Source organism: Lathyrus oleraceus, chromosome 5, assembly GCF_024323335.1.
Source record: "Lathyrus oleraceus cultivar Zhongwan6 chromosome 5, CAAS_Psat_ZW6_1.0, whole genome shotgun sequence".
Classification (NCBI taxonomy): domain Eukaryota; kingdom Viridiplantae; phylum Streptophyta; class Magnoliopsida; order Fabales; family Fabaceae; genus Lathyrus; species Lathyrus oleraceus.
In genome coordinates this window covers 1,178,264-1,237,122 of record NC_066583.1, presented here as the reverse complement: position 1 = coordinate 1,237,122, position 58,859 = coordinate 1,178,264, and the positions used below count along the sequence as shown (strand labels likewise).

At 36.6% G+C, this 58,859-nt stretch overlaps 2 protein-coding genes and 1 non-coding gene across 4 annotated transcripts; 2 read left to right on the top strand and 1 right to left on the bottom strand.

Moving 5' to 3' along the window:
- The first annotated feature begins 8,208 nt into the window (after positions 1-8,208).
- LOC127087817 (alanine--tRNA ligase, chloroplastic/mitochondrial) lies at positions 8,209-14,991 on the top strand. 2 transcript variants are annotated; one of them, XM_051028737.1, is made up of 12 exons: positions 8,209-8,468; positions 8,539-8,807; positions 8,865-9,043; positions 9,121-9,199; positions 9,281-9,415; positions 9,507-9,656; positions 9,897-10,007; positions 10,110-11,027; positions 11,193-11,465; positions 12,139-12,348; positions 12,899-13,056; positions 14,394-14,991. In XM_051028737.1, the coding sequence occupies exons 1-12, from the start codon at positions 8,375-8,377 to the stop codon at positions 14,728-14,730; spliced, it is 2,913 nt and encodes a 970-aa protein (XP_050884694.1). In that variant the 5' UTR covers positions 8,209-8,374; the 3' UTR covers positions 14,731-14,991. The 2 variants fall into 2 exon arrangements, with proteins under 2 accessions (XP_050884694.1, XP_050884693.1); XM_051028736.1 differs by having other exon boundaries at positions 10,110-11,465.
- Positions 14,992-27,584: 12,593 nt separating this feature from the next.
- On the bottom strand, positions 27,585-28,797 carry LOC127088230 (endochitinase A2). Its single transcript, XM_051029142.1, has one exon. It carries the CDS (start codon positions 28,695-28,697, stop codon positions 27,720-27,722), a length of 978 nt encoding a protein of 325 aa, XP_050885099.1. The 5' UTR covers positions 28,698-28,797; the 3' UTR covers positions 27,585-27,719.
- Positions 28,798-49,754: 20,957 nt separating this feature from the next.
- LOC127088760 (small nucleolar RNA R71) lies at positions 49,755-49,861 on the top strand. The gene has a single exon (XR_007790578.1). It is a non-coding gene; the product is annotated as a small nucleolar RNA R71 (small nucleolar RNA).
- The last annotated feature ends 8,998 nt before the right edge of the window (positions 49,862-58,859 follow it).

Below are 58,859 nucleotides of genomic sequence, written 5' to 3'. Positions count from 1 at the left end.
CATTATCTTCTCCGATCAACACTTGTTGGAGCAATTCTCCGCTTTGGAGGTAGGTCCTCTTTTCATTGCATTTTTTCGTTGTATGCTGAGCATCACTTCATGCTATTACAAACCCCTATCATGAGGAGCTTCGAATCTTATTCATGGAGGAGTATTTTGGATCTAAGTTCTTAGGGATTCTTGAGGATTCAGTCTCATTAGTGGATTTAGGACAAAAATTGGAGACTTTGGAGAGTGGATCCTTGTTCGGGAGGTGGAGACGAAGATGGAGATGTCTCCGCTTTTCATTTCTGACAGCCACCACCGTCTGAAGCGATTTCCGGCACGATGGTCCGCGGTGGAACTCCAACACTGGTGACCTGAACTATCTTGGAAAAATGCGCGTACATTCAATTTCTTCTGGTTTTTTCCCAACACAGCTCCCAATCTTGGGGCTCATTTTCTAATTGGGCTTGTCACACTCTAAGCCCAATACAATGCAGTTTTCTCTTATTCCATTTTTCAGCTGCACCCCAGATTGCAAAAAACCTTGTCCAGCATTGGGCTTTGGCACCTGAAGCCCATACATATTGGACACTATTTTGTTTTGTTTTCCTACACATCCCAATCAGGCCTACACACCCCCTGTTTTGCAAAGGCTCACTATTTTATTTGTTTTTTTGTTTGTTTTGTTAATTGTTAGAATTTAGGTTAATTGGATCAATCAAGAGTTTAATTAGAATTTTCATGATTAGGATTTTAGATTCAATAGCCATGAAATTTGTCAAAAGATCTTTTTACCCTTTAGTGGTAATTTTAAAATTTTCGCTCATAAAATCACATGCTCCTTTAGGAATAGATTTTAACTTAGAATTTTAACCACGACATGTTCCCTTAGGAATTTTAACATTGACTTTCAATCAAGTTTTTTACTAACATAACATGCTCCCTTATGACTTTTGACATAGAATTTTTGATCAACTTGGATTAACCAACGCATGATACCTTAGGACAATTTGGTTATTTTTTAACCATTAGATTAGGCTAGTCATAATCTCAAAATCATTTCAAACTCTCCGATTTAAATTGATCAAAAGCAATTTTGATCAATTAAATCCTTTGAACTTGTATAATCCCACAATCTAAATTGAGTGACCAAAAGACCCTTGGTCACTTAATAAGACTTTTCTTCTAAGTTGTGGAGCTCGAAGCTTCAAGTCAAGATCTGCAAATCAAGGCATCCTCAGTCACATCAAGCAGCGGATTATACAAGTTAAATCAAAGGTCAACAGTTGGTTAACACGATTCAAATTGCACGAAACGAGCCTTAAGTGGTAAGGAATGATGAGATGGAGTCTCTCATATCCTCGTCTAGAGCGACTTTGCATATGTGGCGTATGCCCCAAATATTCAAAGCGTTCGCCCTTATTCATGGACTTTAGTGCAATACGAATCGATTGAACTACCAAGTCTTCTTCACATGTCAACATCAACACAAGGATCAACGATGAAGATTTCTTTATCAACAACTTGTCAGTCAAGAGAAGTATCATGCACTTTAAGTCTTAAGTAATAGGGAATGATGAGACGGAGTCTCTCTTGTCCTCGTCTAGAGAGACTTTGCGTATGGGGCGTATGCCCCAAATATTCAAAGAGTTTGCCCTTATTCCTAGACTCTCATGTGATTCTTGTTAATCGACAGTCAAGTCTCTCAATTCATCTCTCCATCTAATTCACTTCATTCAATCATCTCTTCTTTTTCCTCCAATCACCTTGCTTTCAGCCCTAGTAGGCTGAACTACGAACGCTCTGATTTCCTTATTGCACTATGAGGATACGTATGCAGGAGAATTCAAATTCTTCGAGAGCTATCTTATTTATCAATCTACCTTATCTATTTTTCAATCAATCATTTCTCATCCAATCTATACCATCTTTTTGAGATCAATCATATTTCTCCTTGGACTCTTTGTCTATCCTTTTGGGATGTCTTAATGACAGTCCGTCTCCTCAATCGAGAGATGTTTGGGCTACAACCTCAAACACTTAATTTAATCTTTCTTTTTGGCTTTACCTTATAGTGGCGGCCTGCTACTCCACGTATGGGTAAAATCCTACCTTGCTCTCCGATTCAGAGTCTATCTCATTCTTGGATCCAAGATCCTATTCTTCTTTGATCTCGAACTGTTTGTTTCCCCAGCAAGTGATACACTATTCCTTGTACTATCCATCATACCTTGAATTGGTGTTTGTCTTGTGAGCCCCCGTTGCCTAGACAAATGTCCCTCTTTCTATTCCCGTAGTTTCGAACTACGATTGCTCTGACTTTCTCATTCCACGACGAGAATACGTAGGCACGAGGATGCGAATCCTTGACGAACATACTTCTAATTATTCCTTCTTCCGTCTTAAGGCACCATCCATATCTTTCATTATCCATTATCCACCTTCGATCATAAATCGTTCATCCAGTGACATATTATTCCTTTGACAACGAAACACACTTTCTTTGGGATTCCATATACATATCCTTTTAGAAAACCTAATGAAGTCCGCCTTTCTACCTAGAGTTGTTTGGACTACAACCTCAAACATTTAATTCCTTCCCTTTTTGGCTATACACCCTATAGTGGCGGCCTGCTAGTCCACGTATCAGTTAAAGTTGTTTCCCTCTATGGTACAAATCCCATTTCTTTTATGGATTCCAATACAATTTCACCTTTCGATTTCAAATAATACTTCTTCAGTCACTTGGCACCAAATGGACAATTTTGTTACTTTGGTCACTTCATTCCGTTCATATCTATGATGCATTCATATTCTACCTTCATTCACTCCATGTGATATATCAGTTATCTTGGAGCCAAATACATTATCTCTTTGTGCTTCTTCTTACGTCACCTTGTGAACCAAGAGATGTTTGGGATACAACCTCAAACACTTAATTCCTTCCTTTTTGGCTTTACCCTACAGCGATAGTCCGCTAGCCCACGTACTGGTAATAGCCACCTTACTCTTGGGTTCATCTTTTCACCCCTGTTGAAGTTCAAAACATTATTCTTTGGTTCAGACCATACCTTTATCACACTTCTTTTCACCTCCCGCCTCTAGTTCCTTGAACTACGAAGCTCTGAATTCCTCATCGCACTATGAGGATACGTAGGCATGAGGGCCCTAATCCTCACCGAGCGCTTTATCTATTTTCTTTCATTCTTTTGCGAGTAATCTTTAGATATCACACCTATTCGAGCGAGAACAATCAAAACGGTTCCCATGGAGTACCATGGATGTTGGGGGTGTTAATACCTTCCCCTTGCATAACAAACTTCCTTACCCATCATACCTCTTTCCCCGAGTTTTATCGATATTTTCCCTTCCCTTTGGAAATAAATAAAGTTCGATGGCGACTCTGTTGTATGTTCGTGTTGGTGTAAGCCCTAGAGGCCAATACTTTTGGTACTTGTATCGAATTATTTATCGAATAATAAAAGGCATTCTCTTTATTATGGTTGATTAATAAAGTCCCTGGAATAGATAGTCCGTTTAATGTATTAAGTGTGACTTAATCATGAGAACACATTAAACATAAGGACACTATTCCTAAAGTATCCGTAGTCGAGCTTTAGTGTGAAGTGGGATAACATTAAAGCATTAAGACTATTATGTTTGTAGACTGATGATCATATCTCATGGATCATGGATAAAGAGTTATCAAGTCTTAAACATAGGTATGAATATTAGGAGTAATATTTATACCGGATTGACCCGCTATGAGAATACTATATAGAAAGTTATGCAAGGTGTCATAAGTTATTCTCATGGTGATAATAGTGTATTCCACTCTTCGACCTGAAACCACTATGGATCCTAGATGTAGAGTCGAGTGCTTTATTGCTGATCCAACGTTGTCCGTAACTGGATAAACATAAAGACAGTTGATGGGTACTCCACAAAGCATGCTGAGGGACATGAGTGACCTAGATGGAATTTGCCCATCCTGCATAACAGGATAAATGTCTATGGGCCCAATATTGAACTGGATAAGGATGACACGGTCTATGCCTTGTGTTCAATATAGACATAAGGGCAAAAAGAATAATTATACACATAAGTATTATCACAGAAGGAATTGTCAGATCACATGATATTTTCGTGTCTTGGGTAGCAGTGATGTGTTGCTAGATACCGCTCACTGTTTATTATGTTAAATGCGTGATTTAATATAATTGCCAACATCACGAAAACCTACAGGGTCACACACAAAGGACGGATTGATGAGAGATAGAGTAACTAAGGAATACCGTAAGGTACGGTGCCCTTAAGTGAGTTATAGAGCATCGTAAGGTACGATGTACTTGAGTAGAATACGAAATATGGTAAGGTACCATGAGCTTAAGTGATTTTGGGCATATTATAAGATATGGGCCAAAATACACTTAAGTGGGCTTTTAGCTTGAAGCCCACACAAGTGGTTCTATAAATAGAACCCTTGTGCAGAAGCAAAAATTTGCGGTTGCAATATTTTCGTTTTCTATCACTCTCTCTCTCTCACTCAAAGCCTTCATTCGTACCAGCTAGCACTGAGATTGAAGGAACCCGTTCGTGTGGACTGAGTAGAGACGTTGTCATCGTTCAACGTTCGTGATCGCTTCGTGGATCTGCATCAAAGGTTTTGATCGTCATAAGAGATCTGCACCAAAGGTTTCAATCGTCATAAGAGGTAAATATTCTATCACTGATCATGACCATTCGTAAGGATCTCTAAAGGAGAAAATTTTAATTTCCGCTGCGTTTTGGACCGCAATTCTCCTTCAGTTCGAGCATGCGATACGTTCGGATATATTTCCGCTAGCCTCAATGACGTGTATCATAACTTAAGTTTGGCATATTTGACTCTCTATGAGGCAATGTCTCATCAAATTTTCTTACCAAATTAACTCCAAGCCTGTTAATCTGCATTACTGTTCGTTTTTTGGACATGATATTGACCATTATATTTGATTGAGGTATGAATCCAGAAAGTTGTTTGTTCTGTCGAAAAGAACTTGTTGAAGCAATGTTCGTACCTTGAAATTGAGTGTTCATAGTTACAGGAGTTGGAATATTATTATCAATGCTAGCCAATGTGGTTCTTTTACTTGTAGATGCTTTGTATGCATACATTATTTTCCTCGTTTACGGTCTTCAATTTCTTGAATTTTTTGTTTTGAAGAATGGTCTTTCTAAGCATCCTTACTCTTTTAGCCAATTTCTTATTCAAAGTATTTGTAAGAAACACATGTTCACTATTAATTGCATGTTCCATGGTCTAAAGATATATAGTAGATTATCTGATTGTAATATATATATATATATATATATATATATATATATATATATATATATATTGTAGATTATGAATGCATAAGTAACATCATTTATGCAATAGCTTGGCAATAGATTAAAATATTCCGATGCTTAGCATTTTAGTAATGATATTAAATAATTTACCATGAGATGACATTGGTTAGCATGCAAATGGAAATTTAATGATGATCAACAACATAGAAATTCAAAATACCCTTAAAACATGCAAAATGATAAAACAACCACCCGCATTAATTAGTATAGGTTGCAGCAATCATGAAAGTTTATTGAAATTGTGCATAATAAAGTGAATCTATACCGCACGTGCGTTGAAACATAAGTGACTTATGAATACAATTGCATAATTTTTTTGATTGATTTCGTAGGCATGAATTATTTGTCAGAATCTAGATTAATTAAAGTACATCTGTGATATTGTATTGTGTGTATTTTATATATGGTTCACATTTTGAATAAAAATGATATTATGCAATTTGAATGAAAAAGATGTTAATAGATTTTTAACATTTATGGATTCCAACTTAGAGTATAACATCAAAACACATGTCTGATATATGCAAAACATTGAAATTTATATATCTGAAATGAAACAAATAAGATATACCAACTGCAGGAGTTCATATACAACATCAACTTAGATAAAAAGAACACAAATAACTAAAAGGGCAACATTAAACTTCAGTAGTAATAATTATACAGTCAGATGAAATTAAAATAATTTCCTTCAAGCATTGTTCCTTTGGAGACATCTCCACAACCTGATGTACATCATCTGAGAATCAAAGTGGTAGTGACAAAATAAAATATCTCCCACCTTAAGTTTTTTTTCCTTAGCGTATTCATATCATCCCTGCCCGATGTACATCTCCACCCTGTCTCTCTCCGATTTAATGCTCTCACAATCATAGTAGTCCATAGTGTCAAGATCCATTAGGGTACACTTAGTTTGGTCTGGAATACCCTTCCTTATAACCTCAGCTGGGAAATGCTGCATAGTATGAGTATTTTGTGAATTAGCATTAGCATTGAATTATAAATTCGTAGAAAAATACAAAACAATCTATCTCTCTCTCTCTCTCTCTCTCTCTCTCTCTCTCTATATATATATATATATATATATATATATATATATATATATATATATATATATATATATATATATATATATATATATATATTTACCTTGCTAATTGTGTAGATTTCTCATTCTTCTTAGATATAGGTAACCTGAATCAGCATATAAATGTAAGCAACATATATCAAAAATAATAAAATATATCAATGACTTTTAAAAGGATTAAGTACACACACTTTGACAAAAAATATTATATTCGAGGAATGCTGAACCATTCTATCTTTTATCACGTGTTAAGATAACGACTATTCTTCCCGAGTTTGCAACATCATTGTAATAAGTTATGAACTTAGATCCATAATTTTTCTAAAGACTACAGTTTATGATATTCCCCCTGTATCATAAAAATATTATTGCTAAACAAATTGATATACATAATCATGGCAAATAGACAATAAAAATGGTATATAGTTGATTAATTAACTTACTTCAAATCCCTAAACTTCAACGACATAACAACCTTTTTCCCGCTTATTTTTTCTTAAATGTTGTTAATCTTATGGATAACACCAATTAAATCTGATATAAACAAAATGTATACTAAGAACAATTGCATCTGATGCAAAATGAGTTTACTTATAAAACAACGCTAGGATACAAAAAGTCAAATTCTAAAATTTACCTTCAAGTTTGTCACATTTACAATTCCCCTTAAGAATATCGACAAAATTCTTGAAGTAAAACTTCATAGGGGGATGTTGACAATCACAATAAGTTTGATAGTTGTACCACTTAGAAATACAAGTTTCTTCGAATGATCACACAATTTCCATTGAAAATCATTATCATACATGTTACCGTTATTAATGACACAAGTCATATCTTACTTCAACAAATCTTTCCACTTTTGTGTATGGTCGTGACGAATCAATATTTGAATTCTATCACCATGTAATGGAAAAACCTAATATTTAAAAATTGTTGATAAATCACTATAATACAGTTGAAGAAACAATTTCTATTTGATTACTACATTTGCATCCATTACAACCATTTCAAAGTGTTCTATACCCTTGTTGTTAATCACATCCAAACGTCGATAATTCGAACAACAAGACGCCATGTCTAGTTGGAATCATCGATGTCCTTAACACAGTCGGATTTTCGAGACGTTATGTGCTGCAAAAAATCAGCAATATAAGCATCAATACGGTACCTTTCTCAACTAAAATCATAAAACAAATTCATGCAAAATAATGAAACTATGGATAACAATGAAACAGAAAGGTACATACAACACAAACGACAATGGAAAAACAAAATAAACATAAACACAGTACGTTTGCCAAGTAAAAGCATGAAACAAATTCATACAAAATAATGAAACGATGGATAACAATGAAACAAAAACGTACATACCACCCGAAATTGAAAGATACCTCTGCAAGTTGGATCAAAGTCGTTTCAGATGATTACTTGCAAATTGCATATGATTCATACTTATATTGACATAGATTTAAGTTCCGCATTGGTGAAGCAAATTATCTTCATGATGTTTAATGATATATATTACAATGAAGTAATGTAGTGCACCTTGATATATAAAAAAGTTTTCTTTGATTTGTGCAAAGCTTGAAATTTGGTTTTGGTTTACCAATTTACATTAAACATACAATATTTTTAAACGAGTAGTAATCATAATTAGCGATGATAAATTATAATTAAGGATATGAAAAACAATATTATATTAGTTTAAATTTGATTAATTAAATAATTTTGATTATTAGAGTAGATATATAAAATGGGAGGATAAAGCATGAAAAATAAGATTATCCGGCGAATAGGCCATTTTAATGGGAGATGAATATGTGGCGAGGGTGAGGAGAGAAAAGTGAAAGAAGCAGAAAGAAGATATGGTTATGAGTTCATTTGTTGAGTAATTAATCAATCTCCATGGAAGGATTGGCAGTTCAGCTCCCACGGCTCCTTCCATTCCCGCTTCCTAAATATGCCGTTCCGTTTTCTACTTCCATTTCCACCTCCACCGGTAATTACTTACTCCTCTTCTTCCATTAATCACTACTCACTCAACATTACTAATCACTCCTAATAACCAGGATTTATTTCTCTCAAACAACTACAACTATCTCCACGTCCTCCTCGTTTTCCCTTTTGTACACCATCATCTCATTCCCAGCCTCAACCCGAACAACTCACCGTCGTCGATAATTCTGTCACCGGTGATTCAATACGCCAAAGATTTCTCGCTTTTTATGCTTCCCGTGGTCACAAGGTCCTTCCTAGTGCTTCTTTAGTCCCAGATGACCCCACTGTTCTCCTCACTATCGCTGGAATGCTTCAATTCAAACCCATCTTCCTCGCAAAGGTAAATTCTTATTATTACTTTCTCTATTCACAACAATAACCACTCTTCCATCCATAGGTTCCTAGACAAGTCCCTCGTGCTACTACTGCACAAAGGTGCATCCGTACCAATGATATCAACAACGTTGGCCAAACCTCACGCCATCATACCTTCTTTGAGATGCTTGGAAACTTCAGCTTTGGTGATTACTTTAAAAAACAAGCTATTCAATGGGCATGGGACCTATCTACCGTTGAGTCAGTAACATCCCTTCCTATTCATGCTTCTTTCTTTTACTATTCTATTTTAATCTCTTTCATTTATTTACTTTTAGGTTCGGTTTGCCTCCGGAGAGATTATGGATTAGTGTATATCAAGACGATGATGAAACTTTTCAGTTATGGTCTCAACAGGTTACCTAAATTTTCCCATCCTCTTTTTTCCTTACTTTACATCTATTTTTTATTCAATTCTATGCTCTTCGTTTTCTTCAGGTTGGTGTCCCCGTTGAGCGAATTAAGAGGTTGGGTGAAGATGACAATTTTTGGACCAGTGGAGCAACAGGTCCCTGCGGTCCGTGCTCCGAAATTTATTATGATTTTCATCCCGAGAGGGGATATGACGATGCCGTAAGTATCATAAAGTTAGAATTTGAGTTATTCCAAATCACTTCAATGACAATGTTTTACATTTCGTGGGCTGGGTTGGGGATGCAAGCAGGATCTTGGCGATGATACACGGTTTATAGAGTTTTACAATCTAGTTTTCATGCAATACAACAAAAAAGACGATGGTTCTCTTGAACCACTAAAGCAGATGAACATAGATACTGGCCTCGGTCTCGAGCGCATGGCTCGCATTCTTCAAAAGGTATTGCATTCATTTGAATTTTGTACAAGTCACCATTTGTAATTTTACAAGTGTTTCTAAGAAACTTCAACTACAACTCTGGTATTTCTGCACCAGTTTTTCTTGCTCCATACTTTACACCCCTACTTGCATGTTGAGAAAAAATAAAGGAAAAAAGGTGTGAATGAAACATTACTCACGCTACTATCATTTTCATTTGCTCCTCGGCTACTTTTTATATTTATTAAGTGTTCGCTGCAGGTTCCAAACAACTATGAAACTGACTTGATTCTCCCCATTATAGAGAAGGCATCTGAATTAGCAAATGTTTCATATGGAATTTCGGATGATCAGACCAAGAGGTATCTGAGAGTAAGTTCACTATCTTCATACAAGTTCCAATAGAATTTTAAATAGTTTTATTTAAATCCGTCTTTCTGATTACTTTTAGTGTATGTTATTTTATTCCTTTAGATTGTAGGAGATCACATGCGTGCAATTGTGTTTCTCATATCGGATGGTGTCGTCCCATCAAATGTTGGGAGAGGTTATGTTGTTCGGCGACTTATCAGAAGGGTTGTTCGCACAAGCAGGTTGCTTGGTATAAAAGGGGATGGTAGAGGAGACCTTGAAGGAGCTTTTTTACCTATCATTGCCGAGAAAGTAGTAGAATTAAGTACGCACATTGATGCTGATGTGAAGAACAGAGCACCCCGTATCCTCGAGGAGTTGAAGAGAGAAGAGCTTCGGTTTGTTCAGACACTTGAGAGAGGAGAAAAGTTGCTTGAGGAGAAGCTTGCTGATGCTATATCAACTGCTGAAAGAAATGGAACCGTGCCTTGCTTGGCTGGTGAAGATGTGTTCATTTTGTACGATACTTACGGTTTCCCAATGGAAATAACAAAAGAAGTGGCTGAAGAGCGTGGTGTGAGTATTGACATGAATGGTTTTGATATTGAGATGGAGAAGCAAAGGCGGCAGTCTCAAGCCGCACACAATACTGTCAAGCTTGCCGTTGGAAGTGGGACAAATATTGCAGACAGTGTACCTGACACTGAATTTATTGGATATGATAGTCTTTATTGTAAAGCCATCATAGCAAGCCTAGTGGTAAATGGTGATCCAGCTGTACGTGTTAGTGAAGGGAGTAATGTAGAAATTTTGCTGAACAAGACTCCATTTTATGCTGAATCTGGAGGACAAATTGGAGATCATGGTTTTCTATATATTTCACAGGGTGAGAATCAACCTAAAGCTGTTGTGGAAATAATAGATGTTCAGAAGTCTTTTGGTAATATATTTGTTCACAAGGGCACAGTCCATAAGGGTGCTGTAGAGGTTGGCAAACAAGTGGAAGCAACAGTAGATGTTAAGTTGAGGCAACGAGCCCAGGTACAAAAATTGTGGACCCACTCATTTTTGTTAGGTGAATCTTCAGTCGTAATAAAATTTGATATAGACAACTCCTTGCATCATTGTAGTCATGCATATTTTAAAATTCCAAGCTTACAAGTTGTTCAAGATGACAGTGAATGTAATGTAACTGGTGCTTTGCAGGTTCATCATACTGCTACTCATTTACTACAAGCTGCACTTAAAAAAGTCATTGGTCAGGAGACCTCTCAAGCTGGTTCTTTGGTGGCTTTTGATCGTCTCAGGTTTGATTTCAACTTCCACCGTCCACTTCTTGACAGCGAGCTTGTAGAAATTGAAGTGCTGATCAACGGATGGGTTCAGGATGCAATTCTCCTTCAGACCAAAGTGATGCCCATTGCTGATGCAAAAAGGGAAGGAGCAATTGCAATGTTTGGAGAAAAGTATGGTGAAGAGGTTGGATTTACTACAAACACTTTTGATATTAACTTTGAAATTCTTTTAGCTTGCTTCTGTTTTGGTAGTTCGAAGTATTTAGATTACAGATACCTCAAAGTGTGTACTTCAAAAGAGGCCAGAAATTTGACGTTCAGGGGTGGTTTACAAGTAATATTCAGGAACCATCGTGTCTTTGGATTCAATTTCTGTCATCAGTACTACCATTGGTAGATTTCAGTTACATTGTCTATTCAGATGCACCAATAGTTATCCCTCCCCCCGTCACGTGCACCAGCACCTACACATGGACGACATTAGTGAAAAATATATGGTATATTAATATATTAGATTCTGAAAACATTTTAAAATTATCCAGCTTTTGTAACACTGAAACTGTACAAATAGCATATCAAATGCTATAAACTAGTGAGACGCGTTTCTTTACCATACAACTCTCTTTATTAAATCTACTATAAACTAGTCAAAGCTGCTATAAGTTAGTGGATAAAAGTTACCACTGAGAGCCTATATGTTCCATATCTTAGACATGTATTTTAAATTATATTAAAATTTCTCAATAATCAGGGAAAATACTATGAATATATAAAATACAATATATATCAATATTAGTATTTATCCTGATGATATGATTTTTATGCTGTTTCTTGTTGTCAAAATTGGTGTCCTGCAGGTACGTGTCGTGGAGGTTCCTGGAGTATCGATGGAACTTTGTGGTGGAACTCATGTCAGTAATACTTCTGAAATTCGTGGTTTTAAAATAATTTCAGAGCAGGGTATTGCATCTGGTGTCAGGCGAATAGAAGCTGTAGCTGGGGAAGCTTTCATTGAATATGTCAATGCCCGAGATTCTTATCTGAAACAGTTATGTTCAACTCTCAAAGTATGTTCACGATCTTAGTTTTTCACTTTTCCCTAAGTTTTAAAAATTGTATTTTTTCCTAAAGAGAATCAATTAATATTCATTTTCATATACAGGTACCATAGTTTTAAATTTTTGTTATACTGATAACAGCAACGAGTCAAGCAATTAAATTTGTGCACATAAGCATCCATTTGTTTTCCATGCCCTTTATTGGGGCTGAGTACATTACTGAATTAGGGTTGAGCAACAAACAATCATTTTTTGTACAAGATGGGATTCGATCATAATCAGATAATGTTTCCCACAGGCTATTGAAGTATTTACTAGGATACTTTCATTACTTTCTAGTTTGTTTTGTTATGGATTAAATATATAGGATAATGGAACTTTCTGCCTTTTTTTCATGCTCATCTCTTGGGTTCTTGTTGCATGGATTTCCTTTATTTCTATAGTAATCTTTAACATGAGACTTTAATAAAATAAAAATTCAATTGCCATAGTTGACTTTGTCCTTTTCTGCATTTAGTACCGTTTCTTTCCTCAAATCACTTATAATCAACTTTTGAAGGTGAAACCTGAAGAAGTAACTGCAAGGATAGAAAACCTTTTAGAGGAGTTACGGGCAGCAAGAAATGAAAACTCCACCGTGCGTGCAAAAGCAGCAGTCTACAAAGCTTCAGTTATTGCAAGCAAAGCATTTCTCGTGGGGAATTCAAACCAGTACAGGTAATATTTCTCCATCTTGTAGTATTTGTTGCTAGGGCCTTCTCCCGCAATAGCAAAACGTTCGATAATTTAGTGCCTCTAACATACAAATTACTGTATATAACTTGCGAAGAAGGGGAAAGTTGTTTATTTTATATAATAAGTCTCGTGATACTCTACTTCTATATTAAAAAAGAATTCACGTAATTAGGAGAAAAAATAGAAGGTAATTAATTTAACTCCCATACAAAAGATTAGTTGCGAAAAAAATTAGTTGACACCTCAAACTTGGATAATTGAGTTAATGTATATAGTTATTCATATTCAAGCTTATAAATCTTCTATCTGTATTCACTTTGTTAATTTAATTTTCTATTAATTAGAATTATTCAAGAGATTGGCATTGATAATAGTTAAAACTATAAAACCCGAATTTAATTTGATCCTAATTAAATTAGGCACTTGAAGGTAGCCAAGAACTGCTAAAACAGAAGTTGTTTGAGTAGGGACAATTGGACAGGGCCTAGGGGAAGGCATGAGTCCTCTCTCCTTCTCTTTTCTCATTTGCAAGTACCACCTCCTGGGAGAAAGGCAATATTCCTATTCTAGCAGTGAAATTTCTGCTTCATGCATTAAAGTCTAACTTTTCATTCATGGGCTTCTGCGCTTTTGCATTACGAAACCCCACCAACTACAAGATCTTTATCAACTCTTTGGGGGAGCACAAGCTTTCCCCCTTCACCAACTCAGTAAAGCTCCAAAATCCACCCTACATATTATTATATACTCCATGTGATAGGCCATGACATAGAAGTAGAATGCCATGGACAAGGCAATGGTAGGTTCCCCGCACGCCTGTTCCCCTCCCCCTTGAATTCATCTCTGCTGACAAATAAGAAGCAGAGGTGTTGCATCACATCATTGATATTCCCTTGAATATATTTTCTTTGAATAACTAAAACATGGATGTCTTTCAAATGTAAATTTCCACAAAAGGGTAACTTGGTGCTAAAACACCTGCCGTCGTGGGGTTCAGGATAGAGTAAGACCCATTGTGAGTGTCAAAAAGGGAAACCTAATCCTAGTTGTAAAGCTCTCATGGCGGGATCCGGTGAAAGCCTGCACACGTAGGGTCTGTTGTAGGCAACCTTTCCTAGCATCTACTGGAGGTTGATTCCAAAACTCTAACCTTTGGCCCGCTAATCACACTACATTAACTCTAGCCATTGTACAAAAGGCTTTCCTTCATTGTGGGTCTATTGTAAACTATATATATAGATATGTTGAATATTTAATGTTTGTATGATCTTTAAGTTGATGTATCATTTTTATTTACTGATTGTTGGAAATATTTCTAGGATACTAGTTGAGTGGTTGGATGATGTTGATGCGGAGTCGCTTAAAAGTGCTGCAGAATATTTGATGGAAACGTTAGCAGATCCAGCTGCTATTGTTCTGGGCTCGTGTCCAGGTGAAGGGAAGGTTAGTCTAGTGGCTGCTTTTACTCCAGGGGTGGTTGACCAGGGGATTCAGGCAGGTAAATTTATCGGACAAATAGCAAAATTGTGTGGTGGCGGAGGAGGTGGAAGGCCCAATTTTGCTCAGGCTGGTGGGAGGAAGCCTGAAAATTTGGCTGCTGCCCTCGAGAAGGCTAAATCCGAGCTTATAGCTAATCTGAGTGAAAAAGGGAACTGAGTCGGGTGGGCACATGGCAAATATTCTTTGTTATACAGCACTAGAGAGACGGAAGCTTAATTGAAGAATTATCATTTAATGGAAGTTTCCAAATAATGTATAAGATGTTGTAAAAATGTGACAGTATGTAGTATCCTGAAACAAGCAGGGGCCTGCAGTGGTCCATATGATCCCAACTTGTAATGCAAGCTTTGTAATTACACTATACATGAAGGCAAGCTGGACTACTCTTTGATAGGCACGGCAACCTATCAACCTGCCCATTATGACCAGGCGTGGGTGTGGGTTTTCTTCAATATTTTAAGCCGGGGGAAATCTCATTATGACCAGGTGTGGGTGCGGGGTTTCTTAGAGTTAAGGCTGTTATATACTCTGCTGCCCCACACCTATCCCACTAGAGGTTTTAAATTATTCTTTTATTTTATTGTATTTTTTTTTTGTTTAATATTTTTTAAAATATTTTATAAACCTTAATCCATTAATAAAAAAATATAAATTACTATTAATTTATCATCTACTTCTTTAATATAAGAGGCAACTTATTTTTTAATTCATGGATTAATTAATAATTAATGTACTGGATCTCTCTCTCTATAGATCATTGTAAAAGTATTTTTTAAAACTTTGTTGAATGAAGAACAGAAAAAAAATATATTTCAAGATTGTTAAAAATCAATTAATTTGGTTTGGTTTGTGAATTCCTTAATGTTAGAATATTTTATATTAATTCAGAGATAATTTAAATTAATATAAAAGATATTATAATATTTTAAATTAATATTTTTTATATTATAAAATATTTATATTATTTATTAATTTTAAAAAATATTAAAAAATATTTATAATTTTTTACTTTAATAATTAATGGGGAATGTTTTGAGTTTATTAGGGAGCCTCTAAATTTTAGTAGTTATTAAGTATGTGTTTCTCTCATTATTCAAATAATTTTTAGAATTTTATCCGTTGAAGAAAAAAAGAAGAGTTAGAAATCTTAGATAAATTTAACGGGGAGGTTAGAAATCTTCTGTAAATTTAGAGGCAGTGGTTGAAATTCCTAAGAGTTCTTTAAATTTTTGAAACTTTTGGAGGTTCGTAGTCTGAAAGGATATGCATCAGTATCCGAGCGTAAAATTTTAAACAATCGAGTTCAATACAACGAAAGTGTTTGGATGAAGTTGATTTTTTTAAATTTTTTTATAACTGTGCAAAAGTAATGAATCATTGACGAATATCCGATCGTGCGAAAGCAGACGATCTATTTGTCATCAATAGGGCAACATGCCGACGAAAGCAGACGCGGTCCATATTTATCTATTTTCTATAAATTGTGTCAGAGTAAGAATTGTGACCTTAAGTTCTGTTTGCTCTATTATAATTTAATTAATTTTTATTTAAGCTATTTTTTTGATAAATATTTTTTAAATAATCTTTTTTACAAAATCTCAATTTTTGATATTTCTAGATATACATCGATAGAACGAAGTTTTGTATTCAACCCATTAGTGCTTGTGGTTCATTAATCTTTTACTACACATAACCGTTCACTTACGGCGTATTAACATGTCATTCCACCTGATCAAATTGACCAAATCATCCATATTACTAAAAAAGCTACATGAGCCAAACAAACACCTTCTTACCTCGAAGACTATTTGTGTAGCTCATTCACTTATCCATATCCTATTTCTAACTACTTGTCTTATTCTTCATTGTCTCCCACATTTAATCGTCTTATTATGTCCATAAGTACTCTTTATGAACCAAAGTCATATACTGAAGCTAGCAAGTTTGAATGTTGGAATCAAGCTCTGCAAGCTGAACTGCCAGCTATTGAAAGAACAAGAACGTGACAACTTGTTGATGCACCACCAAACATTAAGTCAATTGAGTGTAGGTGGATCTACAAAGTAAAATTTCATGTATATGACTCAGTTAAAACATTCAAAGTTCAATTAGTGGCCAAAGGATTCAACTAAATTGCAGGACTCAATTATTTCAATACATCCTCACCTGTGACAAAAATGACCATAGTCAAAATGGTTATTACATTGACAACCATTCATATTTGGTTCATTCTCCAATTAGGTGTCAACAATGTATTTTTGCACGAAGACATGCAGGAAGATGTCTAAATGACACTACCATCAGATATCACTTCCTCTAAACCCAACCAAGTATGTAAATTCATTAAGTTCTTATATGGTCTCAAGAAAGCCATTCGCAAATGGCATGAAAATCTCACATCACTTCTTCTTGCTCAACAATACAAACAAGTCATCTCAGATCACTCGCTCTTTACTAAGCAAACTGATAACACATTTACTCTTCTCTTGGTATATGTTGACGACATTATCATTGCAAGCAACTCTATGGCTGAATTTGATCACATTAAGTCAGTCCTTCATCAAGCTTTTCAAATAAAAAATATTGACCAACATAAATATTTTCTTGGTCTCGAAGTTGTGCACTCCTCACAAGGAATTGCACTATGCCAACGAAAATATTGCTTGACTTCTTATCTAACATAAGTTCTCCTGGCTCTAAGCCAATTTCCACACATGCATACAATGATATATCTGCATACAAATGTTTAATTGGTCGACTACTTTATCTCACAACCACTAGACCATATATCACTTTCATCTCACAACAACTGAGTCAATATCTCACCAATCGCACAATCACTCATCATAAAGCTGCCGCACGAGTCCTCAGATACTTAAAAGGATGCCCTGGTTGTGGATTATTCTTTTCAAGAAATTTTCATATGCAATTGATTGATTTTTCGTATGCTGATTGGGCAGGTTCTACAGACACACGTAGATCCCTATCCGACCAATACTTCTTCATTGGTAAATCTATCATTTCATTATGCAAGAAGAAACAAATCATAATCTCACACTCCTCGTCTGAAGCTGAGATCGTGCTCTTACAACAACCACTTGTGAAATGCAATGGCTGATATATCTTCTCCATGATCTTCATATTCAAACTTCAAAACTTTCAGCTATATATTGTGACAACTTGAGTGCACTACATATTGCTGCTAATATAGTTTTCCATGAGCATACAAAATACTTAAAGATCAATCACCACATTGTCCGCGAAAAACTACAAGCTATAATGTTCAAACTTCTTTTGGTTTCTTCCAAAGACCAACTTAATGACTTTTTCACCAAATCAGTTCTACCACAACCATTTCAAATTCTATTATCCAAGTTTGGCTTGATTAACATCTATCCTCCAACTTGTGTGCGTGCCCGCGGGGGGATATTATATTATGAACAAGTTAGAGAAGACTAACTTGTTACTCAAGTAACTTTAAAATAATTAGAAGCAATGACTTGTTACACATTACACCAAAGTTAGTTAGAGGTTGTTAGTTTAGTTAGTTATGATAGTTAGAAATTTCTATTGTATAGAGGTGCTCTACCATAACTATTATGCATCGTTAATACTTCTATATGTTACCTATTTAATAGTTAATGAATATTTTCTATTCATTTCAAATTTAAGTAAATTATATATTTAAAAAATATTAAAAACTGAACCAAATCAAATTGATATTGATTTCATCCGATTAAACATATTTTTATTAAAACATTGACCTAAACTGAAATGTTACATCCTTAATAATTTGACTTCAAATATGATATAAATTAACATTTTGATATTCTTATAAGTTTTTTTCTTAATAATTAATCTATACAATTATTAAAAAATAGTTAAAAAACATTTTTATAATTTCAAACATTTAAAGATTATAATGACGGTCATTCATGACCATAATGTTTGTTAAGTGTACGTCCAGAAACTATTTTGACCATCGTTGTGTGGAATCGAAAGAAGTCTATGATAAAGTAGGGATGATTTGGATGGAAATCAGGTAGTCGTCAGAGTTAGAACACAGACTCACCTAAAAGATATATGAGGTATAATCTGGCTTAACAAAGTCATCGCCTTACCAGTTTGAGGGGACCTGATAGGTCGAGGTGGGGAGTCTCATGTTGTCGGATATGGAACCCGGATAGACCAAGATAATAGTCGGACGAAAGACCATCATTTGAAAACAATCTTGAAAAATGAAAGGTCATAACAATACCATAATAACATAAACATTATAAACCATAAAAAAATGAAATTAAATAATAAATCGAAAGTGATTTTTTAAATATTTAATGCATGAAGGAAGATGACCGAGTTTTTTCAACCTATATAAGGGAGGTTAAAAAATAAAAAAGGAGACAAGAACTACTTGACAAAAACATTTTCAAACACATAATCGATATTTGAGGATCTATCTAACAAATATAGAAGAAGTCAATTAGTATTTTAACAAAATGACATAATAATTTTAATTCTTTTTAGATAATATTAAAAACAAATAATTGTTGAGTGTACGATTGATTTGAAAATTAGTTTGGGTTTTGGAAGATATTTTGAAAGGCGTTGAAGCAAAAAGCAAGAGAGAAAACCTAAGCTGGCATCTTTGACCCGGCGGCTGCTGGTATTTATTTATAGGGTGTGTCAGTAAATGGCGATTCATCGAATCCATTATTCAAAGCTTTCTGTTATCTGTCAGATCTTTGTTGCCCGGCTGCTACTACTCCATCATCATTTTGATCACTTTTTTTATTTTTTATTTATTTGTTGCTTGTAATCATAATTTTACGTTCTAAACGTCAATAAATGCAAGGAAAAGTTGGAAAATACTCCTACGGAACTAAACGGATATTCTAACACACGTAAACTCTATAAACTTCATATGCTACCATTAACAAATATCACAAATTTTGAAGTCCAAATCTTGCTCCTTTTTAACAAGGTTTAATATTAATCTTCATACTTTTTATATTTTTTTAGGGCATATACTGAATTTGATAAAAAAGTTTTGTGGTGAACAATTAGAATAATTTATTTTTTAAAAAAGATGTGTATATAATTTCGTAATATTCAATAAAACTTTTTAAAATTTATAGAAAATCTTACGGAGATTTAAAATATTTCTAATTTCACTAGACTATGATTTCATGAATTTTGTTGATATTTTTAATAGAAAAAATATTTTTCTATCACATAAGATTTTTTATTTATGTTAATTTTGTCTCTTTTTCTTGTAGTTTTTCTCCATATTTGTAGGCAAGTTTATGTGATTACACATTCCCGCACTCTTGTAGGCAAGTTTATGGTTTTCTAGGGTCTGCTTGTGCTAGCTTGACCTTTGACAACTTCTTGTCGAACTTCTCTAACAACTTCACTAGTTGGTTCATCACACATAATTCTTACTGAATCCTTCTTGATATTCTTATTCCAGTCCCCCTCCTTAAGGTCATCTACAATCACATCTCTGTTAATCACGACTTGCTTGTTCACTGGGTCAAACAATTTGTATCCACCAATCGAGTGATATTCCACCAGAATAATCTGACTCGACTTATCATCCATCTTTTCTCTCAACTGATCTGGCACATGCCTATGTGTTATGGATCCAAACACCTTCAAGTGGATTAATCTAGGTTTGACACCAGAATAACATTCTTCTGTGTGTGATACCTTCAATCTCCTTCTTAGGATATTTGTTTAAGATTTATGTTGCAGTCGACACAACCTTACCCCATTGCTCATTTGGGATATGCTTGCCTTTTAACATATTTCTCACCATATTCATAATGGTTATATAATTTCTTTCAGCAATACCATTTTGTTGAGGAGTGTATGGTGACACCACCTCATGCACAATTTCTTCTTTTGTACATAGTGTGTCAAAATATTTTGACATGTACTCTCCACCTCCATTTGTCCTCAAAACCTTAATCTTGTGACCACTTTATCTTTCCACCATTACCTTGAACTTGGTGAAAACACCGATCATATCACTTTTCTTCTTGATTAAGTATGTCCACACTTTTTTGTTGCAATCATCAATAAATGTAACAAAGTACTTGTTACCTCCAAGTGAATCTACCTGGAGAGGACCACACATGTCTGAGTAAATTATCTCGAGAGTGGATTTCGACTTGCTTCTTGAATCCTCGTTGAAGCTATTCTTGTGTTGCTTTGCTTGAACACATTATTCACATACTTCTTTTGGAATATGGATTTTTGGTAGACTTGAAACCATGTTCTTCCTCTTCAGATTACTAATGTCATTAATATTCAAGTGATCAAGTCTATAATTCCATAACCCTTCATCTTCGATAACTGCAGTCGCCAGGAACTTGTGTTCCAACACATCAAGTTCAATCCTGAAGGTTCTATCCGAGACATAAGAGCCTTCAATATTAACATGTTTATCGAATCGATCACTCCCATCATTCTATCTTTTGCATTTGTGTTGGTCTTCTTCTGCCTTGATATCAGTACACCATGATAAATCGTGCCTTTGATGTATCTAAACACCCTCTTACCTGCAGTGAGATGACATTCTTTGTGTTTCTAAATGAATCTACTCAACAATCTGACACTTTGACATATGTCTGACATGATATTGCAAATATACCTCAAGGATCCAATGATTTGTTTATACAATGTCGCACTTACAAATTTATCATCTATCTCATTCTTCAACTTTTCTCTAGTTTCTAATGGCCTAATAGCTGCATTACAATGGCTTATCTTGAACCTCTTTAAGATATCTTAGACATACTTATTTTGGTGCAAATATACTCCTTTACCTGTGTCTTTAAATTCCATCCCTAAGAAATATGACAAATTTCCTAGGTCAGACATTTCAAACTTTTGCATCACCTTCGACTTGACTTTTCTTATCTCTGCTTCATCTGCACCTGTAATCAATAAGTAATATACATAGATGCATATGATGATTCGGCTGACCCCGTCTGTATCATTGACATCCACTCCATGTTCAGAGACAACTTTGTGAAACCTGCTTCGGTCAACAAGCTATCTATTCTCTTATTCCAAGCTCTTGGGGGATTGCTTCAACCCATAGAGAGCCTTCCTCAATTTGTACACCTTCTACTATTGCCCTTTGATTTTGAACCCTGGTGGTTGACAGACATAGACTTCTTCTTCCAAAGGTCCATTTAGAAATGGTGATTCTACATCCAATTGATTTATCTTCCATACCATGTATGTTGTTGTCGACACAATAATTCTGATTGTGTCCAGTCTCACTAGATGTGCTTACACTTCGTCGAAATTAATACCAAGTTTTTTCAAAAAAACCTCTCGCCACTTGTCTTGCCTTATGCTTGAAAATTTCACCATTTGACCTTCGTTTCAGCTTGTAAACCCACTTTACATCAATTGTCTTCTTGATTAACTCTTCGAAAAGCTCCCGGGTCTTGTTCTTCTCGATTTCCCCAAGTTCTTCTTTCATGGCTGCTAACCAATTTGAATCATTTATGACTTGACCCAAATTGATTGGTTCTACTTCATCCATCATCATTGCTTCTTCTATTAAGTCACCATCTGCATCAAATGCTTGATATGGAAATCTCTCATATTCAACTAGCCTTCTTGACTCAGTTCTTACTCTAGTCGATCTCCCAACATTTTTCTCAAGTGACTCTTCATTTCGATTGGTTGGGACTTTAGTTTGTTAGTCTTTTTCAAACACAAGTTGTGACCGTATCTGATTCTTATCAAACTGACCATTGACTCCAATCTCACCCTTTACTTTCATCTACTAGAACATCTCGATTGATCACAAGTTTATCATCATTTGGTGAATACAACTTTATGCACCACTCAAATGATAACCTATATGCACCATAGCCTAACTTCGGTCGTCTAGTTTCTTTCTCAATTTTTCAGGTACATGCCTGAAACAGATTGATCCAAACACTCTAAGATGTTTAACGTTCGGCTTCACACATGTCAAGGCATCATAAGAAGTCCTTTAAACTATCTTCTTGGTTGGACATATGTTTAGAACTTATACGCTTGTCGAAGTTGTTTCACCCCCAAAATCTTTTTTGGCATATCTTTAGCTTTCAACATGCTCCTAGTCGTGTTCATTATACTTCGATTCTTCCTCTCATCTATGCCATTATACTGAGGTGTATAGGGTGAAATGACCTCATGCTCTATACATTCCTCATTGAAAAATCTAGAAAATTCTCGAGTAGTGTATTCACCATCACCATCAGTTCTCAGTTTCTTCAACTTGCATCCACTTTGCTTTTCGAAAAGCAATTTAAACTTCTTGAACTATGTGAGTACTTTAGTCTTCCTTTCAATACGGTAAATCCATATATATCTGGTGAATTCATCTATAAAAGTTGGGAAATAGTAGTTACCTCAATTCGAACTTACTTCAAAATGTCCACACACATCAGAGTGAATTAACTCTAGCTTTCTCTTCGACTCATTGGAAAGTCATGCTTGAATGCTTTCCTAGCCTATTTTTCTCTGCATCATTTCTCACATACCTGACTTGGTTCCTTCACCCGAGGTAAGCCATACACTATCTTCTTCTGGTTGAGCAATACCTAAACTTCTAAAGTTTAGATGTCCATACATGTGATGCCATAGACAGTTCTTTTCTTCTTCGCAGTCGAAGCAAGACACTTATGATCAACTGGATTGATCTCTACTTTAAAGGTCCCGTTTTATGCCAACGGTGCCTTCAGAATCAACCTTCCATCATTATGATATACCTTCATATGATTTTTTTTCTATATTCATGTTGTACCCTTTTGCAAGTAATTAACCTACGCTTATCAATTTACTTGTCGTGAAGGTACATACAACACATCAATGCTATTGGCTTTTTAACCATCTTTTATGACAACAAAGATATCTCCCTTTCCACCCGATGTGATGTGGATACCATCTGCATAGTTTATCATTTTTTCAACTGATTCGTCTAGATTGGTGAACTATTCTATATTACCAGTCATGTGGTTACTGCATCCTGAATCCAGGTGCCACATGTTGGTTTACCTAGTGTTTGACTGAGTGTTGGCCATGAGTAACACGTTCTATGAATCACTATCTTCAGCATGTGCATACTGTACTTCATCAGTATCTTTTGCTCGTGCTTCCGTCTTTCTTCGACAGTCTCAAGCATAGTGACCAAATCCTTGACAGTTGTAACACTGCAACTCCTTCCACTACTACAAAAAGCGCTTTTTACCTCAGACCTGAAATGCACAATACCTCGACTAAAGAAGCGAGGTAACGAAGGACGACATGAAAACTCGCCATTTATCACCTCGGTGGAAATAAAATCGAGAGGTAAAGTTATATGGACATGAGTTCGAGCCCCAACAGCTGCACTTTTATTATTTTCAAAATTAGTTTATCTTACCTTTCGGTTTACAAATAAAACTGAGGGGTAAGATTATTTTTAAAAAAAAAAAAAAGAAAATCGTTATATGGTTTACCCATAATATTTCATTGTTTACCCAAAATATTACATTGTTCAGCCAAAATATTACATTGTTTACACAAAATATTAAAATAAAAATAAAATTTCCTATAGATCTATATAAAAATCAAATTCCCTAGGTGGGTGAAGATCAAATGTTGGTGCAAATATATTCTCTAAGGCTTTGCATGCATTTGATTCTGAAACAAAACAAAATAATGGTTAGAGAAATAAAATCAATATTCAAATATATGATTTAGTGCTCAAATAAATATTTAAGAAAACAAACCTTAAACCCAAGTAATTTTCTGCTCATGCAATCCATCTTAGAGAATTTTTCCAAACGTTTTTATGTTTCAAGCGCTTCATGTTCCATATAGGTTAGATTTTCAATATTCAACATACTTTTATAATGGATGTCCCTTAGGTTTCATGCAGACCACTAATGGCAGATTCTTGAGCGTTAATAAATATTAAATGGACAATAAAGATTTGTTTAAGGGCGTTGAATATAGTAAAAAAACGCTTAACTATCCCCTCAGTCACAAAGAAAACCGAGGTGAATAAGCTATTTTTTTTTAAATTACATTGTTTACACAGAATATTAAAAATACATTGTAAAATTTGTTTTCCAATGAGAATTTTTATTTTCCATGTCTAGGTCCCATGCAAGATGCTAGAGATATGTTTCCCAATGAGAATTTTTATTTTATGCACTTGCAATCCATCCTAGAGATCTGTAGTAGTAACTCATGATCAAATGGACGGTGGTGAATATTTCCTCTTTTTGGGGCTGCTACATATAAGTTAGTCTTATGATAAAATCTGTTTAATGAATGTTTTCATAGTAAAATATGATTATTAATTACCTTGGTTTTATTATAAAATTGAGGTTTTTTATCTTCTCCTTTTAACTATCACCTCGGTGATGACGAAAACCAAGGTGAATATTTTTTTTTGAAATTATATTATTTACACAAAATATTCAAATAAATTGTTTACAACAAATCTTTGCACTTATTACTGAATATCTTTGCTGATATCCAGATTTAGTTGCATTCCCTTCTTTGTTTAATGGTTAAGCTCTCTTCCTTATTGGTTAAGCTCCTTTCTTTGTTGGTTAAGCCCCATTCTTTGTTTAACTTGAAGCAAGAATGATTTTCTGCACTTGCAATTGAGTACTCTTCAAAGGTTGAGCTCCCTTTTTTAACTGATGGTTTATTTCAAAAATATAACAACGACAACATCAATATCATTATGTGAGATAGATTACAAGGACAGAAAAAGTGTTTTCTTCAAGATATAAGAACATTGAAGATTTTTCTGTCTTGTAATCCATCCTAAAGAATGATGCTTGCAAGTTTGGGGCGACTTCATATTAGTAAGGATTATGGTAAAATCTGTTTAACGCGTGCTTTTATAGTAAAATCTTATTATTTTATGTCTCATTTAAATAGAAAACCAAAGGGTTAGTACATTTTGTTTACACTTATAAACAAATAAAATTATAAACTGCGATAGCTGAGAATCAAAACTTGTATTGAGTTGGTTTTTCACCTCGGTGTTATGAAAAATCAACGAAATATATGATTTTTGTTTTGTTTTTTTAAATCATAAAAAATAGTGCGCCTTGACTTTATACCTCGGTTTTCTATTATTCGAGGTGAAAGCTTCGTCATGAAAAACGTATTTGTTGTAGTGTTCATGTCAACTTTCTTGAACTCATCTAGATTCTTGAAGTTCTTCTAACTTCATCTCATCTAGATTCTTGAACTCTTCAGTTGAAACTACAATGTAATCAAACTTCGCAGTCAGAGATCTCAACACTTTCTCAATCTTCTGCAAGTTGTTAATTGATTCACTATACAAATTCATCTGGTTTGTTAACAATACCACATGTGAAAGATATTTCAAGACTGGTTCATCCTCCTTCATCTGAGTCATCTCGAATTATTTTTTCAACGTCTGCAACTTCACCCTTTTCAACTTTTCATCTTCTCCGTACAAGCTTCTCAACTTGTCACACGCTCCTTTGGCTGTTTCTTCTTCAATTATCTTCTCAAAAACGTTAAGATCCACACACTAGTGAATCAAGAACATAATTTCCCCATATTTATTTCTTATTTCCTTGTGCACAGCTTACTGAACATCATTTGCATTCGCTTCCAATGTCGGTACTCTATCATTCACGATTTCAGTCACATCTTGAAATTTGAAGATGACATTCATTTGTGCAACCCACCGTTCATAGTTTTCACTTTTGAAAACAGGTAGATTTGCTGGAAATTACGTTGCTGTTATGTTTCTGTTTGCCATTACAAATTCTCTCTTAATCGTAACTAGGGCTCCTTGATATCAATTTGTTGGAACAAAAGTATTTTCAAAATAGATAGGAGAAGAAGAAGAGAGAAAAGAGAGAAAACTATAAACTGAATTCTAAAAATCATGATTTGTAATGAGTGTGATTCTATTGTGATTTACAACATATTATGCCCTTTATATATGCAACTAAAATTCATGTCCAAAACTCTACAAATTGAAACAAACCTAAAACATACATGTATTCGACTTGGTCGAATACAGTTGACTCTGAAACCTCGACTAGTTATTTTGACACAGTCGATTCAATTTTCGATAGAATATCAAATTACAACTTTTAATATCATCAATATTAAATCTGACTTTATATATAAGCCATAAATAAGTATATATTCACAATTTAATAAAAACATTTTACAAAATTATTACATATTTAATATAATTAGATAAATAATATACATAACAAGAACCATTAATATTGAGTCTGACTTTATATATAAGCCATACATAATTATATATTCAGAATTTAATAAAATCAATATTTTAAAAAATCATTACAAATTTAATATAATTAAATAAATAATATACATAACAATATAATAGAATGAACAGTAAAAATATATTTATTTTAAAAGAGATATTGTGATAGTAATGGATGGTGGTTGGAAAAAAAATACGACGACGTGAAGAAAATATATTTTAAGAGTTTGTTTTTTGTGAACGAATTAATGCATTTTTTTTTTAGATTTCGATTTTATAAAGTTGATTCCGATGATTTAAAAACAATCTTTTTTTAAAAGTTTGATTGGATTATTTCTTGTTTCCAGTTAAATTAATTGAACCAATTCAGTTTTAAAACACTGTCTATCATAGGTTCGTAATTAAAATGCATCGAAATGAATATAATTCTAATACAATTTAAATTATTTATTTTTTAATTGTTTTTTTCTAACTATTTTTAGTTTCTAAATTATTATCTGTCACCTTTTATTAATAGTAATATGGATTGTTTAACAAAAGCATGTTATTGTTTATTCGAAAATGAAAGAATAATAATAAAGAAAAAGACAAGATAGGGTACGACTTCTTTTAGATGACAATAGTGCCGATAATGATAGTCGAGAATGAAATGGTCTTTGAGAAAAACAATATACTGCTAAAAGATAAGGACAGTGTTATTTGTATTGAAAAGTATGCGTGAGTCGAGTAAGGATTGAAATCCATTGATAGTAGTAGTAGTTTATTATACATGTGTCACACTCATATATAGATGAGTCAACCGAAGTAGGTGAACCGTGATTCACATTTATTTATTTTTGAAGAAAAAGCCAATCTAGGCTGCTGCGACGGTGTCGAGAAGGATTGATGATAATGAGAGTGAAGATCCGAATGGCCTCTGAGAGTAACAGTCCAGATTAGCTCCGTATCCAATTCCAAATATGTCACAGTATCTCTTGTAAAACCCGATCCGATCCTGCACTCTACTATCCTGTCCTCTCCCGCATTCAAGTCCTCCGTTTATGATGTTCGTCACTGTTCCGTATCCGGGAAGCCTCCCCGCCGCACGATCGCCACTCGACGGACTCCATCCTCCGGTGATAACGTCGTGGCAGGATGGTTTAGGTGACTGAGGCGTCATCCAGAACCATAAAGCGGTCTTGAAGGATACAACAGGATCAGTAGCGACGAGGTCTGGATTATTGAGCAAGTCAACACCAATCGCTCTTCCACACTGTCCGTAGTTGTAATTCCATGAGATCTGAATGGGACCTCTACCGTAGTATTGTTTTCCAGAAGCACATGGAAATTCAGAGCTTGCTTGGCAGTAGGTGCTGGGATTCTGTTCTCTGAGAAAGCAGTATCCCCAAGCGTAGGGACCATCGGGTGCAGTTGGCCATCCACCGGTGGTTTCGTGAGAAGTTTGACCTAAGAAAGCAGCGATTTCTCTTTTTTTAGTGGCGGTATCTCCTTTATTGGCGAAGTTGGGGAAAGCCTTTGCAGCTGATAGGAAAGCGTCGTAGGTGTAAAAGCCTTTCCCTTGACAAGCATTATCATTGCGATGTTTGAGCATGTTGTTGAAGGTGTCACCGGAGATGAGGCTAGAAAGGGTGCCGCCACCGCCGCTGCTTCCACTACATTGACTCTGGCAACCATCACCGCAGTATTCGGAGGTTGAACCGCACCAACCGAATTTGCTGCAGCATAATCCACCGGGGCACAAAGCACCCCCAGCTTGTGTTCCGCATTGCTCTGCTGAGCAGCAGGAGACTATAAATAGTACTAATAGTATTGGGATTCTTAACTTGCTCATATTTTGAGACTGTATGTTTGTGGATAGACCCCCTCTATCTATATATAGCCGTGGTATATGTTTATATTAGTTTAATAAATAAATAGAAAAATGTTTTGTAGACAACAATCTACACACTCAATTGACTATTTTAACATAGAAAGAAAATAGAGAGGAACGAGATAGATCTGTCTATGTTAATTGTTGAATAGATATATAAAAAATTGACTATGTATCGAGTAACGCTCTTACTTCACCTTTTTCTTTTTTTACATAAGGATGCTTTTCAATTTCATTCCCAAGGATATCTTTAACCTCATATAAGATCTAACAATATTTCGGTTCGGTTGGAATAATGGCTACTTATAAAATTGTTTATAATTTTAAATAACAAAACTCAAACACAACTTTCTCATTCATATTAATTATTTATTTGAATTAATGCAATAATGGTAAATATAAAACTCTCTTAAACACGCCATTAATCCCAACATGCATTAATGAAACTGACAAATTCAATAAATACTCCATCTCGGAATTAATTCTCGTTCTAAACTCAAATATCTTTTCTAGTTTTTAACTAAATTGAATTGGTGAGAAACTAAATTACTCTCTTCATCGTAATAGTAATTGCTACAATACAAAAGAAAAATTAAAATAATGTTGGATCGAAATGTCCAACCTTAATTTTTTTTTGGAGATATATATTAAACTAAAGAAGCTAGCACAAGGAATGCTAGGATTACAAGAAGAACGAATATATATTGTTAGATGATACACATATCTCCCAACTACACAATAAACTGCGCCTCCTCCCTACAAACAAAACACAACAAAAGCCTAAAAAACAACTATCCTTACTCCAACAAACACCTAAAACCAATGCACCAGACAAAAAAACACAATCTTACCCACCAACTCAATACAAAATGATACTACCACCTACACCATGAGATGAACTAGCTGAGGAGATAGAGAAAAAAAGCCTCCTAACTATATCTGGATGCCAACAGCCCCAACAAGAAACGCCGCAACGCAAAAGCACCCGAAATTATAACAACTACCATGGCACAACAGAATCAAGAAGTCAAAGTAATTAAGGAATTACAACTCATGATGATACAATTGTCATTATCTGCATCATTATGGACAGAAATGCAACAACATTATTTCCTTCCTTTTATAGCTATGTACAGTTACTGTCATTACTATTGTAATTATAGATGGCTCAATTATAGGAGAATGACCATACACTATTATGTATATTTAAGCACTGTTGATACAATGAGAACAACATCCTATTATTCCCAATTTCTAACTTGGCATCAGAGCTTTAAGCTTGAAAGCTCCCTTCTTTTTATTCGATCCAACCATGTCTTCTACTGCCAACACAAAGAAAAATGACCTGCCCACAATAGTTTCTGTCAAGCTGGATAGAGACAACTACCCTCTATGGAAATCCTTGGTCCTTCCATTAATCAGAGGCTGCAAACTTGATGTTTACATGTTGGGAACAAAAGAATGCCCAAACCAATTCATCACATCAAATGAAACAACAAAGAAGGCCAATCCCGACTATGAGGATTGGATTGCTCGAGATCAAGCACTCCTTGGATGGCTAATGAACTCTATGACAATAGACATAGCCACACAATTGATCCACTGTGAAACATCTAAGGAAGTTTGGGATGAAGCTCAAAAGCTTGCTGGAGCACATACAAAGTCAAGGACAATCTACCTAAAATCAGAGTTTCACAACACTCGTAAAGGCGACATGAAGATGGAGCAATATCTCATGAAGATGAAGAATCTTGCAGACAAACTGAAACTGGCAGGATCACCTATCTCAAACTCCGATCTGATGATCCAAATCTTGAATGGATTGGATGCTGACTACAATCCTGTAGTAGTCAAACTTGCTGATGAAATCAATCTCAGTTGGGTTGATCCACAAGCACAACTACTAGCCTTTGAAAGTAGAATAGATCAACTCGACAAACTCAGCGGTCTCACAATCAATGCATCTGCAAATTTTGCCAACAAGACTGAGCACAGAGGAAACAAACATGGAACACGAAACTGGAGAGGTTCCAACTTTAGAGCTATGAGAGGAGGTAGAGGTAGAGGAAGGCCTATCTGCCAGATATGTAATAGAGTCGGTCACACTGCTGCTCAATGTTACTATTGGTTCGATAATAGAGTCGGTCACACTGTATCCAAGTTAACTGCTGACAATAATGCTCTTGTTGAATTTGATGAAAATTGTTGCTATGTGAAGGACAAAGTGACAGGGAAGGAACTTCTAAAAGGGAGGCTTAAGGATGGCCTATATCAACTCTCAACCAATAAAGATCCTTGTGCCTACATGTCCCTCAAAGAAAATTGGCATAGGAAACTTGGACATCCCAACAATAAAGTTCTGGAAAAGGTACTGAAAGATTACAATGTAAAGAGATCACCTAGTGACCAATTTACATTTTGTGAAGCATGTCAGTTTGGCAAACTGCACTTGTTACCTTTTAAATCCTCTTCCTCTCATGCTAAAGAACCTTTAGATCTGATTCATACCGATGTATGGGGCCCTGCACCAATATTGTCTAAATCAAATTTTAAATATTATGTGCATTTTATTGATGATTTCAGTAGATTTACTTGGATTTTTCCCTTAAAACAAAAATCAGAAACTGTGCATGCCTTTAACCAGTTCAAAAATTTAGTGGAAAAACAATTTAACAAGGAAATAAAAGTGATTCAGTGTGATGGTGGAGGTGAATATAAACCAGTACAAAAACTTGCCATAGACTCTGGTATCCAATTTAGAATGTCTTGTCCATACACCTCCCAACAAAATGGAAGGGCTGAAAGAAAACATAGACATGTAACTGAACTGGGATTAACATTGTTAGCACAGGCCAAAATGCCAATGTCATACTGGTGGGAAGCTTTCTCTACTGCTGTTTATCTCATAAATAGACTGCCGTCATCTATAAATCCAAATAAAAGTCCTTACTCACTATTGTTCAATAAAGAACCTGACTACACGACCCTGAAACCGTTTGGTTGTGCTTGTTACCCTTGCCTCAAACCTTACAATCAACACAAGCTTCAATTTCACACAACTAGGTGTGTATTTTTGGGTTATAGCAATACTCACAAAGGCTATAAGTGTGTTAACTCTCATGGAAGAGTGTTTGTGTCAAGGCATGTAGTGTTCAATGAGAATCACTTTCCGTTCCAAGAAGGTTTTCTTGACACAAGAAATCCTATAAAAATTGTTACTAATGATATTTCTATAGGATTTCCTTCTTATCCTACAGGTGTAGCTACAGACAACATAGATGATGCAACTGGCAACATTGTTGATCAACAAGAGCCAGAAGCAAATGACAATAACACCATAGAAGATGAACCAGTCGTGGGTGAAAATTCTGAACCTACAAATAACAACAATCTCAAAGACAGTAGTAGTGAAACGGAAAACCCAACAGAAGCGGTTGGAAGAGAATCGGTGGAGGAAATCACTCAGACATTCTCAGAAAATAATTCACCACCGCAGCAGAACATCACCAACACACACTGGATGAGAACAAGAGGCAAGGCAGGAATATACAAGCCCAAACTACCTTACATAGGGCTAACTGAAGCATCTAAAGAAGATAAGGAACCAGAGAATGTAAGAGAAACACTAGTCAGACCAGAATGGATAACAGCAATGGACAAAGAGTACAAGGCATTGATGGACAATAAAACTTGGACCTTGGTACCATTTCAGGGACAAGAAAATATCATTGACTCAAAGTGGATCTACAAAACAAAATACAAGGCAGATGGCACAATTGAGAGGAGGAAAGCAAGACTTGTTGCTAGAGGTTTTCAACAAACAGCAGGATTGGACTATGACGAAACATTCAGTCCAGTCGTAAAATCTAGTACTATAAGAATCATTTTGTCAATTGTTGTACATTTTAATTGGGAAGTCAGACAATTAGACATAAACAATGCGTTCTTGAATGGAAATCTCAAAGAAACTGTTTTCATGCATCAACCGGAAGGGTACATTGATCAAACCAAACCACGTCACATATGTAGATTAAACAAGGCAATATATGGTTTGAAGCAAGCCCCGAGGGCCTGGTATGATAGCCTGAGACACACACTATTAAGTTGGGGGTTCCAAAACACCAAGAGTGACTCGTCCTTATTTGTCCTAAAAGAGGCTAATCACACTACATTCCTTCTCATCTATGTCGATGATATTATAATAACCGGCAGCAACAATAAGTTCCTAGAAGCTTTCATCGGCCAACTTAATCTTGCCTTTTCACTAAAAGACCTTGGAAATCTACACTATTTTTTGGGAATAGAAGTCTATAGAGACAACAGTGGGATGTACTTGAAACAGACAAAGTACATAGGAGATTTACTCAAGAAATTCAACATGGAAAATGCAGCATCATGTCCTACGCCAGTGGTAACCGGGAGGCAATTCACAACAGAAGGAGAACCAATGTCCAATCCTACACACTATAGACAGGCTATAGGCGCTCTACAATACTTAACCAACACAAGGCCTGATATAGCCTTTGCAGTCAACAAGCTCAGCCAATACATGAGTTCTCCAACAATAGATCATTGGCAAGGTATAAAGAGAATACTGAGGTATCTCCATGGAACAACAAACCTAGGCTTGCACATTAAACCTTCAACGAATCTTGACATAGCTGGGTTCTCAGATGCAGATTGGGCCACAAGCATAGATGACAGGAAATCCATGGCGGGACAATGTGTGTTTCTTGGTGAAACTTTGGTGTCGTGGGCCTCAAGAAAGCAAAAAGTGGTATCCCGGTCAAGTACAGAATCAGAATATAGAGCCTTAGCTGATCTAGCAGCTGAAGTAGCATGGCTGAAATCATTACTAGGGGAACTCAAACTGCCAATACTTCGAAAACCTGTTATGTGGTGTGATAACTTGAGTGCTAAGGCACTAGCCTCCAATCCGGTTATGCATGCTAGGTCTAAACACATTGAGATAGACATTCACTACATACGTGATCAAGTTATTCACAATGAAGTTACAATTGCCTATGTCCCTACTGCAGACCAAATTGCAGACTGTCTAACCAAGGCTCTAACTCACACTAGATTCAACATCATGAGAAGCAAACTTGGTGTCACTGAGTCACCACCAGTTTGAGAGGGGGAGTCAAAGCAATTAAGGAATTACAACTCATGATGACACAATTGTCATTATGAGACAATTGTCATTATCTGCATCATTATGGACAGAAATGCAACAACATTATTTCCTTCCTTTTATAGCTATGTACAGTTACTGTCATTACTATTGTAATTATAGATGGCTCAATTATAGGAGAATGACCATACACTATTATGTATATTTAAGCACTGTTGATACAATGAGAACAACATCCTATTATTCCCAATTTCTAACTCAAGACATACTAGTACAAAACAAATTATGTCCAAATTAATATTCCACAATTGAAACTCGTGCTAATAGTAACCCAACAATCTAAAACGCCCAACATCAAAAACGCAACGCAGAAGCACAACCAAACTATTCAATAGAACACGTGACCGCATGTTCCGAACAGAACACAATAACCAAGAGCTCCTCAAGATTCCTTCAAACTCAACAACCTAAATCGAAATTCAACGCAAAACTCAGAGTCAAACAACCAGAGCACAACGATTAAAAGCTAATGCTACCAACATGGCCGAGCAATAACAAAATCACTCCTCATCAAACAAGACAACACCTGAAATCAAAAAACTGATTTGAAGGAGTTAAGGAAGTTGTCATCCTTTGTATTAGATCCTTTGGACTTCAAGTAACGTCATGGGAAGCTTTTGTATGTGTTATCTACTGATGTGGTTGAAGGATTTCTGACTGTTTTGATTCAGTTCTATGACCCTCTTTATCGGTACTTCACTTTTCCCGATTATCAGCTTGTGTCCACGTTGGAGGAGTATGCCCATCTCTTGGGTATACCCGTATCTAACAAGGTACCTTTCAGTGGATTGGAAGAGATCCCGGGGTATCATGTCATAACTGAAGCTCTTCATCTGAAGAAATATGAGATTGATGCTCATTTGATGAAAAAAGGAGGGATTCTAGGGTTGACTTCTGATTTTCTCATTGGTAAAGCTATTGTTTTTGCTCAAGCCGGTAGCATGGATGCTTTTGAAGTTATCTTGATATTGCTCATCCATGGTCTAACATTGTTCCCTAACATTGACGATTTTGTTGATGTTAACGTCATTAGAATTTTCTTGATTGGGAATGCTGTTCCGACTCTGTTGGGTGACATGTACTTCTCTCTGCATTTGAGGAATTCTAAAGGTGATGAGACTATTGTATGCCGTGATCCTCTCCTGTACAAGTGGTTTATTTCGCACTTGCCTCAGCCGCCTACTTTCGTGGAGAATCGACAATGTCTACGGTGGTCCCAAAGACTTATGCCTCTCACTAATGATGATATTGTTTAGTATGATTATGCATTGAGTATCTTGAACACTATTGATAGTTGCGGTGAGTTCTCTAATGTGCCGCTCATTGGTACAAAGGAGGAATCAACTACAACCCTGCATTGGTCCGTTGTCAACTTGGGTTCCCTTTGAGAGATAAGCCTAATAACGTTCAGTTGGAGGTTCTATTCTACCAGGAGGGTAAAGATTCCCGACTTTTGAAGAATAGAATGGTGTGTGCTTGGCATAATGTGCATAGGAAAGGAAGATCTGAGCTTGGTTCATGCAACTGTGTAGCCTTGGAAGCTTACACTATTTGGGTGAAGAAGAGAGCTTTAGAGTTGAAGATGTCGTACGCTTGTGAAAGACCTATGTCTGTGGTTATGGTTGAGCCATCAACTCTCCCTAACTAAGATGTAGAGGAGTTGGAAGACTCACTTGCCAAGATGAAGCAAGAGAGAGACTTGTGGGAAGAGCCATTCCATGTTTTGAATCGAAAGCATGAGGAGTTGCAGCTTGAGTCGAAAGACAAAGATGCACTTATTGAGATTCTTGAGGATCGTGCAGTAAAGAGACAGAGAGAACCAAAAGGTTTAGTTGCCTCTAGTATGCCTCAATCTTCCGGTGCTTCGAAGAAGATTGTTGACTGGCTTGTCCCTGAGAAGACTCAGATGAAGACATCCTTTGAGTCTGAGATTCGACACATCTGAAGGAAGTATGCTCCCATAGCCAGATCGTCTGATACAGTCGCTAGGGATCCTTATGATGATAGTTTCCTTTTCTCTTGTATTTGTACTTTGGTTTCTGAAATTGTACTCAGTGTAATCCTTCCAAATTTTATGAATAAAAAGAGATTTTATGGTCAATTGAATTGTTATTATTAATATTTGCAAATAAGACTTCATATATTCCTTGAAATTAAAACATAAAAAAATATTGCATTTCATGCATCATTTGCATAGCAGGTTTCTCCCGCCAGATGTCTTATCAGTTCTTCTTCTGTGTATCAACCAAGCTAACTCATCCTTACAACACCCGAGCTAATCATTTGAAAAGAATGGAGCACCTCGAGCAAGAGAACAGAGAACTGAAAGATGAGATTTCCATACTCACAACCCTGATGGAGTCTGTAATAGCTGCTCAGAACCAGCAGTCTCCACCTCCCGCAACTCCTCCTCCTTAGAGGACTGTCATCTTAGAGATTACTTCATCAACTGTGCCTATGGTGGCTAGACAGTCTGTTTCCGCCATGCCAATTGGATTCTCGTGGGGAATATCACCCAATTTTGTGCCTGAAGGGTATGCGCCTACTTTTGCTTTTGTGTCGACATCTAGCCCGGTCCTGACTGTACCTCCTCCTATTGTTCATACTCTGCCTTGTGTCGAGGACACCACTTACCACTCTGAGCCGTCTGAAGGTCCAGATGTTTATGAGAAAATTGATGAAATTAAGGACCAATTCCTTGAGTTGCGCAAATAATTGAAAACACAAAGAGGGAAAGATTTGTTTAGAAAGAGTGCTGCTGAACTCTGTTTGGTTCCCAACGTCAAAATTCCGGTGAAATTCAAGGTCCCAGACTTTGAAAAATACAAAGGGAAGATGTTTACTCAAACTGATAATGATCAGCTGCTTATTTATGAAGGAGAAGAGCGATCCAAAATGCAGCGGAATTTAAAAAGTTTCTCCTTTAGTGATCCTTATGAATGGGCATGATCAGCGATAGAATCGTTACCTCCTGTGGCGATTGAAACCTTTGATGCAGATCTATAGAGCGATCATGAACGTTGAATGGTGACAACGCCTCTACTCAGTCCACACGAACGGATTCCTTCAATCTCAGTGCTAGCTGCTATGAATGAAGGCTTTGAGTATGTGTGTGTGTGTGTGTGTGTGTGTGAGAGAGAGAGAGAGAAACGAAATTACAACTTCACAAATGCTTCTGCACAAGGGTTATATTTATAAAACCACTTGTGTGGGCTGCAAGCTAAAAAGCCTACTTAAGTGTATGTGGTCAATATCTTATAATATGCCAAAATCACTTAAGCGCGTGGTACCTTACCATATTTCATATTCTACTTAAGTACACCGTACCTTACGATGTTCTACAATTCACTTAAGTGCACCATACCTTACGGTGTTCCTTAGTTACTTTATCTCTTATCAATCCGTCCTTTTGTGTGTGACCTTGTAGGTTTTCGCGACATTGACAATTATATTAAATCACGTATTTAACATGATAAACAGTGAGCGGTATCTAGCAACACATCACTGCTACCCAAGACACGAAAATGTCATGTGATATGACAAATCCTTTTGTGATAATACTTATGTGTATAATTACCCTTTTACCCTTATGTCTATATTGAACACAAGGCATAGACTGTGTCATCCTTGTCCAGTTCAATGTTGGGCCCGTAGACATTTATCCTGTTACACAGGATGGGTAAATTCCATCTAGGTCACTCATGTCCCTCAGCATGCTTCGTGGAGTACCCATCAACTGTCTTTATGGCCATCCAGTTACGGACAATGTTTGATCAGCAATAAGGCACTCGACTCTACATCTAGGGTCCATAGTGGTTTTAGGTCGAAGGGTGGTATACACCATTATCACCATGAGAATAACTTATGACACTTTGCATAACATTCTATATAGTATTCTCATAGCGGGTCAATCCAATATAAATATTACTCTTAATATTCATACCTATGTTTAAGACTTGATAACTCCTTATCCATGATCCATGAGATGTGATCATCAGTCTATATACATAATAGTCTTAATGCTTTAATGTTATCCCATTTCACAATAAAGCTCGACTACGGATACTTTAAGAATAGTGTCCTTATGTTTAATGGGATCTCATGATTAAATCACACTTGATACATTAAACGGACTAGCTATTCTAGGGACTTTATTAGACAGACATGATAAAGAAAAATCCTTTTATTATGAATAAATAATTCGATACAAGTACCAAAAGTATTGGCCTCTAGGGCTTACACCAACAATCTCTCACTAGCACTAGATCCAATCAGGCATACCCCTAATGCCCATAGATCTAGTATGGCCATCATGCTTCTACTGCGTAAGAGGCTTTGTCAGTGGGTCAGCAATATTGTCAAGTGTAGGTACTCTGCATATTTTCACATCTCCTCTATCTATTATCCCTCGAATGAGGTGATAACGCCTAAGTATGTGTTTGGATCGTTGGTGAGATCTAGTCTCCTTAGCTTGTTGATCGCTCGACTTTATGAGTCGAATTGGGGTACAAACTGCAAGTGCACAGTTCTATCGCGTAGTTTTAAAAGATATCGATCCCACAGGGACTTATGAATCGATATACCGTTATCTAAGGTTACTTCGTAAAGCTAAGGCAGATGATATTTTGATTGTTTGGGGGAAAAACTAAAACTAAACTAAATTCTAGATTAAATATCAATAAAGCGGATATCGGTATGTAATTCGTCGTAATTAGGGAATCAAATCTTCGTTGGTTTCTTGGTTTTTAAAATAAATCTTTTCAGTAGATACTATTGATTAAAAGTCTTATCTCAAACTCTCGCTCTGTTGAATAAACTATGATTTTATATTAACGTAGCTGTCACTTATAGTTAAGTCAAAAACCACTTTTTGAAAATAATTGAATCCGTAGAAACTCTTTTTAAGAAAACACTAATCGTTTAAACACCCTTATCTCAAACTCTCGCTCTGTTGACTTAGGTTATATAATTAAGTTCAAATGCTTAACTCTCGCCCTCACATTCAATCTTTAAAAATACTTTTTGAAAAAGGTTAGAATTTAATTAACTCTAAAAATTGCTCTCGCCCTGATCTAGAATTAATGTCCAATTTACACTGTCCAGTCAAAAACTCAAACTTTCGTTCTATTGAATTTAACTTCTTTATGTCTTTTACTCTCGTACAAAAACTTTGTTATTAAACCTGTAAATTGTGACCATAAAAAGAGTGACTTTATTTTTAAATAAAATTAAACCAACTTAGTTTTGATTCCTTATTCCGCTTACTTTACATACCGATATCTAAATTAATTAGCCGGACATGTTAAACAGGCTTAAACAATTATTACGCTTAATTAAAGCCATATCAGGCAAACAATATAGATAAACAGCAGTGCAGAGCATATATAAATTAAAACAATAAATTAAAGAACCTGTAAAATTAATAGAAATCTTGATTGTTCTCTAACTTCGATGCTTGAACACTCCACCACAGACCGGTTGGATTTGTTCTTCACAATCTTCGATCAGACAGTAAAATAAAGGCGAAGGAATAAAATACTATGATCTAACGTAAGGTTAGATCTAGTTAAAGTTACACAATAGTTTCCGGTGTAGAAACTATTGTGAGAAAATTAATTGAATGCCTAAAAAATTAAACTAACAAAGGAAATAAATTGCTGAAGAAAAATATGGAATGCTGGAAAAAATATAATGCTGTAAAAATAATGGCAACAGAAACAAGGTTGCTGAAAAAGAAAAAAATGCTAAAAGCTAGAAAGCTGAAAACTAAATTGCAGAGCGTAAAAAATGTAAAAGTAGGCCCTTCCAAATTCTCCCATTTGGGTCCTTTATATAGTGTCCATTTGGTCTTGGTGGTTGAGAAAATCAAGGGAGACTTGGTTTTGGTGGTTGAGAAAATCAAGGGAGACTTGGTTTTGAATGAGGGATCCGTGGAGAAAAGTTTGTTGGAGCAAAATTTGGCACGTTTGGCTGACTGCTTCAAAGCGTACTTCGTGGATGCGTCAAAGCCAAAAATATAGGAGTGGGGTGTGACGTCCGTCACACCATGTGTTACGCTCGTAACACAAAGTAGCAAGGCGTGACGGTCGTCACGGCTTGTGTGGCGCTCGTCACACTTCAGCGCCCCTGGCTTGTGATTGTGGGTTGGGCTTTGGCTTGGTGGAATTTGCTTCTTTTCATTTCTTTTTGCACCCCTTTTCTTCCTTTTTCACTTATGCTTCAAATAAATTACCTGAAACAAATAAAGGGAAAAATACCAAGTAATATCGAATAAAATGAAATAAATCGAAACAAATAATAATATAATTTAATTAAATCGAGTCCAAAAATGTGATATAATTTCATGTTATCAAACTCCCCCATACTTAGACCTTTGCTTGTCCTCAAGCAAGATACAGTATAGAAATCGTTTTAAAAATTTGGCCAGATGAAATTTCAAAACACACATCAATTCGTACTAGGTTGCAAGTAAACCTTGTTTAGAAGTAACCTGGGTTTAATCTTGACATCAACAACTACCGTTACAACCTCAGATAACCCCACCTTATGCAAACCAGTTCGAGTAATGCCATTATAGCTATCCTAGTTCCTTTACTCTTATTTCACCCGTTTTCATTCTAGCGAAATCACATTAAGCCCTTTATCTTTTCGCGCACATAGTGGAGTAACCGGTTAGTGATTCTGATCCCCTTTTATCTAGAAGTTCTGGTACATAAGTCAGATAACTTCGTTATTCAGTCCATTGCAAATTGCGGGGGATCGGACCGTAGTCCGCCCTACCAAGTTCAGCACCAGATACCTGCTGTACCAACTCATAATGGATCTCTCGTATTATGCTTTTGTATGATCTGCAACCTTTAGATTAAATGATCTGGTAAGGATCACCTAACTTAATTAGTGCATTTCCTGACATATATATATATATATGTTTTTATGTTACTTTGGGAATCATTCACTTATATTCATCGGCTCTCCACGTAGTTTGCTATTAAGATGGTGCTGACTTCTCGTATAAACTACTTGGGGTTACTATAAGGTTAAAAGTCCATGGACTTGGTATAATAGGTGCTTATCCTGATCTAACGTGTTGAGGTTCTCAGAGCGTTGTTATGGTAATGATTTTGTTTTTGATTTCACTCAAGTTTTATAAAATAAGCAACCTTTATACTTATTGGGTGTGTTAAATTTTTGTTATGGCTCATGAAAATTTTGAGGGGAATAGATAATAGAAAGTTTTTCACGCTAGGGACTTAACTTAAAATAAATCTATATTATGATAATATATATATATATATATATATATATATATATATATATATATATATATATATATATATATATATATATATATATATATATATTTTTATAAGGGAAATAACAATGAAAGGGAAATAACAATGAAAAGAAAAATACATACTTGAAAAGGAAAATGGAGGATAGAAAGAACACGGTTTTCCCCCCCATACTTGAATAAAACATTGTCCTCAATGTTTGAAGGAAACGAAATACAAAAAGGAAAAGAAAAGGGAACTAAAATCAATGTGGCCTTCCGCCTCTTGTTCTTGGGCCTGGTGATCGCTGACGTAAGTCTAAGTTGTCGAACCTGCTAAACAACTCAGTGAACCGCTGATCGGTTATGTTATTCCTCTCTTCCTGCTGTTGTTGCATTTGACGCATCATTTGCATCATCTCGACATTCTGTGCTTGCATACCATCAATAGCATCCATGATGTCGTCGTTGGTTGCAGGCCTTCTTCGTCGACGACGTTGTGAGGATGGGCCAGTTGCATTATCGGAAGGGTTGAGCGGAACTGATTGTTGTGCAGGAGCATGATCACCTTGCTCCATTTCTTCAAACTCGTCTGCGGGCGGGTTTGTATGCGAAGGCTCGGTAGCTTCGGGAGCATTTAGATCATAGAGGTGGCGGTTGGGATTGGTGACATCTGTCAGGGAAATGTTGGGGAGAACAACGCTTGGGACGGCCTGGTTATTCACCATAAGGTAATATTTTCCGCCTACTCGGTTCTTGATTAGGTGGCTGGACCGACAGTAGCCTATATCCATAAATAGGGGAGGTAAAGATTCTAAAGTTTGGAGTCGGTCCCCTAGGTTTAAGCCAAGTGCTATGGTGGTTATTAATCCACCAATTACAAAAGGTTGACGGCCTCTAGCACATAAGGTGCGGATATGATGAAATAGGAAGGAGGCGGCGTTTACCTTAGCCTGCGGTTCGAAGGCGCATTCGAGGAAGAAGAGTTCCTTTGCGTTGACCTTGCTGTTGTTCGGTCTTCCAAAGACGGTGTTTTGTAGGATACGGATAAAGTACCGGATAGTTGGGTTATGTATATGGGAAACAAGGAGCTCTTCCCAGTTGTTGGCATCTACTCCGGATATTTTCCTAAAGAGGTCGAAAGCAGCAACTGTGCTCCAGTTTAGGTTTGGAGGGATTCTGGGGTAGACTTGACCTTCTGTGGGGAATTGTAGCATGGTACTCAATTGGTTTTGGGTTAAGGAGTACTCGGTGTTGAACATACGGAAGGTTGCGGTACCGGTTAAGAATTCGTCCTCACCGGCTGGAGTGTTGTACGCGTATGAACTTAAGAATTCTAAGGTTAGGGAGGGGTAGGTGGGTTGATTATGAGTGCAAAGGAAGGTTAAGTCGGCAAGGCGGAGCATCCACTCGATACCTTGGAGTAATCCTAATTGTTGTAAACAAGTTAAATCAGGATACCTGGTAGAGACGACGCCTCGCTGTTGGAAACGCTCGAATTGCTCCCTTTGATAGTTTTCATCTTCGGATCGGAAGATGATAGTTCCGAAATTCTGGTTTTCCGCCATAGTGATGAATGAATTTGAAGGAGTAATTTGGAAAGAAAAGAAATGTATTTGATATTAGAGAATGGTTTGTGGTGAATGAAGGGGGGTTTTGATGGGTATTTATAGGAAAAGAATTTGGAAGTTGGAAAGGAGGTGGTTGAAAAGTGAATAAATGTGGGTAAATGTGAATAAATGGGGAAGATAAAAAGTTGAAGGGTGTAACGTTCGTCTCCAACGGTACTGTAACGTTCACCTAGTCTGGAGGGTGTTACGCTCGTCACAGGGGCGTGACGGTCGTAACAGGTACTTGGCATGCCGTTCGTCATAGGTTGTGTGACGCTCGTCACACAGTCTTTTTGTCAAGGCTTCAGCTAGCGTTCTTCATAGTTACTTTGGTAATTTATATTTTTTTTTATTTGTTTTGTTTTGCTTCAGATTATTTTATTTTGCTATTTAATTTTCCTGCATGTCATTCTACTTTGCACAATGATGCATAAATATATTGTTCTTTAATAATTCATGTAGGCAGCAACAGTAGAGAGCATAATAGATATTACATAATAAAATGAATAAATAGCTTCAATAAAATAATCATAATGTAACAATGGAGAAAAACAAAAATGCGAAAGAGAAACAAATACGAATATAATTTGAAATAACATTAAATAATTAATCTAGCTTAAGACTAAATAACTAAGAAAAATAAATAAGTTCTATCCATCTGCACGATCTCTGGCCGGAGGAGCAAAGGAGTTAACACGGTGTAGCAACTCGTGAAACTGGTTTGTCATACTGTTCATGTATCCCAGAAATTCGTGCCTCAGGCTAGTGAATTCTTCTCTGAGGGCATCTTGTTCTGACATCAGAGCTTCCATGGCAGTGTTATAATCAGTTCCGGGCATATGATGTCTAAGGTCGGGTATTGCCGATTCTTCGGTCTGAGCAGGTTGAGGAGGAGGATCAATATCATAATATCCAGATGGTGTCTGAGGATCTGATTCAGCATAAGGAATCTGGTCATCATAAATCTTATAGTCATCACAAATCTCATAGTCCTGGATGGATTCAGTGGATCTAGCAGAAGAGGGGGTTTCGTTCAGATTGTAGAGCCAGTTGTTGCGGTTGTGAACACTAGTCCTAGGATCGGGCATGGTGAATAGGCAAAGAACTTGGTTATCAATAATAAGCTCAAACTCATCAGTCCCTAGGTTTGCTATGAACAAAGTGTTGAAGAGGAAGGGTATACTCATAGTAGTAATGCCACAAAAAGGGCTTAAGTCAAGCATAGGCTGACGTAATCCAATAGCATTACCTATCATAGTTATCAAACCGCCTATTCGGATTGGTGCTCGCTCATCTTGGATAAGGTGGTCCAAATTTGCTAACATAAAAGTGGCACCGTTTACTGGACGGTTCTGAGAAGCACAAAATATGATGAAGAGTTCATCACGTGAAACTGTGGTACTGTTTGGCTTCTTCCCAAATAAGGTGTGGGTCAGGATCTTATGGAAATAACGGAAGGCCGGGTTATGTATGTTTCCAGAGAGAAACTCATGTTCCTCGGGATCGTCATTTCCAGTCAAGTTACCCCAAAAGTGTTCAAGTTCTCTATATTCAAAAAGTTCCTCTTGGCTTACTGTAAATGTGTCAAAGGATGTAGGGAAGCCTAAAAGGTTGGTAAAATCTTGAATATTAAATTGGTACTCCATGTTAAACATTCTGAACTGTATAAAACCTCTGCTTATTCCTTTTCCATGGCTGGGTAGATAGATCAGAGAACTAAGGAATTCTAGAGTCAGTCTCCGGTAAGTGACAAATTGTCTACGGATAGGAGCGGTTTCCCACCCTATCTGATTCAGCAAATACAGGACACTTTGTCTTAGTCCAAGGGCAGTCATTGCCCAGTCATCAGCATACAGGCTAGGTAGCATCTCTCTCGTGGCTAGTTCCTCAAACTTTTGTTTCTGAGCCATTCCTCTGAATTTGATACCCATACGATCAATACGTCCCATTAGGTTAGTGTTAGCTAGAGAAAAGAAAAACAAGAGTTTTAGTCAGGATTTGGCCAAATGCCGAAAGAAGAGAAAAGTTTTTAATAAATTAAAATAAATTAAGAATGAATACTAAACAGAAAAGAATAATTAAGGAAGAAATAGAAAAATAATAATAATAGAATAAGGAAATAAAATAATTTGTGGGTTGTCTCCCACTAAGCGCTTTGTTTAATGTCGCAAGCTCGACGTAAACACAATCAATTACAATCTATAGTTTCTGGAGGCATTTCGTCTAAGTGCAAGACTTGCGAATCTTCATTGTTTTCTGCATAGTGATAATGTTTTAGACGTTGCCCGTTTACGGTAAATGGTTCCATAGATTTGCCTTTAATTTCTACTGCTCCACTAGGAAAAACATTGGTGATTTGAAAAGGACCTGACCATCTAGATCGTAGTTTTCCCGGAAATAACTTTAATCTGGAGTTAAATAAAAGGACTGTATCGCCTTGTTTGAAGATTTTCCTTGATATGCGCTTGTCATGCCATTGTTTTGTTCTTTCTTTGTAAATTCTGGCATTTTCGTAAGCGTCTCTTCTGAGTTCCTCTAATTCGCTTATATCAAGGATTCTCTTTTCACCGGCGGCTTTATAGTTTAAATTTAGATTTTTAATAGCCCAATAGGCTTTATGTTCTAATTCTACCGGGAGGTGACAGGATTTTCCATAAATTAGCTTAAATGGGGTTGTCCCTATGGGTGTTTTGTAAGCAGTTCGGTATGCCCATAAAGCTTCTGGTAATTTCAATGACCAGTCTTTCCTTGAAGTGGCGACTGTTTTTTCTAGTATCTGTTTGATTTCTCTGTTAGATACTTCCACTTGCCCACTGGTTTGAGGGTGGTAAGGTGTCGCTACTCTATGTCTTACGCCATACTTAAGCAGTAGTTTTTCGAGTACTTTGGATATGAAATGCGATCCACCATCACTGACAACTATTCTTGGGACACCAAACCTTGGAAATATTATATTCTTAAAGAGTCTAGTTACTACTCGTGTGTCATTTGTTGGGGAAGCTATAGCTTCAATCCATTTTGATACGTAGTCAACTGCCACGAGTATGTATTTGTTACCGAAAGAGGATGGAAAAGGTCCCATGAAGTCTATTCCCCACACGTCGAAAATCTCGACTTCCAAAACGCCCTTTTGTGGCATCTCGTCACGTCTCGATATGTTTCCTGTGCGTTGACATCTGTCACATTTCTTAATAGTTGCATGTACATCCTTCCATATACTTGGCCAATAAAAACCCGCTTGTAGGATTTTAGAGCAGGTCTTGGATGTACTTGCGTGTCCACCATAAGGAGCGGAGTGACAATGTTGGATTATACTTTCTACCTCTTCTTCGGGTATACACCGACGGAAAATACCATCGGGACCTCTTTTAAAAAGTAAGGGGTCATCCCAGTAATAATGTTTTATATCGTAGAAGAATCGTTTCTTCTGTTGGTAGGATAAGGTAGATGGAACTATTCCGGCGGCTAAATAATTGACGAGGTCAGCGTGCCACGGTGTAACAGATATTGCTAAGGTAGTTTCTACCTGTTTATCAGCGTTGTTTTCTTCTAAAGTAGCTATAAGCTTATCGTACGAGAAATCATCGTTAATTGCTGTTCTCTCCGGTTCAAGGTTCTCAAGTCTAGAGAGGTGATCTGCTACTACGTTTTCAGTTCCTTTCTTGTCTTTGATTTCCAAATTGAACTCTTGTAGTAACAGGATCCACCTTAGGAGTCTAGGTTTTGCATCCTTTTTAGTTAAGAGGTATTTGATAGCGGCGTGGTCAGTGTAGATGATTATTTTGGCTCCGACTAAGTAAGAACGAAATTTATCTAGCGCAAACACGACTGCTAGAAGTTCTTTCTCGGTTGTGGCGTAATTCATTTGTGCTTCATCTAGAGTTCTACTTGCGTAATATATAACATGAAGCTTTTTATCTTTTCGTTGTCCTAAAACAGCACCTACAGCGTAATCGCTGGCATCACACATTATTTCGAATGGTTCATTCCAATCTGGTGTCTGCATTATGGGTGCGGAGATCAGTGCTTGTTTAAGCGTTTGAAATGCTTCTAAACATTTATTGTCGAATATGAATTCAGCATCTTTCATCAATAATCCGGTCAACGGTTTAGTTATTTTAGAGAAGTCTTTAATGAATCGTCGGTAAAAACCGGCATGTCCTAAGAAGCTTCGTACTTCTCTCACAGTCTTCGGAGGTTGAAGGTTTTCGATTACCTCTATTTTGGCCTTGTCTACTTCAATTCCTCTATTTGAGATGATGTGTCCTAAAACAATTCCTTCTTGTACCATAAAGTGGCATTTTTCCCAATTAAGTACTAGGTTTACTTTTACACATCGCTCTAGAACTTTCTCTAGGTTTCCAAGACATTCTTCAAAGTTTTGTCCGCATACGCAAAAGTCATCCATAAATACTTCCATGATGTTTTCTAGGAAATCGGCGAATATTGCCATCATGCATCTTTGGAAAGTTGCAGGAGCATTACACAAGCCAAACGGCATTCGTCTATAAGCGAAGGTACCAAAAGGGCACGTGAACGTTGTCTTTTCTTGGTCATCAGGGTGAATTGGTATTTGAAAGAAACCTGAGTAACCGTCTAGATAGCAGAAATGTGAATGTTTTGCTAATCGTTCTAACATCTGGTCAATGAATGGTAAGGGGAAATGGTCTTTTCGGGTTGCTTTGTTTAGTTTCCTATAGTCAATGCACATTCTCCATCCCGATTCGATTCGTTTGGTTATAGTTTCTCCTTTTTCATTTTCAATGACTGTTATACCTCCTTTCTTTGGTACTACGTGTACAGGACTAACCCATTTGCTATCAGATATAGGATATATGATACCTGCCTCTAATAACTTGGTTATTTCCTTCTTCACTACCTCACTTAGGATCGGGTTTAGTCTTCTCTGGTGTTCCCTAGAAGTTTTACAGTCTTCTTCTAACATGATGCGATGCATACAAATAGAAGGACTTATTCCTTTAAGATCGGTGATGTTGTAACCTAGTGCGGTTGGATATTTTCTTAAGATATGCAGGAGTTTTTCTGTTTCGAGTCTTCCTAGGTCAGCATTAACTATCACTGGTCGTTCAAGCTCTAAGTCTAGGAATTCATATCTCAGATTCTTGGGAAGTGTTTTCAGGTCTAAGGTTGGTTTCTTAAGGCATTGCGTAGGGTCCGGTGTTATTGCTAAACATTGGTTAAGTTTGTCTTCTACAAGGTAGTCAGATGATTTGTCTTTTTCTAACTCCGTTTCTTTTATGCATTCATCGATGATATCCATGAAGTAACATGTATCTTCTATTGCAGGTGCTTTCAAAAATTGGGAAAAAATGAACTCAATTTTCTCTTCTCCTACTTCGAAAGTGAGTCGTCCTCGTTTTACGTCTATGATTGCACCGGCGGTTGCTAAGAACGGTCTTCCCAGTATAATGGGTGTAACTTCATCTTCTCTAATATCCATAATTATAAAATCAGTTGGAATGTAGAATTGACCTATGCGCACTGGAACGTTTTCAAGAATTCCTACAGGATATTTTACGGAACGATCTGCTAGTTGCACAGACATTTTAGTTGGTCTTAATTCTCCCATTTCAAGTCTCTTGCATATGGATAAAGGCATAACACTAATACCGGCTCCTAAATCGCATAAGGCTTTGTCAATGACAAATTTTCCTATGTGACAGGGTATAGAGAAACTACCTGGGTCTTTAAGTTTAGGAGGCATATTTTGTATTATAGCACTACATTCAGCAGTAAGTGTGACGGTTTCGCTATCTTCAAGTTTTCTTTTATTAGAAAGAATTTCTTTTAAAAACTTGGCATATGAGGGCATCTGCGTAATAGCTTCTGTAAACGGAATAGTGACGTTTAATTGTTTTAGTAGGTCGATTTTTTTTTTAAATTGGCCCGCATCTTTGGTTTTAACAAGCCTTTGAGGGTAAGGGATCAGTGGTTTATAAGGTGGAGGAGGTACATAAGGTTTCTTCTTTTCTACGGTTTCCTTATTACTCTTTGCCTTTTCCTTAGGTTCACTTTCTTCAGTTGACCTTTCAGAGTTTTGGTTTTCTATCCTTGGGTCAGACGGTCCTTCCACTTCCGTTCCACTTCTCAGTATAATTGCATGAGCGTGGCTTCTTGGGTTAGGTTGGGGTTGGCCAGGAAATGTACCAGTTGGGGCAGCAGTAGGCGCTTGTTGTTGAGCTACTTGTGATATTTGCGTTTCCAGCATTTTGTTATGAGTAGCCAGGGCATCTACTTTACTTGCTAGTTATTTAATTTGTTCGCCAGTGTGTACATTCTGGTTTAAGAAATCTTTATTGGTTTGCTGTTGAGAAGCTATAAAGTTTTCCATCATGATTTCCAAGTTGGATTTCCTAGGGGCGTTATTGTTAGATGGAGATGGGGTCGGCTTCTGATATCCCGGAGGTATAGCTGGGGCTTGATTTGGAGATTGTCCAGGTGCGTATAGAGCATTATTACTCTTATACGAAAAATTTGGATGATTCTTCCAATTTGAGTTATAGGTATGCGAATAGGGGCTTCCTTGAGCATAGTTTACTTGCTCCGCTTGGATTCCTGTTAGGAGTTGACAATCTGCAGAAGTGTGACCTTGGATTCCACAGACTTCGCAATTCTGAGTTATGGCGACTACGGTGGCTGGAGGTGATACATTTAAACTTTCAATTTTTTGGACCAAAGCATCCACTTTTGCATTAACATGATCAAGGTTACTTATCTCGTACATGCCAGTTTTCGTTTGAGGTTTTTCCACCATTGTTCGTTCGGTTCCCCACTGATAGTGGTTTTGAGCCATGCTTTCGACAAGTTGGTAAGCGTCAGCATAAGGTTTGTTCATTAGCGCACCACCTGCGGCGGCATCTATTGTTAACCTTGTGTTGTACAGGAGACCATTATAGAATGTATGAATTACTAACCAGTCTTCTAAACCATGGTGTGGACAAAGTCTCATCATGTCTTTGTATCTTTCCCATGCTTCGAAAAGAGACTCGTTATCTTTCTGTTTAAATCCATTTATTTGGGCTCTTAACATAGCTGTTTTGCTTGGCGGAAAATATCGAGCAAGAAAAACTTTCTTCAACTCGTTCCATGTGGTGACTGAGTTGGAAGGAAGAGATTGAAGCCATCTTCTAGCGCTATCTCTTAGTGAGAAAGGAAAAAGACGAAGTCGAATTGCCTCTGAAGTGACACCATTAGCTTTAACAGTATCAACGTATTGGACAAATACGGATAAATGAAGGTTAGGATCCTCGGTAGGATTCCCAGAGAATTGGTTCTGTTGCACTGCCTGTAACAGTGAAGGTTTGAGTTCAAAGTTATTTGCTTCGATTGCGGGTGGAGCAATACTTGAATGCGGTTCATCTTGCGATGGAGCGGCGTAATCTCTAAGAGCACGAGCTGGTTCTGCCATCTCGGGTATCGAAGGGAAAATATTTTTGAAATCAGGAAGTTCTACAGGAGGGAGATTGTTTGCAGCATGATATTCCCGAATTCGTCGTAAGACTCGGAGATATAGTTCGATATCGTTGATTCGTAAGTAATACGGTTCGCCTTGTGAGCGAGTGCGTGGCATACAAATCAACGAAAGAAAGAAAAGAAAAAGAAAAGCCTTAGTCTCTACAGCGTAACAGGAGAGTTACGATATCGACTAAATAAAAGTCCCCGGCAACGGCGCCAAAAACTTGATCGCTCGACTTTATGAGTCGAATTAGGGTACAAACTGCAAGTGCACAGTTCTATCGCGTAGTTTTAAAAGATATCGATCCCACAGGGACTTATGAATCGATATACCGTTATCTAAGGTTACTTCGTAAAGCTAAGGCAGATGATATTTTGATTGTTTGGGGGAAAAACTAAAACTAAACTAAATTCTAGATTAAATATCAATAAAGCGGATATCGGTATGTAATTCGTCGTAATTAGGGAATCAAATCTTCGTTGGTTTCTTGGTTTTTAAAATAAATCTTTTCAGTAGATACTATTGATTAAAAGTCTTATCTCAAACTCTCGCTCTGTTGAATAAACTATGATTTTATATTAACGTAGCTGTCACTTATAGTTAAGTCAAAAACCACTTTTTGAAAACAATTGAATCCGTAGAAACTCTTTTTAAGAAAACACTAATCGTTTAAACACCCTTATCTCAAACTCTCGCTCTGTTGACTTAGGTTATATAATTAAGTTCAAATGCTTAACTCTCGCCCTCACATTCAATCTTTAAAAATACGTTTTGAAAAAGGTTAGAATTTAATTAACTCTAAAAATTGCTCTCGCCCTGATCTAGAATTAATGTCCAATTTACACTGTCCAGTCAAAAACTCAAACTTTCGTTCTATTGAATTTAACTTCTTTATGTCTTTTACTCTCGTACAAAAACTTTGTTATTAAACCTGTAAATTGTGACCATAAAAAGAGTGACTTTATTTTTAAATAAAATTAAACCAACTTAGTTTTGATTCCTTATTCCGCTTACTTTACATACCGATATCTAAATTAATTAGCCGGACATGTTAAACAGGCTTAAACAATTATTACGCTTAATTAAAGCCATATCAGGCAAACAATATAGATAAACAGCAGTGCAGAGCATATATAAATTAAAACAATAAATTAAAGAACCTGTAAAATTAATAGAAATCTTGATTGTTCTCTAACTTCGATGCTTGAACACTCCACCACAGACCGGTTGGATTTGTTCTTCACAATCTTCGATCAGACAGTAAAATAAAGGCGAAGGAATAAAATACTATGATCTAACGTAAGGTTAGATCTAGTTAAAGTTACACAATAGTTTCCGGTGTAGAAACTATTGTGAGAAAATTAATTGAATGCCTAAAAAATTAAACTAACAAAGGAAATAAATTGCTGAAGAAAAATATGGAATGCTGGAAAAAATATAATGCTGTAAAAATAATGGCAACAGAAACAAGGTTGCTGAAAAAGAAAAAAATGCTAAAAGCTAGAAAGCTGAAAACTAAATTGCAGAGCGTAAAAAATGTAAAAGTAGGCCCTTCCAAATTCTCCCATTTGAGTCCTTTATATAGTGTCCATTTGGTCTTGGTGGTTGAGAAAATCAAGGGAGACTTGGTTTTGGTGGTTGAGAAAATCAAGGGAGACTTGGTTTTGAATGAGGGATCCGTGGAGAAAAGTTTGTTGGAGCAAAATTTGGCACGTTTGGCTGACTGCTTCAAAGCGTACTTCGTGGATGCGTCAAAGCCAAAAATATAGGAGTGGGGTGTGACGTCCGTCACACCATGTGTTACGCTCGTAACACAAAGTAGCAAGGCGTGACGGTCGTCACGGCTTGTGTGGCGCTCGTCACACTTCAGCGCCCCTGGCTTGTGATTGTGGGTTGGGCTTTGGCTTGGTGGAATTTGCTTCTTTTCATTTCTTTTTGCACCCCTTTTCTTCCTTTTTCACTTATGCTTCAAATAAATTACCTGAAACAAATAAAGGGAAAAATACCAAGTAATATCGAATAAAATGAAATAAATCGAAACAAATAATAATATAATTTAATTAAATCGAGTCCAAAAATGTGATATAATTTCATGTTATCACTTGTGCGATAGCACCATTGTTATCACAATAGAGATCTATGTGATCCACAATGCTAGGAATTATGCCAAGTTCACTAATGAACTTTTTGATCCAAACAACTTCCTTTGCCGCACTTAAGGCAGCAATATACTCGGCCTCAGTTGTAGAATCAGCAACTGTAGCTTACTTTGAATTTTTCCAGCTCACATCGCCACCGTTTAAGCAAAACACATAACCAGATTGTGATCTAAAGTTATCCTTATCTGTCTGGAAGCTAGCATCGGTGTATCCAATTATAGCAAGCTCTTCCTGACCTCCATATATTAAGAATGAGTCCTTAGTCCTTCTCAAATATTTAAGGATATTCTTGACAGCTACCCAATGAGCATCACCGAGATCAGATTGGTACCTACTCGTTGCACTTAAAGCATACGAGACATCTGGTCGAGTACATAACATGGCATACATGATAGATCCTATTGCAGATGCATATGGAATCTTATTCATGTGATCCCTTTCTTACTTAGTTGAAGGGGATTGTGTTTTTGATAGACACAAGCCTTGTTGCATAGGTATGAATCCTTTCTTGGAATCATGCATATTAAAGCGTCTCAACACTTTGTCTATGTATGTACTCTGACTTAGGCCAAGCAGTTTTTGTGATCTATCTCTATAGATCCTGATTCCTAATATATAGGCTGCTTCACCTAGGTCCTTCATAGAAAAGCATTTCCCCAACCAAGACTTTACTTGTTGTAGGGTAGGGACATCGTTTCCAATGAGTAATATGTCATCTACATATAATACCAGGAAAATGATCATGCTCCCACTAACCTTCTTGTAGACATAAGGCTCATCTTCGTTCTTGATGAATCCATATTGTTTTCCTATTTCATCAAAACGAAGATTACAGCTTCTGGAAACTTGCTTCAATCTAAAGATTGATCTTTGTAACTTACATATCTTTTGGGCTTCTTCTGGTATGTCAAATCCTCCAGGCTGTGTCGTGTACACATCCTCAAGAAGATTCCCATTAAGGAAAGCAGTTTTGACATCCATCTGCCATATTTTAGAATCATGATATGCAGCGGTAGCAAGTAAAATCCGAACAGATTTAAGCATTGCAATTGGTGAAAAGGTTTCATCATATACAACCCCATGAACTTGTTTATATCCTTTTGCAGCCATTATTTCCTTATAGGTATGTACCTTACCATTCATGTCAGTCTTCTTTTTAAAGACCCACTTGCGTCCTATGAGGTTAACTCCTACAGGAGGCTCTACCAAGGTCCAAACCTGGTTTGTGTACATAGAATCCATTTCAGATTTCATGGCTTCTAGCCACTTCTCAGACTCGGGACCAGTTATGGCCTCTTGGTAGGTCACATGCTCATCTTGATCCATGAGTAATATATCACCTTGATCAGTTATGAGATATCCATATCTCTCAGGTAGGTGACGTGTCCTGCTTAACCTACGTTGGTCTTGTTCTACTTGAGCAGGTTGCTCTTCCATAACTACCTGTGTTTCCTGCTCTAATTCCTCCATAGGTGTATCAATGCTTTGTGATTCTTGAATTTCTTCAAGCTCCACTTTCCTCCCTGACTCCTTTGGAAATAAAATCCTTTTCTAGGAAAACTCCAGTTCGAGCGACAAACACTTTGCCCTCAGAAGGATTGTAGAAGTAATACCCTCTTGTTTCTTTAGGATACCCCACAAATAAGCATTTGTCAGATTTTGGCTCAAGCTTAGTTGAAATTTGTCGTTTCACATAAACTTTGCAACCCCAAATCTTCATGTAAGACATATGTGGTTTCTTACCACTCCATATCTCATATGGTGTCTTCTCAACCTTTTTGGATGGAACACGGTTAAGTGTGTAAGATGCTGTCAATAGTGCATGTCCCTAAAAGGAGTTTGGAAGATCGGCGTGACTCATCATGGATCGGACCATGTCTAACAATGTTCGATTTCTTCTCTCAAACACACCGTTCCATTGGGGTGTTCCAGGAGGAGTAAGCTGGGATAGGATCCCACACTCTTTCAGATGGTCATCAAACTTTAGGCTTAAATACTCACCACCCCGATCTGATCGAAGAGTTTTAATATTCTTACCTAGTTGGTTTTGTACTTCATTATTGAATTCCTTGAAATTTTCAAAGGACTCTGATTTGTGTTTCATTAAATACACATAACCATATCTACTGAAACCATCAGTAAATGTGATGAAGTACTGAAAACCTCCTCTGGATGGTATGTTCAGTGGTTCACATACATCAGTATGTATGAGGGACAAAAGATCATTAGCTCTTTCACCTTTTCCCGTGAATGGAGACTTTGTCATCTTTCCAATTAAACAAGATCTGCATGTCTCATATGATTCATAATCAAAAGAGTCCAAGAGTCTATCTTTATGGAGTTTGGAAATGCGTTTCTCATTTATGTGGCCTAATCAACAATGCCAAAGGTAAGTTGGCTTTAACTCATTAGGTTTCATCCTTTTAGTATTAATGTTATAAATAGGCATTTCAAGATCAATGACATATAGTCCATTGTTCATTTGTGCAGTAGCATAGAATATATCATTCAAATAAATGGAGCAACAATTGTTCTTTATTATGAATGAAAAACCAAACTTGTCCAAACAAGAAACGGAAATAATATTCCTGCTAATTGCAGGTACATAATAACAGTTCTCTAACTAAATTATTAAACCACTAGGTAAAGTAAATACATAAGTTCCTACGGCTAAAGCAACAACCTTTGCTCCATTGCCAACTCGTAGGTCAACTTCACCTTTTGCCAAATCTCTTCTCCTTTTTAGCCCCTGCACATTGGTACAAATGTGAGAACCGTATCCAGTATCTAATACCCATGATGCAGAAGTAGATAAATTAATTTAAATAACAAAAATACCTGAAGTTGAAGTCTCTACTTCATTCTTCTTATCTTCCAGGTACTTTGGACAGTTTCTCTTCCAGTGTCCGGTCTTACCGCAATGGAAGTAGGTGCCTTCCTTTGCTATGCCTCCACTAGGCTTCAAAGAAGGAGCAGTGGGTTTGGGTTTGACAACTTCCTTGCCTTCCCTTAATCACCCTGCTTGGTGGGTCTTTTGTTCCGTCTCTTTCCATTTCCGATCATCAGAATGGACTTCCCTTTTGACTTCAGATTCTGCTTTGCAGTTCTTAACATGGCTAGCAGTCCAGGAAGAGATTTGTCCATATCATTCATATTGAAATTAAGGACAAATTGACTGAATCTATCTGGGAACGATTGCAAGATCAAATCAGTCGCAAGTTCCTTTCCGAGGGGAAAACCCAACCTCTCAAGGTTCTCCATATACCCAATCATCTTGAGCACATGGGGACCTACAAGGGCTCCCTTAGCTAACTTGCCTAGAAAAAGGGCTTTTGAAACTTCAAACCTTTCATGCCTTGCTTGCTCTTGATAAAGCATCTTCAAGTGTTCGATCATATCGAACGCTGTCATGTTCTCATGTTGCTTTTGCAACTCTGAGTTCATGGTAGCTAGCATGACGCAAGCAGTTTCATTGGCATCATCGAAATGCTTCTTATAAGCATCTCTTTCTGCCTTAGGTACAGAACTAGGAGGTTCCTCTTCAGGAACAGGTTTTTCCAAGACATACAACTTTCTATCATGTTTGAGGACAATCCTCAGATTTCGGTGCCAATCTAGAAAATTTGTCCCAGACAATTTTTCCTTGTCAAGGATTGATCGCAAAATGTTGTTAGAGGTGTTTGTTGTCATGGTAATCTACATGAAAATAATGAAAATATAAGTATCAATAATATATTTAATTAGGCCTTTAATTAAATATGCTCCCACTATTTTACTCAAAACAAATGACCCTCACCATTTGATTCGGAAAATCCCGTTGGAAGATTTTCTAGTGGGTCGAGATCCATATTTCACTTTGTTTTAAGTCCGCGTAGGCGGATTACACAAAACTAGGTTATTTAGGTAGGAACTCCTTCCAATTGTATCTAATACAACTCTCGAATATTTTAGTTGGGTGAATAACTCCTTATTCCAATCCATCACATGGATCATTTCCAACTCTTGCTTCTAAACATATATAATCTTATTATAATTTATTTAGTTAAGTTTGACCCATTATTTTAGCAATTGGATATTACAATTATCCCATCGCACCTTACTAATATAGAACATGCACCTCGCGTAGGCTAAACCTACATTATTCGATACTAGTCTTGATGAGTGCTAAAACTTGAAAAGCATAAACTTAATATTTAATTTGAGGGAATTTACAATAATTCTGATCTCACTAGCTTATTTATCATATAAATCGTCTCTCACATGCATCAATATACATACAAAATGAAACAGTTATGGCACCTAGCGCAATTGTTCTCCCAAGCCAATGAGAGAACCTAAGCTATCCTAATAACGATCTAAGCTTCTCCAAGCAAGATCTTCAAGGTTGTCCTCCTTTTGATATTGTATTCTTCTCTTTCTTCATAACATTACATTACATAAAAGAAACTCGTTTTACATATGAGGGAGTGAGATGAGAAAAGAAGTTACATTAAGAGATTAAAAGAGAGGCACGACACGCAGGTCGTATTTTAAAATCCCAAAACAAAATAAAGGAAAACTAAGACCATAACCGATCACCACAAGACAATAATAATAAACACATTATTATTATTAATTTAAGTTCTGTTAATTAATTAAAACCAAATTAAATTTCGGCGACCGATCACACTACGCAGAGTTAACCAGGGGTTCCGCTGCCCGGTCAGCCAATGGGGGTTCCGCTGCCCGGTCAGCGAATGGGGGTTCCGCTGCCCGGGAAGTGCCCCGACGCAAAATTTTAATGAATAATTCATTTGAAATCAACATCGTTTTTCGCATCAACACTTGATATTTAAAGCACAACTCTTGCACAGTCACAACCCTAATCGTATAACTCTTTGACAACACAACCCTTGCGCCGTCATGAACCCTAACGCACCAATTTCAGACCGTCAAACACACCTCGATTGTTAATTTAGTATGATTGATCAACACATCATTGCTTCATCATACTTATGTCGGATCAAGAAGCAAATGACCATTGATCGCTCAAAGGAAAATAACCATGAAGTGTTTGAATGAACGAAACAGAAACAATATATCATATATACCGTATTTTGCATCAGGATTACTTATATCATATATATAACTTGATCGATCTCAATTGCGTAACCTATGGACGATCGACGTATCGCTGCTTCACCATACTAACGTCGGATTCCGAAGCATAGTCAACATCAATCATCCAAATCGTACACACATGATGCCAAATTTAATTACTCGTTTATTCTTTGATTCATTCTGTCTTTTAATCGTATTAATATAGAAAATACAGAAAATAAACAGCTATCAGATACATGGTTTCGTAAGTGGCTCTGATACCACTGAAGGAGAAGAGCGATCCAAAACGCAGCGGAATTTAAAAAATTTCTCCTTTAGCGATCCTTACGAATGGACATGATCAGTGATAGAATCGTTACCTCTTGTGGTAATTGAAACCTTTGATGCAGATCTACGGAGCGATCACGAAAGTTGAATGGTGACAACGCCTCAACTCAGTCCACACGAACAAATTCCTTCAATCTCAATGCTAGTTGCTACGAATGAAGGCTTCGAGTGAGAGAGAGAGAGAAACAAAATTACAACTGCGCAAATGCTTCTGCACAAGGGTTCTATTTATAGAACCACTTGTGTGGGCTACAAGCTAAAAATTCCACTTAAGTGTATGTGGCCCATATCTTATAATATGCCAAAATCACTTAAGTGCGTGGTACCTTACCATATTTCGTATTCTACTTAAGTACATTGTACCTTACGATGTTCTACAATTCACTTAAGTGCAACGTACCTTACGGTGTTCCTTAGTTACTCTATCTCTCATCAATCCGTCCTTTTGTGTGTGACCCTGTAGGTTTTCGCGGCATTGGCAATTATATTAAATCACGTATTTAACATAATAAACAGTGAGTGGTATCTAGCAACACATCACTGCTACACAAGACACGAAAATGTCATGTGATCTGACAAATCCTTTTGTGATAATACTTATGTGTACAATTACCCTTTTGCCTTTATGTCTATATTGAACACAAGGCATAGACTGTGTCATCCTTGTCCAGTTCAATATTGAGCCCGTAGACATTTATCCTGTTACGCAGGATGGGCAAATTCCATCTAGGTCACTCATGTCCCTCAGCATGCTTCGTGGAGTAACCATCAACTGTCTTTATGGTCATCCAGCTACGGACAATGTTTGATCAACAACAAGGCACTCGACTCTACATCTAGGGTCCATAGTGGTTTCAGGTCGAAGGGTGGTATACACCATTATCACCATGAGAATAACTTATGACACTTTGCATAACATTCTATATAGTATTCTCATAGCGGGTCAATCCAGTATAAATATTACTCTTAATATTCATACCTAGACT

What these genes read in the sequence shown, in the direction of transcription:
- LOC127087817 (XM_051028736.1), top strand. Translation starts at nt 8,375, where the DNA reads ATGGAAGGATTGGCAGTTCAGCTCCCACGGCTCCTTCCATTCCCGCTT. An exon ending in AACCCATCTTCCTCGCAAAG is followed by an intron (nt 8,808 to 8,864) that starts GTAAATTCTTAT and finishes TTCCATCCATAG; the next exon opens with GTTCCTAGACAAGTCCCTCG. An exon ending in TGGCTCGCATTCTTCAAAAG is followed by an intron (nt 9,657 to 9,896) that starts GTATTGCATTCA and finishes TGTTCGCTGCAG; the next exon opens with GTTCCAAACAACTATGAAAC.
- LOC127088230 (XM_051029142.1), bottom strand. Translation starts at nt 28,697, where the DNA reads ATGAGCAAGTTAAGAATCCCAATACTATTAGTACTATTTATAGTCTCC.